The 72,089-nt window shown below is 32.0% G+C and overlaps 3 protein-coding genes across 7 annotated transcripts; all 3 read left to right on the top strand.

Annotated features, from left to right (window-relative positions):
- Positions 1 to 8,344: 8,344 nt before the first annotated feature.
- Positions 8,345 to 9,844, top strand: LOC121127874 (WD repeat-containing protein 89-like). Its single transcript, XM_040723440.2, is given in 4 exon segments — positions 8,345 to 8,647; positions 8,724 to 8,783; positions 8,785 to 9,520; positions 9,523 to 9,844. Coding segments are annotated over 4 exon segments (1,200 nt in total). The 5' UTR covers positions 8,345 to 8,479; the 3' UTR covers positions 9,759 to 9,844.
- An 8,966-nt stretch (positions 9,845 to 18,810) lies between these two features.
- Positions 18,811 to 58,061, top strand: LOC121128417 (anoctamin-5). 4 transcript variants are annotated; one of them, XM_040723995.2, is made up of 15 exons: positions 18,811 to 18,971; positions 42,919 to 43,098; positions 43,160 to 43,258; positions 43,487 to 43,516; positions 43,589 to 43,933; positions 48,507 to 48,712; positions 50,862 to 51,028; positions 51,221 to 51,618; positions 51,678 to 51,724; positions 53,032 to 53,301; positions 54,011 to 54,159; positions 54,702 to 54,907; positions 54,976 to 55,081; positions 56,590 to 56,774; positions 57,557 to 58,061. In XM_040723995.2, the coding sequence occupies exons 1-15, from the start codon at positions 18,921 to 18,923 to the stop codon at positions 57,863 to 57,865; spliced, it is 2,748 nt and encodes a 915-aa protein (XP_040579929.1). In that variant the 5' UTR covers positions 18,811 to 18,920; the 3' UTR covers positions 57,866 to 58,061. The 4 variants fall into 4 exon arrangements, with proteins under 4 accessions (XP_040579929.1, XP_040579928.1, XP_040579930.1 ...); XM_040723994.2 differs by lacking the exon at positions 18,811 to 18,971 and adding an exon at positions 35,929 to 36,151; XM_040723996.2 differs by lacking the exon at positions 18,811 to 18,971 and adding an exon at positions 40,776 to 40,880.
- Positions 58,062 to 64,986: 6,925 nt separating this feature from the next.
- LOC121128001 (uncharacterized) lies at positions 64,987 to 69,712 on the top strand. Of its 2 annotated transcripts, none has more exons than XM_040723579.2 (4): positions 64,987 to 65,809; positions 65,879 to 65,971; positions 66,027 to 66,066; positions 69,437 to 69,712. In XM_040723579.2, exons 1-4 carry the CDS (start codon positions 65,633 to 65,635, stop codon positions 69,505 to 69,507), a joined length of 381 nt encoding a protein of 126 aa, XP_040579513.1. In that variant the 5' UTR covers positions 64,987 to 65,632; the 3' UTR covers positions 69,508 to 69,712. The 2 variants fall into 2 exon arrangements, with proteins under 2 accessions (XP_040579513.1, XP_040579512.1); XM_040723578.2 differs by lacking the exon at positions 69,437 to 69,712 and adding an exon at positions 67,101 to 67,473.
- Positions 69,713 to 72,089: the final 2,377 nt, after the last annotated feature.

The raw sequence follows: 72,089 nt of genomic DNA, 5'->3' as shown, positions 1-72,089 counted from the left end.
TAAAAAAACAGGGACAACTAAAATATTTAATAGATTTACATATCGGCTTACATACGACGACATCCGCTACTCCTTGCAACAGTAACTAATGCCAACTGGCTCAAGAGGGGCCATTGACTTGGTTAAAGCATAATGGGTAAAAAGGCCGTTTTCCTCCCCAGACTATTTCCTCTTCAACTATGCAATTTAGGGTGTAGTAGAAGAGATACCCCTAACGCTCAAGGACTCTGCTAAGCAACAGTGGGCGGTCATATCCCAGGCCTTCATCAAAAAGTGATGTGTTGCCTTTAGACCCCAGTTTGAGGCCATAGTAAACTTGACCAATTGATTCTAGAGTTCTTTCCTTTCTTGGACAAACATTTTAATTAGTCGTTATTCAAGAACCCTTCAATATAGGTATTGCCACAAAACTGAGCCTAAAACAATAAATATGATATAGGTAATATACTATTGCATAATTTACAGATATCCCCTTTATCGATATCTTTTTACGGCTTTATTTTGTTGATATTATTAAAGCCTTGTTCATGGCAAGTTTCGCTAAAAGATGTTGTACATGTGAAGATAAAGATTTATTTGCCGCTACTAAATTGATACAATTAGAGCATGGTACGTATGTTAAAACTTCAATCTCAGGGGCTTCTTGTATAAGAATGCATGATGAGAATGAGTTTTGAGCTTCTTGATGAGAATAATCTTCCTTATTTGATGTCCCATGTGTTTTAGCATAGGATTGTTCTATCATTCGAATTCTTTGCTTCCTTTGGAGTTCTTCTGCGTTTCTGTTTCGGTTAAACGTAAGCTTTCGTCTGTTTTTTATCTTAATGTGTTCAAAAAAAGTAGTAACTGCATTATATTTATATACAAAACACCACTGTCCTTCTGAAGACTTCTAAAGAAACATTGATTCTTCAAAGTGGGCCTAAAGCCAAATAATTTAAGTATGAATATTAATAATATGGGGCCCGGTGATATCATTATAAAACAACCCATCAATTTAATTTTCACAGCCCTTACATAGTAAAAAATGTTGATTATATTACCTGGAAAACTCTTGCGTCTTTTGGTGGGAGTCCAATTCGCACGTTTGATGGCATTGATCCACAACTTCCTACGATTGATGTTTTTTTGGAAAATTAACATTTTCTTGGGCGATAAGCCAGGAAACTTTTTAGCCAAAGTTAATCTATTATTATAATACACTGTACTACACGTTACCAGTATGACCAATATATTGTAATTCATAAGTATTGCCTAATTAAAGCAAAAATAAATAAATTAAGCTAGTACATAAATTGAATTCAAAACCTTTAAAAATGCGCTGATGACAATTTTAAGCCAATCAGCAAAGAGAAGAAACACCATCTTCTTCTACTGATTGCCCACTCTTTCCTTTGAGTCCTCCACTTGTAACATTCCTCTGTTTGGGATGTTGAGTGCTTTTAACCCGTTAGAATGTTCCGCTGAATTAAATTTATTTTTGCATGTATTTATAATTACATATCAAGTAGTTTTTTTCTCGGAAGCATTATATTACTCATTGATTTATGTATAAAGACAATGGTACTCCATTTTCCAATCTGATGAGTTTTATTTCCCTTTAAAAGGCAAGTATTAAGTCAGAATACCTAAATATTTCTACTATATATTCATCTATGAATTCTTTTAAAATATTTTTTAACATTCAAAGTGTAAAACTTTCTTAATATATATTTATTTAGCAAATTTGATTTACATAAATTAATATATATATACTATCAATTTATCAATTATATCATCTCAAAAGCTTGCTCGGAAGTTTAAAATATTGAAGACATCTTTCAATCCATAGCCATCCAAACTATTTTATTTTTAAATCTTTCAAGAAACTGCTTTTTTAATTTGTCTTATTTTTTCATATTTATTGTTATATTTATTACACCACGACAGCTGTAGTACTTGGAGTAATTAAGTATCGGCTAAAAGACCAAATATTTCTTTAATATTATAGTAGGGTACTTCTCGAGAAAATGGAATTGTTTTATTCTCCGTTTTTCATGGCCCCACTGACACGTAACTACTAACACATACCTCAACTTATACTTTAATAAATTGAAAGTGGATTATATCCTATGTTGGGGTGACTGATAAGTATTTTAGTCTTAAGATAAATCACTTATAAAAACAAACAAAATTAATTCACATACGACACGTCGTTAACTTTATTGTATTTCCTCCAACAAAAAAAAAAGATAATAAAGGCCCCAAATGATCTGGTAGTTATTCTAATAAGTCAAACATACCAACTGCGAGTTATATCTTAGGTATTCCATAACTATAATGTTGTATTATTTCTCCTCAATTTTTAAAAGGAATTACATATGTAGACATCATTCATGCTATTAAAATCCTAGATAATATTTAATTCGATCCTGCATTATAATATTTTTAAGTCATATCTCATTAAAATCGTATTTTTATATTATATCCAAAAGTTCTTCATAGTAATAATAAAATGGGCAATCCAGCAAGGGATTAACAAAAAATTTATAACCCTTTCCAATGGAAAACAGAATATAAGTATATAATAGCTAGTGTTGGGTTTCGGTCTGGAAATCCTGGACCTGTCAGAGACCGTTATATTTTTTGTTGGACCGAATTAGTCTCGGTCCAGACGAAAAATTTGGTCTAGTTTGGTCAAAAAAAAAAAATAGGATGATGGAATTGGAATCGTGATGAACCAACCATCACAAATGGCTGATTCTAGGGCTGCTACCATATTTGGGTGTCTTGATAGTTTTGGACCCACCAATAGTAGTAAGGGGGGTGGGGGTTGTACTTAAAGCTGGTAACTTTGACGTTTACTATGCATTTTTTAATTAACAGCACCAAAATTCCTGCGTTTTAATGGCAGTGTGACATGGAGCAACGTCTTGCTGCTGTATATAGTTGCCATTGGGGGTAATTGCCCAAATCTAGGCTAAAAATACAATTTTAGATATTGCCTTATATGATTTGGGGGACATGACTTCTCCATCAGACGCTATTACTCCAAGCACCATTATTTGGCTGGATTTGGTAGTTATGAAAATAAAAATATGAATAACTTTAATTTTAAACTTCAGCAAGATATTAATTAACAATAGAATTTCAAAAAAAATAATACTATACATTGATGTGTGTCTCAGCTATGTAAATCATTAAGGTAGCTGCCCTTAGTGGCAATGATTGCTTCCAGGCGACAGTGGAAGGCCTGGCAACCACTGTGGATGTAGTCCTTTGTCATGGTGTCCCATTGCTGTCTGAGAGTGGTTTTTGGGGCATCAGTGTTTCTATGACAGACACTTCAGACATTCAAGATTGGTTTTTTTAATTTGCTGATGTTAAAAATGACCTCTCCACTCTCAAAAAGCTCTTGCCATCAATTTTTTTTGATAATTTTCTATACCGTATGGTGTGAAACTCCAAGATCTCTTGCATGGACCCTTATGGACTTGAGGGGATTGACCTTGGTTGTTTTATCAAACTCCGTCGGATCCAGTTTTGCCTTTTTGACAGAGCCCTTTTTCCTCTCTAACGTTTTGGAATTGCTGACGGCGTAGACGGTACAACTGCTTTGAGACTTCCATCAGGGGTTTCCAGGATGAAGGAGTGTACGAATGAAAATTCGTCAGCCACGATCAAGTTTCATTTTCTCGGCTTGTACATAAACTAGAAAGCTTTGGTTTATTATGACTAATTATTTATACTTTAAATGTCAGAATATGAATTAACTTCCATCACTCAACCTTGAATAATTATTGAGTTTTCAAATGTTCAGATTTCAATGGAACACCAGGTATCTGGGAGACTTTATGTTAATTTTCAGCTACGTCAGAAATTCACTCTTCTAAAATTGCTGATATTTTCCCCGCTTGAAACTGGAAACCTTTATATAATGGTGTCCGGTCTCATTCCATCCCGAATGGCTTCATCAAGTTGATACGCAGTTTGAATGCATACGCCAACAATAGAAGGATATTGGGCGTGAAGCATATCGATGACCCGTCATCTTTGCTGCTCCTACGAAGACATTCTTTATTTTACTGATATAATTAATCCCTCTTTTAAAAGCATTTATACTTTTGTAAAAGATTCTGTATTTTAATTGGTTCCCGTGCAAATGTTCAATGAATTATTTCAGTCTTAATTATCTAACATTTTTTTCCCGCCCACACTGTATAATAAAAATATATTTGTAATATAGGGATAACAGCTAATTATAATATATAAATTTCCTTCAAATTCTGAGTAAAAACCGTCAAATTATTTGACATGCAACAAAAAACAATTACATAAGGTAGTTGCTATCAATTTGTAATTAATTTATCGCTGGTCTCATTACCATGTTAATTTACTCTTTGTAATTCATTATCAAACTTAATTATTTGTTACATGCAAGGAAAATACTAGTTACATAATTATATACACTGGACACATTAACTCTACTAAATTATTGAAGAGGGAGAATGGAACATATCTTCTTAATTTTTACTTTAAGCATTGCCAGTCTGTAGAAAAAGAAACCAGAAACTTTCTTCGTGTCCGCATAGACCGACACGAAATAAAAGTATGGGAAACCCCCAACTTCGACTTCAAGTCTGAAAGGGAATAAAAAGTACATAGCGCGTGCAAGGGCTCGAACCCTGGATTAGTGCTGCTTGGCAAAGTATGAATGTTTGCCATCTGCAGTGCTCAATGCATGGTTGACATCCCTATGCCGTGTAGGGAATGTAGGTATAAAGAAGAGCACATCAGAAGCTTTCACCCCAGTATAAAATTGCCTCCTAGCATGTGTTTCAATATCTATACTAATTCAATAAATACAGAGACAACTAAACAGCTTTTTTACCTTTCATCGCTACTATGTCAGGTTTGAGACATGATTTTTTGTAAGGAAGCGTTTTGCTAGCATAGGTTTTATACTCTTTTTATATTAATCCTCTCTTTCATTACCTGAATAACATCGTGTCTTTGTATACTTGCACCCTGGACAAATCTGTAGAATGTGGCTCAGGTTTTTCACTTTATCAGCGAAAGATTCGCCCTTATTTCCTTTGGAAAGGATTGTTAAACGTGTTTTCTTTGATTTAGTATCCACAGAACCTAATATTATTTGCACACAAAGGGGAAAGTGAGGATACATGTTAAAACATCATAACATAGGTAGTTACCTTAGACAAATAATTCCAAAGTATTTTTTTTGTAGTGCTAGCCATTTATTGGTGTCTTCGAAAGTAACGAAAAGTAGGATACTTGATTCACCTGGAGGAGACGTGATACAGGGTAGGCGGAAACTACTGTTACTACTGGAAGAAAAATGCGGAAGTTGTCTTTTGTTATATCCAAGCATTTATTTTTATTACAGTTCGTCAGCATAAACTAAATACTTATAATTCCATAATTAAAATAAAAAAATAAAACATTTACATAAATTTTACATAGTTAATAAAAAATTTATGATTTTTTTTTTACTATTTACAGTGTTTGATAATTAAAGTATAACATTAAATTGCACAAAAAATAGAAGATAATTAATTATAATATATTTATTTATATAAATTAGACTGTACCGAAATGACAAAAGGTGGGAATTTGTTATCGCCAGATATTTTTAAGATTGCATTTTATTCCTCTAAACAAGAAAATAAGCATCTAACACTAAAAAAAAATGGTTCATGGACGCGGTTTGATTTGAAAAGCTGTAAAATATCGGAAAAAAGAACATTTTAAAGTTGTTTCTTTCTCATTACCAATTTGAATCGAGTTATAGAATTTTTATTTTATTAAGGATTAGAAAAGCATAACCCTCTACCAACTGAGCTACAGGGGCTTAGATTTTCATATAAAATGCTAAAAATATTTATCCTTTTGCCCTTAAAAATAACTACCCTCAATAATTTTCCCATGAAAATCATAACAATTTAACTCATGTCAATCAAAACAAGAACAACATCAATTATTTTTTTGTAAGCCTATTATACTTAAATATGTCAAATAAAGTTAGAAAAAATCTTTAATATATAAATACCACCAGAAAAGTGACAAAGCTTTTAATTTTCTTATGAAAGTTATCAACATTTTGACAATAAATTAGAATAACAAAATATTTAGAATATATTAAACTCCAAGCTTTTTGATAAGTAATATGTATTTTTAAATTATTCTTAAAATGATGTTTATACGTCCATGTTATTTATGTTTGGTTGATATTGATATTTCATTAAAATTTTTACTCAAAACTGTATGGTGTATTTCTATAAAATCTTTGTTTTCTGTTGAAAAAAATGATGTACATATGTTCTTGCCTCATATAATATTTGTTTGTAAATCCATGAGTATTTTCTTGTATGAACATTCCATCATGTCTAATGATAATCACTAACAGAGAAGTTATTAGCAATTCTTCCCTTTGGATTGTTGCTGTATTTATTCATTATCGTTTTTCTTACTATACTAAGTTATTACCTTCTTTGTCTCTGTTTCGAACTCATTACTAATTGAAATTTTGGGTTATGATTCCATCATTTTTCCAACAGAAAACAACCATGTAATGAGTTTGATAGTAATGCACATATTTTGATTATAAAATTTCAAAGAACCATAAATTTTAACTAACAATGACCTTTAAACTTCATTTATTTATATATTAAGGCAAAATATCCTTGAGGCAAAATGGATTAAGACAAAATACGTAACTATAATACTAATTTACTAACTAGATTACTAATATAACTCCATAAAAAGCTTTAAGAATACATAAAAGCTTAATGCCTTCGTTGAATACTACTTGATGCCAATGATAATCAGTGATATTTATATTAAATCAAAGTAATACCTACTGTAAATCCTTATCAAATATCTAAATTTGTACAATGACTACTTTTTTTTTATCTATTTGTTATTAGAAAAGTCGGATAATTAGAAAAAAAATATATAATTCTTTGTACACAATATGTAAACAAGATTGTACTAACGATGTAATAACATATTTATCAAAGATAAAGTTGTACTTGATATAATATATCTTAGAATAAGAAGGAACGAAGATTATTGACTACAATATGAATGGAAAAAAGGGTATTCATTGCTGTGGGGAAAGAAGACACTTAATTGTTCTTTTATCTCTCCAATTGAACGGAGTAGTTTTCAATTATATATTTATGATTTATTAATTCTTATTATAAAAATAAATCTACAATCAAAGTCTGGAGGCTTGACTTGGACTCCAAAGCTAGTATATTGCGGACTCGGGAAAAGCTTTAACACTATCTCTATGGACTCAATTATATTAAGAGACTTGAGATGAACTTGAATCACTCCTTAGAAGTCCATGAAAATATCCAAGGACTTGGACATTACTTGAGATTCGAGGTGGACTTACCATATAAAGATGTTTTCCCTACTCAGATTAATGCTGTGTCGTAAGCTGCAGGAGTGGAACCGACATTTCTAAATCTTTGGAGGCTATAGATTAAAGATATCTCTAGAAAGGATTAGACACCTACTATAATTCAAGTGGGGCCTCATTGCATTTTTGAATAAGGACTTTGAAGACGACCTATCAGATAATAAATCCTCCGTTCTACATCTCAAGACCTATTAAAAAGAAGCAAACTAAAACAATTATAGTTCCATCAATCTTTGTACCCAAAACACACCCCTTAATCTTACGAAAGGTGAAATACAAATTTGGCATCTTCTGAAGAAGGATGGAGTAAATAATTTGAATTATTAAATGAACAAATGGACGCGTTTCACTCCTCCAATCAACTCAACAGTGTGTCAGACATCAAGTTAAGTTTGTTTTTAGAGCAAGAGCTTACTTTTTTTTCCTTATCAAAATCATAAGAAGCTGGCAGTGTAAAAGTTGGTGTAAAAGAGTGCATAAACTGTCAAATGTATCTTAAATTCATTGTATGGGAATGTATTGTTATTGGTTTTCATGGGTTTATATAATGCTAATCAATTGTTTTCTACATTATAGATGTTGTTTTATTGAAGTTCTATACATGTTCTAAGAACATAATCTCCATGTATATTAAGATACTTTACTTTGTTCCTTTGCTTATATCAAATCCTTCAAAATATCAAAGATTGATTTATTGAAGGTTTCCCCTCAGCAAAAACGAGGTTGTGTGATTTCAATCTCCGTGCTTCGCCCTCTTCATTATATCCCAGTATAATTTTAATTGTGTCTTAAGAATACAATGATGGCATTGCATTTTCTTTACTATAGGTTAAAGGTTTGGAGATTCTAATGATGTATTTTCTTTCTTGTATTTGTGGATTTTTTTGATGACGTCATCATAATACTACGATTGTTGACGTAAACATCACGTTTCCATGTGTTTTTGTATTTTAAATTTTATAATATTTATTTGACTAAATTAAATTATATATGAAGAGCCATTTCATTGCACAAAGGCTGATTAAATCACTCTGATTCAAAATTGACGCCATGGGTATGTCAGACTTAAGCGGACTCAAGTTGGAAACAAACACCGACTCAGATATTTTTCAAAAAGATGTGTCTGAGGTTTTCTCGACAAAATATCTCTTGGACAAACACGTCTCTGTTGGTCTTGATAGCACATATGTCCTTTTATTAGATTATAATGCCTCAAAAGTAAGTAGTGTAATTCATTTTTCAGTTATATTCTACCTCAGATATAAATAATCATTTTTTTATGTTAACTTAACAGGACACAATTGCTGGAGCTCTCAGCAACGGAAATGTGAGTCTCTATACCTCTGATTTGGTCAAAAAAAGAGTCATTTAAAGTCCATGAAGACTCCATCACAGGCCTCCAATTTAGTCCTACAGAGCCCAACTTATTTTACACAAGCTCCATGGACATGGAAGTAAAGCTTTGGGATTTGAGAATCGGAGGATCTCAAGGCCCCGTCAAACGGTTTTACGATTCCTCTGCTAAAAATCCTGGAGGGTGTCATAAGCCACTAACGTCTTTTTCTGTGAATGCCTCTGAAAGATTCTTAACTGCAGGGACTGAGCAAGTGAGAGGAGAGTCTTTTTTACTCTTTTGGGACAGTCGCTCTGAAGAACGTCTCGGTGGCTATTGGAACACTCACATTGATGATATAACAACATTAAAGTATCACACATCCGATCCGAATAAACTTGCATCCGGTTCAGTTGATGGAGTGGTCAACGTCTATGATATAAGTCAACCCACAGAGGATGAGGCACTTATTGAAGCAACCAACACAGAGTCATCCGTTCAAAAAATAAAATGGTTCAATAAAGAATCAGAAGACAGTCTAGCCATTATAACTCATACGGAAGATGTATACCTTTGGCGAGTGTCTGACTCATGCCCAGCACAAATTTTTAAACGTGATCAAATTACTAATTTAGGACTAAGAAGGAGCTCTGTTGAATCGGCTTACGTTGTTGATGTGCATCCTAGCCTTGATAAGCCCTTGTTTTTTCTATGTGGTAGTAGATGTCCAAATAACTCTTGTCTTCGAGTATTTTATCCAAAAAGTCAAAGCTAAAGCCTTATTCAGATCTCAAATCCTCTAAAATTCGAAATGAGTTGGTTAGATGTAGTATAATGAACGAGAGTACGGGAGATATTGTTACTGGGAATGAGAGTGGAATAATAGCTAAGTGGAGTACTGCCGATAAAGGAGAAAATAATTCTTGTGATAATGATGCTGTCTCAGCTAAAAAGTCTGGCTTTTCAAAGTCTTCTCGTAAATTCAAGCCGTACTAATACATTTTATATGTATACATAATATATGCATTCCATTGTGAACTAAATATATTTAATTGAGTAATTAAATTAATTCACATGTATAATAGGCATACCATTTGAGTTACTAGTGTTGTGGTTCTTGAGATTGGGCTTTTGCTCAAATAGCCTCGAAAACATATAATTATGTCTCAAATAATTCCAGGAAGATATGCTCGAATCGTGATTCCAATAAGTGGTATTGAGGCTTAGACATCATTGTCTTGAAGTAGATTAAAATTTTATATTGGTGTAGATTGGGATTGATCACATCACTTTGTATAATAGTGTATATCACTTAATATTGATAAGATAACATTACGTTACGCATAAGGCATCGAATGACATTGGAATTGTTGTGTAACCATATCATAATATCTTGTAGTGTCGATGATTGATGTCGACTTCTGGTAAAAGTAAATATTGTCAAGGTTTTTGTTAAAATTATGGGATTTATTTATAATGAATGACATATGAGATTCATTAATTGAAAGTTTTTTTAGGTTACTGTTCATAATGTCACTGCTGATGGATTACAATTATTAGATTCTATAATTATAAGAACAAAGACTGAGTTGTTCCAAGGATCGAGAAAATTAGAATATACATATCATGTATATGATCGATCGATTTAAGGAAGAAATAATATTGCATGTTAGATAAAAAATAATCCAAATAATATGTACATTGTACAATTATATATATAGCTATGAATCAAAAAATTTGGACCCTAATTCATGGAGAAGCCGAGCATTTCTTCCTCGTTAGGAGTGTTAATAGCTCGGAGCTATTAAAATGTGAATCACTTCTATATATTTTGAGCCAAACAGAACATAAGGATCCCGTGCTAAGGACGGTTAAAAGGGGTAGCAACTGCAACCCCTGAAAAACTCCTTGCCACCCTTAATTTTTCACTTACATAATTTATACACTGGCAGCTCAAATTTAAGTGTACTTGCAATGTCATAAAGGGAATACATATAATATGCATATTTCTTTGGAATATAAAAAGCTTGAACATCAGTAATAAAAAAGGCTCCATAATGGATGAGGGCGTATTTAATTATAATGGAAGTTAAGCTTCTCTCCTCCGAAATAATATTTCAATTATCAAGGTTACAATATCAATTTTCAGGTGTTTATTTTAACCTACTAACACGGCATATTTTTTACAACTTTGAGAATGAATAACAACGTAAATGTTTAATAGGTCACAAAACCCAAATAATATCCGCTCGCCGGGATTCCTGCTATTTTTACATCTACAGGTATACTTTAAGTCTGGACTCGACTCATTTATGTATTACAGCTTTGGATGACAGGAGTTCCCAACCTGTGAATCGTCTAGTAAATATTTGACGAATTTGTCATATGATTCTTCCCCCTCCAGCTCTTTTTCGAATAAAAAAAATGCAGCTGATGATAATGACTAGAGTTGTAGATAATATGACTTTTTGTAGTTGCAACCCGAATATACGTGGTTTTTTTTTTTTGGAAGGATAAAGTAATAAATAGGGCGTGTGCTCATGGCCAATCAAGAGTAATACTGAAGAATGGTCGGGTAAATATAAGTTTAAGTTCTTGTCTGACTCTGAATATGATTGGAATCCTCATCGGAGTAATTCATGTTTATGTTTTTTCTTGATACGGAGTGGGATTTGTGTTTATTTTCTTCATCTAATAGCTGCTCGTCGCTAATTTAATGAAACGTCATGACAGCTTAGCGGCTCGTCTCCCAAAAATTCTTCAAATTGTCAAGATTAACATGTTGATTTTGGTTGTCTTTTTTTAGCATATTGGTATGTTATATTTTATGTCGTGGTAGATAATTTCACTCCCTGTAAAATTCATCACCCCGCCATTCCATTCCCACTTTGAAGATAAATATTTTGTGACGTTATACGGTTATGTTTCTAAGCTAGTGAGTAGGTTTTGTGTAGGACAATAGAGGGTGGGTTGGGGAGTCGGGGCTGGAAATCTTATGAATGATGATGATCCCCGTCTCCATTGTTTTAAGATTCAATCCAGAGATGAACTTAAATCAATAGAGAGTAAGTGATCCTGGAGAAAGGAGTGAGGAGACCGTGCAACTTGTCTCTTGTTTACGTAGATTTGAATTATGAGAAGAGGAAGAGAAGAGAAAAGGGGATGTTGAAATTGATTATTGTGGATTGATGAGAAAGACTAGGAACGATTGAAAAGGAGGAGTATTGACGGGATTTACTTCTATTTCCCAAGGTATGAATAATATACATGGATCACGATTCAATTTCTAATCACTAATAAAGACTCATGATGACGTCATTTCCCATCCATAAGCACAATAAATCATTCATATCCGTCTGCCATCTATCACTAGTCATCGCTCGTCCCCATTGCCGTCTGCCCACTGCCCAGCCCTACATAAAAACTACTAACTAATTTAAAAACATAAACCGTATGACGTCACTAAATATCCCTCTTAAAGTGGAAATGAAATGTCTGGGGATTAATTTTTTAGGAAATTAAACTACTGGTCACGATTTTATATAACTCTGATTTCAACTTTTTTTTAAATCAACACAATATTAGAATGTATATATATAAATAAAGTTCGAAATGCATTTATGACAAATTAAGAATACTATACAGGATTTCATTTCATAAAAACACATTTTTTATTATTATTCCAGTAATAAATAATTTACCTGGAATTTCCTAGACAGAATTATGCAAAGATTATTGAAACTGAAATGATTGAAAGTTAAAACAATCGTAAAACAGATCATTTCCGATACTAAAATGCATGAATATTTATCCCTAAACAGATTTTAACCCGATAATTCTCGCAGGTCATCCTTTTTTTGGACACTTTTTTGATATTAGAGACTATTCTCTGAAGTGTTGCTCCTGGGCAACGTTATGAGAGAATGGGTTGAAAATAATGCAGCGAAAATTTAAATTAGATCAAATACTTGGATTTCATTTTGCAATTGGAGTTTCTATTACCTATTGCTCCATACAGTTAGCCCACTATGTGGTGGGTCTGGTTTAAAAGATTAAGAACCACTTCATCTGGTTTATAAATGTCCTAAATTTATGATTGAGCGGGCACAATAGCTTTGAGACAATATTCGATCTTTTTTCAAGGGCATTCCCTCGCCAGCATCTCCTATTTTTTTTAGTTAATTCTTATATCGGGAGCTGGCTGAACAATAAACTATCCCTAGAACACTTTTAAGAAACACTGCAGTAGGACACCCAGTCCGGCAAATTATTGTGAGGGCACTAGAAGTTTAAGTTATTTCAACATTTTTACAATAAAAGGATTGTTGTAGAAAAAAACAGAGAATATCTATTAACAATGTGAAAAAGAGTTTTTGATACTTCTTTAATAGATCATTGTCAATGGGGTATGTAATATGTCCTGCCGGAATGTAAGAATAAAAGAAAATGAAAGCAGTTTCGGAGGAGAGCAGCTTAGCTGCCATGACGTTTAATTACATCAGCTGCAAGCAGCCGTGAGAGGAAGGAAAAAAACAGCATATCCTAGTCAGTATTTAGTAAATACGTTGCTAGGTCATTTCATTCCCATAAATTCATTCCTGGACATTTCATTCCCACTTTAAAAATGGATATGTAGTGAGGTCATACAGTTTCAATCCAGAGACGAACTTAAAGTAGGTGAGTTTAAGAGATCCTGGAGAAGAGCCTGAGGGCCCGAGGAAACTTCCATATCATTTACGTAGATTTGAAGAGTGAGAAGAGAAGAAAGGATAATGAAATTGATGTGAGGGAGTTGTAGTAATGATAGACGACGGCAGGGAACAGCAATGACGTCATTTAGTTATACTTACCCAGGTCTGAAAAATATCCAGGGATCAGGATTCCATTCCTACTCACTATTAAAGACTTATGATGACGTCATTTCTACTCCAAAAACCCCATAAATCCTTCATATGCATGTCCCATCCATCACAAGTCATCAGTCGTCTCAAGTGCCGACTGCCTAGGTCTTCCTACCTACTTAAGTACTACGTACTGCTTTTGACAGTATGACGTCATTAAATATTAAAGTGGGAATGAAATTACCGGTCAAGAGTAAATACATGGGCAGTAATGACTGATGCCGATCCTGAATGTTCCTCGGAGTCCAACAAGGTGCCTGTCGGTCATGTGCACACGCACATTATTGTTGTTACTTTATACTTACTTGTTCTGTCTTCAAAGATTAAATAATAATGACAGCAACGTTGGAAAATAAAAAATCCTATTCATGTTTTAACTACAAAAAGCCGCTCCCGCTTTCTCAGACATACGTTATACACCTTAAATCCCCCTGGCACTAACATTGCCCTCTAAAAAAGAATTATCGCTTATGTTTGGAGTAAACTGCTTTAAAATTACATAATAAGATAAACATATATTTATTTAAAAATAACTATAATATTTTCATGGTACTAAGGATATTTTAAATGTAGAAGGTTCTCTTATTATAACAGTAATTCATTTTATCGCCTCAAAATCATATAATAGGCAGTTAATGTTAAAAATTGTTTTAATTCAGTAGCGTCATATGTCTCACTCTCGCCTTCAAATTGCGCTCCTCCAAAAATTCCATTCCTTGCTATAGTCAATGAAATAACCCCTGTGAATTTTTTAGCTGGCCCGTGTTTTTGGAATTGGTCATCTAAAGAATGAATTTTCTTTTCCTTCTCTGTTGCCATTATCCTTTAATTCTTGAGTAGTGAATAATCTTTCCTAAATAGATTCAATTATATACAAAATCTGATTAAATATTTGTGTTTGCTCATAAAAGATGGAGCGTAACCCTGAGGATTTTTTATAGAGTAATAATTATAAGTCCTTGTTAGACTCAGTGTAGAATTGAGCATCGACATCGGAGTAATTCTTGCCCATATCCTTGTTTATTTCATTCTCCCACTCCTCCCTTGTTACAGCTGATTGTAGTTAATATCTCTCAAAATATTCTTTAAATTGACAGGGTTACCATGTTGGTTTTTGGGTTTTTACCATGCCCATTATACACAGGATTTTCATCACTGGATATAGCTTAAGAACAAAGAAACACAAAAATAATCCCCCTCAGATATAATACACTTGTGCCAACAATTTATTTAATCCTTCAAGCACTTTTCGGAATAGCCTTGAGCTCTTCCAGCCATGCAGTCTTTATCTCCTTAATTTTTTCATTTCTTCGTCCTTTTATAGGTCTCTTCAGTTTTAAAACAAGAAAAAGTCAAATGGGGGCAAATTCAGTGAATATGGTGGATGAGAAATGATTGTAGTGTTGTCGTTGGCCAAAAAATCTTGACAATTATTTTTCTCAAAATTAAACAGTTTCAGAAACAACTTTGCTAATACACGTCTCATGCCCAAAACGTTCAAAAGCATTTTATGGCACGTCCCAACCTATACCTCAATATCCCCGTAACTTCTTCGATAGTGGTTCGACGGTTTTCACCTGTTGTTGACGTACTTGGGCGTCCAGAGTGAGGCTCGTGATTGGCATCTTCCCTACCCCCTTGGAAGAGTTTGTATCACTTCTAAACATTTTTTTACTGATCACAGTTTCAACGTGTACAACTGTCAACATTTCTAGTGTTTTGGAGCACTTTATTTCATTCTTGACACAAAATTTAATACAAATTCTTTGATCCATGTTTTTCAATAGCAAAAAATCGCCAAAAACATACAATTCTTTTAACTTTTATGCGTTTTACAAACAAACTAAACATATTATATAGCTGAAGCAGTAAATATATGTTCGTGGCGAGTGTACTAAAATAAAAAAAATCGAGCATAACAAATGTCCCTTTCCTGCAAAATTTGAAAAGTCAGCTTACTTTTAGATACACTTAAAAATATAATAAATAAAACTATTCATATATGTAATTATATAAGAGTGTTGATAATTTTTGGGACTAATCTCCTACCCCCTTATCATCACCCCAGGGTGAAAGATCAGATGAAAACCTCTGACTAACTATATGTGGCCCCTCTTACAGATCTGTTAAAGGAACGCTTCGGAGACTTATTGAACAGAACGGACGTTTTTAACCTAGTTTCCAATGACCAAGTATATCATGAGGCAATGATCGTCAAAATTCAATTCTCCATCTGCGCTATGCAGGCATCCAGCTCCAAGGATGACGGGTGCGATATAAATATTTAAAAAAACTATATTGACATTTTAAATACAATTAAGCTTCGGTCTTAAATATTTTATTAGTATTTGGTCGTGTCTATATGTTTTTATTGTCATATTAGAACATACTGCAACATGTTTCCAGTATTTCAAAATATTTGAAATAAATCATGTTTAGGAAAAAAAAATCATTATCAGAATAATAATTAATAAAGACAATTATTTTAATTCAATTATCTTTTTGATTTAATAAATATTCTATGAATAGAAGAAGAAAATACTTTGTATAAAGATTCTTTGTATTAGTCAAGATTTTGTTTTGTTATGTTTCTTGATTCTACTATTAAAATTTTATGATTTGTTAGTAGATAAAATATTAAAAGCTATTACTATTTTAAAGATATTGACATTTAGGTTTGGTATTGTTTTTTTCCCATATATATTTAAAAATACACTCTACGTTGCATTTTTACTAAATTATTTATTTTTATTCATTATAAATTCCGCCTTGACCGATTCTATACATAATTTTTGAATGAAAAAAAATAGTCCAGATGAGAAGTCCATCTTTTATATCTGTCTGAAAATTGCCAAATCGAAAAATACGAAGAAAATGAGAAAAGTTATTCAGAACAAAAAATAGTTTATAGCGGGTTTAATAGAAATACAAACTTATACCATAACGCGTGTACAACTGATGTTTGACTTCCACCGCGCTTTTTATATTGACGTCATAGTGCATGAGTGGTTGGCGGGTTTTCTCAAAATCTGTTTTTCTTGCCCAGCAGACGGTACGATACATTAAATTGAGAATTTTAGTAATAGTGACGTCATAGACTATGAGTGGTTGCATGTTTTGACAAAAACTGTTTTTCTTACCCAGCAGTTGGTACAAAAATCTACCAAGATTTTTTTGTACTTGCAAAAAAATAAATATTGTAATGATACATATATTATAAGAAATTAATAAATATTAAGAAATGCTCATTAATTGATTGAAATGCATTATTATTTTTCTTCGATCGATATTTTTTACTACAGCTATAGTAATTATTTTTATTCGACAAAAAACGAAATAGCTTTTAAAGAAAGGCTCATAGGGTAATAAGGAATAGTTCTACTTTGCCCGTTAAACCCGTTTGCCCGTAAGACGACCTATAAGGTGCTTTTCTTTCTAAGTAAAATAACTCATTACCATATAAAAAATATTTTTTACCAGATTATTTCATAAAGCTTATTAATATTAAATTCATATTTTTAGATTTAAATATAGTTATATTTAGCATTTAAAATGTTAATGATGGATCTGGGAGATTATTCTGAGTATATTACAATTAAATAATCAATAACTATTGATTCTTGTATTGAGAATATATGGTTTGTTGCAGGAGATGCTTAAAAGAGATGCTCATTAATAGATTAAAAGGGCAAATTAACTCTTTTCTTAGATTTTTTTACAACGGCTATACTATTTTTTTAAACTAGGTGGTTGCACTATCGGTGAAAAGCATTCTTGTTGGAATTTGCAAGTCTTTGAAATACTTTTTAGTCTCTATGGCAACCTTTAATACCATCTTTTGAAGGGTAGAGACATGCTGATTGAAAAAATCCAGTACAATCTTTCTATTTCATCAAAACATAATCGATATTAAAGTCAGTACAAAATAAAGCTTTGAAACAATTCTCAAAAAAGAGTATTCTGACTAAAAAAATTACAACGCATTATACCAGAAACTTTTAAGTGAAGGCTCAAGGGCGTGCGCATACTACAAATGGAGTAAAAGCAGTGGTGGGGTTGACAAAATAAAATTCAATTTTAGCCCAACTTTTTGGACGCAAAATGATCTTTTAAGCACTCCGAAAAAGACAAGAATATACAGTTCCCCTACTCCTAAAATTAAGTTTATATTTTTGTGTGTATACTAGAGTATCCAATTTTTAGGTTGACCTGTTCATTCCATCTTTTCTTTTATTTTAATAAAAAAAAATATGTTTGGAAAGTTTTAGTCTTCAAAGGGCCTTTTTTTTTTTATCTCTAGAGCCATTTCAAAATGACATTTTTTAACAGCATTCTCTATTTGTAAAAGGATTCCGAAGTTTTAATTTTAAAGTTATGCTACTGAACTTCGATAGATTTTTCTGTTCCAGAGTGCTTTAAAGATCATATTGCATTCGAAAAGTTGGGATTAAAATGCAATTGTCTCATTTTCATGAACTAAAAGACTACCTTATTACTACCAGGATTTCCCAAAGGACCAAGTGGGGAAGGCCTGTTCACGGCTTTTGGCCTATTATGGATACTTTAATTGTGGGGGTATGTAACTTTATAGAAAAAAATAAGTCAAAATCTATGAAGCTTTAATATCTGGTTTTATTATTTTATGTGAAAACTGGTTAGAGAGAAAATGATGTTTAAGAAAAGGCATTTTGCGCCATAGATAGCTTGTACATCTTGTAGATACAGACAGACTTTGCTTCGTTAATATAGATTTGGATTCTTGTTTTAGAAAAGGTGTTTCGATTAATTAAGACTAACTGTTTTTGGATATGATGACATTTTATATAATGTTCGGGGACATTGGTCCCACTCGAGTAGATATTCGTTAATTCCCCCCAGATAGGAATGTTTTCCCACTAATGCAAATCATATTTTGTACAGATCTCTCTTTCTCAAACGTAATCCAAGAAGATCTTCAAGTGTCACGAATTCTGTTTTTCAGAACAACCGTAATGAATATTTAAAATCCATGATTAATATTTAATCTGAATCATTTTCAGAAAGGGGAAATCACGGCCTGAAGAAAAATGAAAGGTATTACTACATTTTTTATAAGTACTTGTTGTTGTATTGAGTTTCCCGGCTTTCTAGTTTCTTCTCGTAGGAGTAGGTAGGCATAACAGACGGAGAGAAGGGAGAAATAATAACTAAAGTGAGGATAAGTATTCGTAAATATCATTATTATTCCACCTTCATCATCACATGACTATCTTCAAGGATGTATCAACATGAATTTGTTAAAATTAACAGGAGTTTATCTTCTCAACAGGTAGGAGTCACCTTTCAATTCTTCAATTGAATGACATTAATTTAATTATGTTTGTGATAAAATATTCCAGTTGTTTTGAAATATATTCTGTTGTAGGGGTAAGTCCGAGTCGTTGTGATCGGGGAGGGGGGTCAAATACAATTGTATTGTTGACAAATAATCACCAAAGTTTCAGCCATTTTGAACGTGCAGGTGTTATGTATCAGTCGTTTGAGTGAGTTAATCGGTGTGTTTTTGTGAAATAGACAAAATTGAATATCGAGCTGTCATTTAATATTTGTTGTCCAATGACGGGAACTCTTATCAGATGCTAAATAGATGTGACCAGCTGTTTCACGTATTTTGGGGAACAAATATTTAATGACGAATCAATACTCAATTTTGTTTATTTTCACAAAAGTACTCACTTCAGCCCACTAAAACGATAGTTACATAACAGCTACGCGTCCAAAATGGTTGAAACTTTGGTGATCAGCTGTCAACAGATGCTAGATAGATGTGACTAGTTGTTTCAGTCATTTGCACAACAATGAAATAAATAAAAAATAGAAATATTCCTTTCTAAAAAAGTCCTTAAACTAAATATTAACACAAACTAGGAGAGGAACCTGAGATGGTCATAAAAACGACAGCACTACTTTCTAAAAAACAGTCATTGGATTGACAATGAATCAAATTATTTATCAAAGCCTTTTACTATTTTCAGGAAGGGCCCAATTTTATTTTTTTAAACAAGTCACCTCATTTTATGATTAGCAATTACAATCATTTATCATGTATTTCATGCCCTGAGTGTCGCCTTCTTAAACAGAGTGGCCCCATAAAATCAGAACACTTACAAATTCAATAATGAATTAAGTTTGAGTGACTAAATTTAATTCAGATTCAGATATATTAAGGCATATACAATTAGTTACAAAACAAACCAAATCTGAGCTCTTTGGCTTACGGACAAGTAGTAAAAAGGACACTTGAACCTGATTGGCGAATTTCTATTCGCGCACTCCAAGCAGTTGAGCGTCTCCAGTACCACTGTTTATGTCGTCAGTAAGTAACAAACGTTTCAGAGAGGAAAAAGGGATATGCCAAAAGGCCAAACTGGACCTGGAGGAGTTAAAGAAAACAGCCCAGGACAATCCTTCAAGTCCATGAGGGTTTATGCAGTAGATCCCGAGGTTTCACACCAAACTGTCCAGAGAGCTTTCAAAAAAGAGGATGGAAAGAGCCTTGTCAGGGGATCATCAATGCCGCTAAGGACGGTTACATTAATAAGAGAGTACATACTTTAAAGATTTTAATGGACCACTTGGTATATTTTTGTATGTTGGAATAACTAGTGTCCTAAATCTTAAGCACTTTCAAAACCTTGTATAATTTTTTTGAAATGATGGTATCTCAACAATTTCAAGAATGTTTGGAGGAGACATTTCATTAAATTAGCTACAAAAACCTACGAGAGGAAGGAAATAAACACAAATTCCTCTCTGTTTGCTAAATCTAAAGTCTTATTGTCGAATTCACCGAAAAGACAGCGGGTTTTGTCTAAAAAAGAATGTTCATTGCCAAAAAAAAAAAAAAAAAAAAAAATTGTCAAAAAAAAAATTTAACAATATTTATTTTTGCCGATTTTAAAGATTGTTCGAAACATTCTGTCAAAAATTGTCCAAGTGTTATGCTAAACTCCAACAGACTAAGTAACCCCCCCCCCCATTAAGGACATATATAGACATAAATTGTTCCATTAGCGATCCTAAATTATAATCCGAGTCCAACAAGGATGGATATCACTCAACAACACAACCTCAGTGTTACTCTCGGTACCTCTTGAGCCAAACACTTCTAGGGAGAAGGACTGGAGACCAAATTGATACAGCTGCTGACTCCATTCCACCAAACCATTTCATTACCTCCTCAAAGAAGTTGAAAAGAGACTATGTTTTTCTGTCTGTTTCCTTGTTAGTCACCAGAATGACGGCAAAAGTTACAAATCAATTTGACGAATGTACGAAGATTATATACGAGGTTGGTCTGAAAGTTTTCAACCTAACAAACGTACAATACTCTTTTCGATTTTGTCCAAATTACTCCGATTTTGATTGGAGGTGTACAATTTTAACACATCATGCCTTAATTTTTCTGCTATTCTTTGAATCTTGAATACATTTGGAGGTGGTTTTTACAAAAATAAATATTTAACGACAGCTTGAACGTATATTTGGTTTATTTTCAACAAAAAACAAACAATTACTCACTCAAACGTCTATTATATAACAACTGCGCTCCTAAACTAGTGGAAACTTTTGTGAGTAACTGGCCTTAGGTGTAAAGAGTGTTTATTTACGAGTGGTGTCATCTTCACGTTAAGATCTGAAACATTTTAGACCACCCACTTGTGGTCATAGTAAGAGGCCATGAAATTTTGAGAGTTGAAAGTTACACAATCTTTAAAATTGCATAGTCGACAATAAATTTGACAAAAATTGAAATACATAACTCCATTTGAGTTATGGCGAAGGTTTAGTGCTCTACGGAGTGTCCATTCTACTATATTATTTTTCTTTATTGATTTGTTTGTTATTTTTACACTTTTATTACGTCACAACTCGTAATGAGTAAAATAACTAGAGTCGAGACTTGACTTAATTCTGTCTCAAGTCCTTCTCTCTAGTAGTCCTTCCTAAAGCACAGCCACTCTCTACATTTAAATATTCTCTTTTTTAGAATGGAGGAACATGTTCAGCCATAGGAAAATACAAAAAACACTCCTCGATTGCAAACACACGTATTAAAAAAAAATTGCTTATACTTACAACCCACTCCAAGATATTAAATATGCACGAACTTGAATTAATTATGTGATATAAGTGATTGACATATTCTCCATTGTATTTCACCTTTGTGTCTTGAAAAATATAGTTCTTAAATAATATTACCTACATATTAGTGTGGCGCTATTTGTGTACTTAAAAAAAAAAAAAAATTATATTTTCTTAACTCAGCACCTTTTAATCATTTCCAATATTGCAAATATGTTCCTGTGCCAAAAAAAGTAACGTTGACATTTATACTTTGAAACTCGAATGAAACAAAGAATACCTTACAATTTATTCACTTCCGAGGCAATGGTTTGTTTTGTAGTTAAATTATCGTGTATACTATGTAATTGCTGTTCTTGATGAAGTTGATTTCACTCATACAATTAAATATGGTACGATTTTGGTAACAGATAATGACATAAATATATTTTTATGTACATACAACGTTTGTATTCTATACAACTTTATTTTATTAAAAAAATTGGAGCTAAAGGCTTTTCTACGCCTAACTTTCGATATATTCAAATATTGTATTTAGAAGCCCGCGTTTTGACACAGCGAAATTTTATTATCAAGAGATCAAAATGGACGGGCTGTGCCAATTAAAAAGTAGGACATTGCTTTTAAGGGCCACCCTCACCTTTACTCCATTCGCAAGAGCTCACATAATTATCTATGTTTTTTCATACACATATTTACGTTTTATATATGTAATATGCGGGTGGTTATGAGTAAGGTGGAGTTGATTTGGTAACTTTCGAAATGTTTAGATTTTAGATAGACATTATGTTCCTTTTTGTCTAAACATTAGTGTTGGATATCAGTCTGGAAATCCTAGACCATTCTGAGACCCTTATATTTTTTGGTCAAACAAAAAGCTCGGTCTGGATCGGTCTCATATAAAAAATCGGTCTAAATCGGTCCAAAAGAAAAATTAGGTCTAGATGGGTCAAAAGGAAAAATTTGTTTCGACCGATTTTACAGATGAATTGCTTAAACATGTTTATAACATTATAACATGACATCATTTGTTTTTTCAGGTACTATGACGTTTTACAAAGTTTAAACAGAGGTAGCTCTGATTAATTTTAATCCCGGTTGTTGTTATATTGTCATCTATATCAGTGGTTCACAAACCCAAGGCGGCAGTCCGGGACCGGTCCATGTACCAATCAGTAAATGATCGCCCACTAATTAATAAGTTATTTTCATTTTATTTATTATCTATGTCAGGGACGATAATAAAGGGAGACTTATTACTTTTCCTACAGTTCTGGCAAAGGGTTACCCGGCGTTCCTCGGGTCAAGGAGGGAGCGGTAAATAACATTGACAATATTCAATATTATTTCTTCTTAATGTTTTGACCCTTTCGGTGAGGGCGAGCTTTATTATAATATATATATTATAAATTCTATTTTTATTAATCTAAAAATAATGTGTTATAAACTTCAGATAATTATATACCTTATGCATTAATTATGCAAATAGTAGTCAATAGCATTTATTGGGATTGTAAAGAGGAACACAAATTAGCAATGATTTTTATCGTACTTTCAAAACTAAACAAGTTATGGAGAATAATGACGTCGACAAAATAACTTTGATAACTGCTTCATTTTTGCAAAAATTGCAAAAGTTATGTAATAAAATCTTCCGTAAATTGAAGTTACTACTTTTAATCACTTACTTCAATTATTTTATGTCTTATATGGATCATTTTATGGGATTTTTTCTTATAAAATTGAAAATTGTGGTTCAATGAAAAAAAAAAAAAAAAAAAAAAAATGGAAAAATATTTTTATTTTATGTGTCAATTTTATATGTAAACAAATTTTGAGACAAATTTTTACATAGTTTATTTTTTCTACGAATCAAATATTCCATTGGAAACCATTTTTATGCCACAAAAACAAAAAACAGAAAAAACGAAACTTCAATTTTCACCGATTTCTTTTTTTGACCATGCCTTTTTTTGATTTTGAGTAAATTTAGAAAACGTTGTTGTTCATACAGTTGTATTTTGAGACGCCAGGCACTTTTTGGTATAGAATAAGTCCAACAGATATGACCCCCCCCCCCCCAGCTAGCAAAATCATTAAAAACAGGCATCTTTGGAAAGTTTATTTGGGGTTTTCTGCAGTGAAAGTCACCAAAACAAGGCATAAGAGAAGACTGGACATAAGCTACACACTTAGGGTGTCGTTGTCTCTTATTCCCAGCAGAAGGGACCACTTTGTTGCAATCAAACAAGGTTAGTGCTCATATAGATTTATCGTTGTGGACAGTTTTTAATATATTAATAGCAAGGTATTGTCCGGTGCAGGCTCAGCGGCTCTATAGGTCCGGTCTTGGTTTTTTTATAATGACTCAATTTGGTAGCAGGCACTTATAACAAGGAGCGTTGATAAAAAATTCTGACGCAGGAAATGATATTCTATACAAACAGGGCATCACTTATCTTATACACAGACTGAATCTTGTCCCAAGTTCCAACAGGGCCCCCGAAAACTCATATAAAGTAGTTGTCAGCTAAAAATATATTAGTGTAGAGGTGCCCTTGACATAGTAAATTTTTGGAAACCCTGGTTTAAGAAATATTGTAGTTATCATATTAGAGGGACCGACAGGCTTAGTAGGGACCTGGATCCATAATCCACCCAACTCCTTCTCTCTTTTATTTGTAACGTCTGGTGCATAAAACAACTTTTTAAGGTCTATAAGAAGCCCTTATCTTTTTGGAACTCAAATACAACTGTATCACCCTTGGTACGTACAAAATCATTGGAAAACGCTGGAATTGCACAAAAATAACTCGAAAAAGTGACTTAATAACTATAATTAATTTAGTTATTAAAACATATATTTTATTTCTAATATATACTCAATATAGGAACAAAAACACAGCCCATAAGCAATATATTGCAGTCTTGATTCGACTTTGTTGGTTCCGATTCTAGTGGTGCAAGAACCGGAACGCTAAGTACGCAACCTTGATTAATATTGTTATAGGTTAGAGGCAAAGTTGCTTATAATTGTAGTTTTCCTAATGTAATAATAGCATTGTTTTGTTGGATCAATGTTTTAATAAAGTTCCATGCTAATACATACATAGTGGATTCACGTTTATTAATGTTATTATATCAGCACTTCCCCCCCCCTCTCCTCTACAGTTAGGAAACGATTGGGGACCATTGATCTATATAATAATATACATATTACAGCTTTTTGGTTCGAATAACACGTGCAATGACATTCTGCAGAAAAATGGGGGATTCATGCTTCAAAACCATGCAATTATTTTACATTCATGTTTCTTCAATTTTAAAGGATAAAATGTTTAATTTATTATTTGCAGCAAATTGATTAAGTGCTCATTAGTTAACAACTGATTCATTTCCGTATGAAGATGTTTCAACAGTTTGCTCGAATCCCTATTTCAACTATTAGTAACAAAAATGCCGACAAAACCCCGACTAACTCCGACTAAAATTACGGCCTTATTTTGCTAAAAACAAAATATAAAGTGTATTTTGTTGTCAGCTGTCGATACTTGGGTCAATATTTTTTTTAATGTTTTATCTATAAAAAAAGACATTATGAAATATTTTTAAATTCAAATAAATTGTACTGGTGCAAAATTAAAGAATATTATAGTATATGCTTATTTTACTATGGCAAGAAACACTAAACAGTCATTTTTTTAAAGAATTATGTGTTTAATATTAATATTGTTAACTTGTTCTTCCTCAATAATATGTTGTTTTAATTTTAGTTAGTTATAAATAAATGTTTACTAGTCTAGAAATATGGCTTTAATGGCTTAAGAGAGCCAAGTGAAAGAAATTGTATTAAACATCTCTTAAGTCATTAAAGCCATATTAAAAATGGCAAATGATACAATTTAGAAGTTATTCATATTAATTGAAAAAATTGATTCAACAAATTATTAGTGACAACTGAAAATTATACGCTGACAACATTAAATGAGAATTTTTTATAGATAAATAAATATATAAACTAGCAGAATAGAAGAAAAAAATTAACACAAAGACAAAAAAGCACACGCAGCAACCTTTTTTCCTGTTCTAATCTCAAAAAAGTTACTCATCGATACTTATTGCCCAACCCTGGTTATCTCTGCGACATTCATTTGAGCGAGAATTAAATTGGGTAAGCTTATTTTCAGTGGAAATAATTTCTTCGATATTTTCATGTATGAAGATTAAAAGATGAATGACGTCATTGCTCACAAGTGTGGTACATGAAATGTACTGGGATAAGTCTAGCTGGACTAATCGAGGCTCTTATAAGATTTCTATCAACTCCGTAGGCTTCTGTGAAGGGAATGAATTAAAAAACTAATTGAGTGTGATGGTATTCAAACACATCGATCTATGGGTCTCTTTGGAGTAGAGTCTGGAAAAAGATGCACACTCTCTGGATCTAGAGAGGTCTCCAGGATTATATTTTGAGGGGGACCTTAGTTTTTTGAAAAGTACATTTTTGATTTTTTTTCTAAATAATTTAATATTTGAACCTAAATTTTTTTCACAAAAAATATATGTTTTTGTGCAGAATTAACTAAACACAATTAATTAGCTACCATTTATTCAAGGTTAATAAATATATTAAGCCTTTGAAGCTGTAAACTTGCAAACATGAGATTAGCCAACACTTATAAATAAATTAGTGGATCCTTCTTTCCCAATGTAGTATGTTTTATCAACACTGTTGTCATAACAAAAATCCCATGAATAGATAAAAAGCATGAAACTTTTATGTAATCGACATTACAAATGTAAAGTTATGTTGTTATAACTGCTAAATAGTAAGTATGATTTGCCGGCATATAAAAATAAAATAAAAGTGAAAATGAACAAATTAATCATGAGATTTGGAAGAATGGCTAAGAAGGGAGCAGCGAATGGGTCATTATGTTTTATTATTTTAAGTGCAAGCACCCATGAGAGGGAGACAATCGAAACAAATTTCACTTCATCTATACCTAGAACGTATATTATTGTAGATCCTCAAATGTGCAGTGTCTGATTCTAAAAGTCGCACAATTTTGTACTTGGTGCCATTCGAAAGGAATGACAAAAAAAAAAAAACTACAATTTGATGTTTGTTTTGTCTTTATGCGATCAAAAATATCTGAACAACAAGCAAAATGGCAAAGTGCATGCGATCTCCTCCACTCACAATATTTACACTGACAACAAGATCTTCACAGTAGATGCTATTCTGAACAAGATAAATGATGGCTTCTCTGCTGAATCAAGAGCTCAAGTCGAGAGAATCTGCAGGACCAAACATCCAGCTCAGCTCATGGTCCTCGGCGTTCATGGCGTCCGACGGCTGCAAGATGCTCCCTACTTCTTCGAGGCCAAAGAGAATGCCAAAACGGATGTCTACTACCAGGTTCTCAGGTACCATGTCTTGCCATGGTTGAAGAGCACGTTCCCTATGGGCAACTATGTGTTTACCCAAGACGGCGCCCCGGCACACACGTCCACGAAGGTGCAGGAGTTCTGCAGGGAGATTATTACTGCCTTCTGACCAGCAAACTTCTGGCCTTCATCCACAACCAACGTGAACCTCCTAGACTTTGATGTGTGTAGTGTCTTAGAGGGCTAGGCAATCAAGGGTTCTCATGCGAATGACGATGCCCTGAAGGCCGTGATCACGGAGGAGTGGAAAAATTTGTCCTCGGACTTCATCAAGGCCAGCTGTGCTTCTGTTTGTCCTCGTATTGAGGCCATTATTCAGAATTGAGGTGGACATATCGAATAACAATTGTTGAATTATCAAATTTTGATTCAAAAGCCTACCATAAAAATGGCACAGAATACAAATATTGAAAAGTGAAACGGCTTTTAAAATTTTCTAATTTTTGAATCCTCCCCTCAATTCCTCACGTGTGAGTACCCACAAGGATTCACCCGTGAGGACTCCCAAAACTAATTCTCAGTCTTCCTCTCCATTGTCCATGAATAGTCGAACTAATGGTTACTTTATACTTAGCTGTTCACTCTTTAAGAATTAAATAATTATGATAACAGTTTTGGAAAAAAAAAAAAAAAAAAAACACCTTTTCAGGTTCCAACTACAAAAAGACCATTATCCTACATAGTATTAAAATTAATTATGTGTGTCCTGCTTGGAAAAATAATGATACAAATTTCAAAAAGGGAAAAAGATACATACTTGAGTAATAAAATGAAAGTTGTTTAGAATTCTGAGTTATGCACAAGGTTCTATATTTCATTCTGATCAAACCCGATTGCTGGATTCGGGAGGGAAAATTTGATTTTTTGCTAAGAATTTAATGTTGTTTTTTTCATAAAACAAGATCGATTCCCTGTGTTCCAAAGTTTTTTTTTAAGGTATAGGTTATCCATTCAAAAATGCATGAAAAAAAAAATTAAATTAAAAAAAACCAAAAAAAAACCGAATTATTGTACAGCGAAAAACGGAGAAGATATATTAAATACGAATGAAAAAAAGAAATTTGGAAGGAGATGAGCAAGTTAATCTTAGTGTGAATCTTCAATCGTCATTTTGGTTGAATAAGGAACATAGCAAGTTAGGAATGTCAATGACATTACATAAATCACAAGGTCAATCAATTGAACAAATTGCTTGATATTTACCAAAATCAGCATTTTTCAATTAGATGTTGTATTTTCAAGAGTTTCAAAAGGGGGTGTAGGTTTGATTATATTTACGTCAAATGGACAAAATCAAGGAAAAATGTTGTGTACAAGGAGGTTATAGTATAGAAATTTACCTATTATATATTCAAAGTTTATAGTAGATCGTTTTGGCTTAAAATTTTAAAATTTAGACAGACAAAATATAGACAAAATCTATTTAACTTTTCATTGGTTATCTTTAAGTGTGTTTGCATTTGTAAAAATTATAATTTTTTGCGTCTCAAGGAGACTAAATAGGGTGTGGAGTTATAAATCAAAAAGTGACTGACGTTTCAAAAACAAGTACACGAAAAAGGCCGTTTTTTTAAATTTATTTAAAATCATAAAAGTTATTGTTAATAAAATAAATCTGTAAAAATTGCAATTGTCAGCTTCATGATTCATTTGTACATTTTTTAAATATTAACAATGGAGAAAGTCAAAAGAACAACTAATGGTTTCACGCGGGCCTGACTGCCAAGGACATCACTGGCTATACCAAGACCACTGTCATTGCTGTTATAAATATAGACGATCTCATGACCTGCAAGCTGACAAATAGCCAACTCCAATATTCTTGGCTTGTCTCAAAAAGTGCATGGCTTTAAATCCATCCATATGGAGGAGAAAGCCTGCAGTGTCCGTCATCCAAACACAGAGGCCTCAAATCCACTGTCAACCAGCACTGGCACACTACAATAGAGAAACACATCTGCAACGGGTACCAGGTCTTCCGTCGCCTACAGGAACTGCTACATTTATGATTAAGAGAGCTCAGACACACATCTATTTATAGTATTAATTTTATTGAAATTCTATTGTTAATTAATAACTTATAACTTGTTTAAGTTTAAAATGGAAAATGTTCAGATTTAAAAGGACCATTCTGTACAACTGTCTGGTTGTATTTAATCGACTCTGTAGACATTTGACAAATTACCATTAATTTAGGGAAACAATTAAGAGTCATTATTATATATTTATAGATGTAAATACTTTTTTTATCAATGCTGAAAGCTACTTTTCCCCTCATTTTTTCTATTTAAATGGTATTTATTACATGACGTCAATCAATTCTATGACGTAAAGTCTTCTTATTTTATAATATTGATTTATTTATCGTAGATTTTATCGATTGTTGAGAGGGTATTATTATACTTTGGTCCAATCTTAGAATGAGTCTATTCAATATCCAATAACCGCTAGGTTGCAAGAGATTAAGGATAGGTTTCGGCTTTTTTTTTTTTTTTTGGAACCGGGTAGGCACGGGAAGAACCGGGTGTTTTAATATCAGCTATTAGTTTTTAGCCTTACGTACAAAGAACCTTCAGAAATATAGATTAATACGCTAATACAATTAATTAATAATGAGTATGGGTGGGATTTTTGTAGAGAAAAAACACGGCTTAGCGATGAAAAAAAGGGAAAAAAACGTTTGTTGCATGTATTTTATTTTTTTCGATATTTTTTGTGTATCTTTTAATAGATCATTACTTTGATCATCCCGACCTGAAAGAAAAATGTCCTCTTTCTTTGGTGTAAGTTATTATATATATATATTAGTCTTGGGGTTCGGTCTGGAAATCCTAGACCGGTCTGAGACCGTTATAATTTTTGTGGGACCGAATTAGTTCGGTCCCACAAAAATCTCGGTCTGAACTGGTCTCATAGAAAAGTTCGGTATAGATAGGTCCAAAGGAAAAATTCGGTCAAGTTCGGTGCCAAAAAAATCGGTCTAGACTGGCTTTACAGATCAATTATTTATAAGATGACATCATATGTATTTTCAATTACAATGACGTCATACGAAGTTTAAACAGAAATAGCTAGCATGAATAAATTTTTATGTTATATGTATACAGTATTTGTTCTAGAACATATCATATACTTTTGAGATATTCAAGGTTATCAAGATATTTATTTTTGTTAAATATAATGAATATATCAATGACAGTCAATCTAGATAAAAATAAATTTGGTCTCTCATAATAAATATATGAGACCGAAAAAAATCGGTCCAAAGGGTAGGACCGAAAAAAATCGATTCATAAATTGAAATCGAAAAATAATCAGTCCACAAATTGAAAAATGTTTACAAATACAGAATCAGTTCAACTCCATCTCACCAATTTCAGGAACATTAAAAAAGAATTTTGCTTTGAAATTTCCATCCATGTTGTTAGAGATGGGATTATTGTAGATAAAAATCACAGTTTTATTCTGCTAGATTTCCACAAATTTGTCCTATCCCTAGTCATTCTGTGATCAAGGGTGTGTGGATGAGTGAAAGTGTTTCAGGTAAATGTCTTCATCATTCATTAATATGTTGACCGGCGTGTTGTCGCTTTCCTTTGAGGATCTTTATCACCAACGATTATCCAACTGCGGTATACATGTTCTTGAGTGTAATAGGCGACTATTTTTATACATTGATTTTAGGGTAGGAGTCCATGGAGATATCCTGGACTTATCCCTGCTGGGGATATAATTGTTTATTAATTAATGTAGTATGTGTATATTTAGGATATTTATTAAGATCTTCTATATATGTTCTATATATCAACACAAAACCAAGTTTAAATGATTTTTCTAAAAATTGAGTGTGGATTACAATTGTATTTTGAATCGAATTATCACCCATTTCTATCAACAAGGACTATTCTAATTAACCCTTTGAGTGTGCTCCAAATTGCACTTAAAGTAGCTATAATGGATCGTCACAATATATGTAATAATGAGAAATTGAAAAAATTTATTTGGAAGGGGCTATATCGGGGCCAATATAAGTTTGTTAAATCAAATAAAGGTTCTAAACTATAGTTAATATTCTTGGGTATCTTAACTCATCCCACAAATTTGAAAAAGAAACATTTAACTGACTCAAATATGTTTAATACATATTGGGCTGTGTGGTACATATATGTGAAATAAATAAAAAATATTCGGATTTTTTCCTTTGTCTGATTTTTGTTCAAGATTATTGTTATGTTGACATGTCACATACGAGTATGTATTGTACAATCTACGCCATAGTCCATTGTCACACTACTCGTTTTTACATAATTAATGAGATTGACTTTAAAAAAAACCCAACATGTATGTTGGTGTCAAAGTTTAATGACATGAATAAAGCCTTTTCATAGTCTGTATACTCACTTGTAAAACAAAATAAAAATGACGTAAATTATAAATAGTACGTTACTTCAATTATGTTTCCTTCCATATTTGCATTTAATGTTTGTGTTTAGAGTTATATAAAATACAAAAATTCACGTTATAACGTTAGACGTTTTATTAAATTAGATGCAACAATTATGTAAAATAGGCAGAAATTATTCCGTTGTCGATCCTTAATTCGAGTCCAATAAATATTTAAACTTAAAACTATCAAAATACTTCTATGTATTACTCTGCGTCCTTAATGCTCACTTGTAGCATAGGGAAAGATATAGAAGGTTGTGCGAGCTATATATGTCGCCACTTTGGTCAGCTTTCTTGTGCAAACACGGGCACTTTGGTAGCTGATTTTTTAAAGATAGCTTGGTCAAAATTACACCCGTTGGAATCAAAATGGAATCAATTGACGAAGTCGTTGTCTCAAATATTTGGAAAAAGCACTGAGACCTCCTTGGAGTCCACACGGTTAGCCAGAATCCAGCAAATCGTCAAAGAGGACCCAGGGAAGTCCATCAGGATAATTGTTGGATAAGTGGGGTGGTCAGAGTCACAGGAAGACTTTTGTTAAAGATAAGGAAGGGCCAAATATTGACCAAAAACAACACGTTATGGTGTTTGGGTGATTAGCTCTGAATGTCACGTCATATATTTTCATGTGTTCCCCTAGCCCTTCAGGGTCAACACTGAAAATATAGAATCTATAGCCTACTAGCTATTAAAATTTTCTCCATCTATAGCCAAGTTTTATTGTATATCTGACACTGCTATCCATTAATAATATGTTATTACACTGTTATTCAATCTTATTTCTATGTTGTTGATAGCATATGGGCTGAACAGGTTGGGTATTACACATAAATCTTTTAAAATTTACCTCACTTCCATTTTGTGCCAATCTTCAATAGACAGCTGTCAAAATATCAAGACAGTCTGTTTATTATTTTGTGAGTTAAGTGTCACGCTTCTAGATGTGTAAATAAACCGTTCAAAATAACCAATAGATTTTAAATTTTTATGGGGACTCCGCTCCATCGGAAACAACAGTTAATCGTTGGCTTGCTGTCTTCAAACGTGGGCGTAGAGGCACCAGTGATGCAGAGCGCAGTGGACACCCAAATGAAGCGGTAACAACATTAAGAATCAAAAATGTTATACAAAATCGTTTTGAATGATCGGAAAGTGAAGTTGCGTGAGTTGGTTGACATCGTAAATATATCAAAAGAACATGTTGGTTTTATATTTGTATTAACATTTGTCCATGAGTCAGCTCTGTTTAAAGTGAGTGTCGTATTCACTCAATGTTTACCAAAAACAAAAACGTGATGATGATTCTGGGCAGTGTTTGGCCATGATTAAACATAACAAATCAGAATCATTCTCTCGGTATGAGACAATGATGAAACATGGATCCATCAGTTCACTCTGGAATAAAACAATCATCTTCGGAGTGGGCAGCAATTGGTGAACCTCCTTCCAAAGCGTGCGAAAGCACAACAATCAACTTGAAAGGTTATTGCTTTGGTATTTGGGGATGCACATGGTATATATTAAAACTACTTTGATTAGGGAAATACCATCAACAGTGAATATTATATAGCGTTATTACAACGTTTAAAAGGACAAAATCAGGAAGAAAAGAGTTTATGTTTAATCAGGATAACGAATTGTCAATCAAAACATTGGCAAAACTACATGAATTGAATTTCAAATTGCTTCTGTATTAATAATGGTTTTTTTAAACAGGATTTTGAGCCATAAACGAGGTTAAATCACCATTTTATACAGGTGTGTACCACTAAAACTGAACACTCCTTTATATTTTACGCTATGCACATATTCGTGATTTCATTGAGTTGAAACCGGTTTATACTTCGAGGCAAGGGTCTTGACTAGTTATAAACAAAACTCCAGCCAAATCTAAATAGCAACAGTGAAATAACCGATAATATGGAGAGACGTCGAGTCGCAATTTTGGAACTTTCCGGGCGGAGAAAAACTCGCACTAAAATTGTCAAGGTTCTGAACTGCAGCCGCACCACCGTTTACAGTACAGTAGCCAAAGGGACTCCTGAGACGACCACAAGATAAAAGTCAATGCTTCAAAGGTGGGACGAAATGGTGCTGCCGTGAAAAAGTCTGCCGAGGACAAGAGAGGCAAGGTCACCGTCAGCGGCCTCTCCAGGGAGTTCAACGTCAGCAGAAGGACCACAGACCGTCTAGTTAAGAAAGATCTTGGCCTTAAGGTCTACAAGAGAACCCCTCGTCCAGCCCTCAAGCCGTAAAATTTAAAGGAGTGTTTAGTTTTCGACGCGCACACCTGTATCTCATATAACAAAATGCATGAAATTTTAAGACATTTTTTGATGTATACATACTCTCAAGATTTAGCTCATTGTGACTAATGGCTGTTCTCAGACCTAAAAAAATGCTTGCCGGTAAGAAATTTCACTCTAATTAAGATGTTGCATTAATGAGTATATATTGGACTATCTGTATTGTAAAGATTCTCATATTTTGGCCAAAAAACCCCGAGGGTGTCCCGAAACGCGGCAACTCGTAGCCGACTTAGTCCGATATTTTCTATCCTGATCAACCTGAATCCTTCAGGATTTGTTGCAGAGTTAAAATTCAGGGGCGTACGTAGGTGGCGGGCTTAAGGGGCTGTAGCCCCTTCCCCATATGGTGTACTTTTTTTTTTTGCTTGATAATTTAATTTTTGAATTCTTTCTTAAAATATTGAATATTTGAAATGAAATTTAATTTTCAATTTTTTTAAAAATTTTCTATGAATAGATTTTTGAAATCTTTCTCTTAAAAATATAATATTTAAAATTTATTTTTGAACAGATGTGGATTTTTGATATTTTTCTCCGAAAAATGTAATATTAGAAATTTCTTTACAATCAGTTTTATATGTCAATTTTTTTTCACAAAATCTTTTATTCCTAATTTAATTTGAAATTTTTTTTTTCGAACAGCTGTGAATTTTTGAAATTTTTTCCCAAAAAGTTTAATTTTTGAAATGTAATAATTTAAATTTATTTGTAATAATTAATATTTTTTGAACAGCCATGAATTTTTGAACTTTTTTTTTTGCAAAGAAGTATTTTTTTTTGAATAGCTGTGGATTCTTGAAAAAAACTTTCTAAAAAATATGAATGATTCTGAGCATTGTTTGGCCGTGATTAAACATAACAAACCAGAATCATTCTCTTCGTATGAGACATTGGATGAAACATTCAGGGGCGTGAACAGTTGATGGGCTTTAGGGGCTGTAGCCCGTCTCCCATTTTTTGGTTTTTGATTTACTATATAATTTAATTCTTGAACTTTTTCTCAAAAAATTTAATATTTGATTTAAAATTTAATTTTTGAATTTTTAATAATAAAATTTTCCAATAAATTTAATTTTCTGTGAATTGCTATGGATTTTTGAAGTTTTTCCCTGAATGTGCAATATTTGAAATTTATTTTGGAACAGCTTTGGATTTTTCATATTTTTCTCCAAAAAATTTATTATTAGAAACTTCTTTTTAAATGGTTTATATTTCAAATTTAACTTTTTAATGAGAAGCTGTACATTTTTAATTTTTTATTTCAAATAATGTAATTTTTTGTGAACAAATATGGATTAGTGATTTTTTTGTTGCAAAGAATTACATTTTTGAATGGAATCGCCATAGCTCATGAACAACGTGCTCGGGAGAAATTATTCTCGTGAACTCAATGTGCGTAAGTTCTTACCCAGGAGATTACTAGAGAAAGAAATATACTATTTGTATATGGATTTCACCAAAAAGATTCCTAGATTGGATGGAGTAATTGTAATTCTATAATGTTTGTCAGTACAACTCCATCTAACAAATTAAAGGAACATTAAAAGAAAAAACATTCTAAATAATATTACTTTTCAAATTTTTTTTCCAAAAAAATTTAATTGTTTGATTTTGTGTTTATTTATTTCATATCACAGGTACTTCCATGTAACTTAATGCAACATCATTACTGCAAAGCTTTAAAACATTCTTCAAAGGATCTGTGTTAGCAGATTCATTTTCGGTTTCTTCCTCTTTTTACATTATATCTTCAATTAATGACTAAAAAATTCTATAGATTAATATCATTTAATCAATAACAACGTCAATTAAGACACTTATCTTCCAAGATAAATCCTCTTTCTCTCATGTACGAATGTACATACCTATTGAAGGATAATAAATCCTACGGATTTCAAACCTTGTCATGCATGTAATATGAGTTACTATATTAGAGATGAAGAAGAAAAGCTCACGACGCTTCAACATAAGAGAAAAGTCCTGTTAAAAGTATAGATAATATTTCATATTCACTCTTCTCAACTTTCGATGTCAGTCTAAATCCATTCTCTTATAAATCTATATGCTAAGACATCATCAGTTATTACTTAATCCCTGAATGGTTCAATCTACAAATCGGTGCACCAACACGAACATGGTGAATTGTATGAGTTTCGTAAGCTTCATTATTTTATTATTCAGTGTTTGAAAAAAATATGTTAGTTAGATTTAAAAGTGCGCAAGTTATCTGTTTTGTAAAAATGATTTTTTTTTTTCAAATGCAATTTTTTCTCAAATCAGTTATCAGAATAAAAAAATTAAATAAAATTCTGAAAGCTTGGAAAAAGTTTAAAGTGAAAAATTCATATTAACTAGAGTAACTGTGTGCGTCTATTAAAATAATAACTTCATTTCAAAAGTATTTTTGTAGATTTATCATATTTTAAGTATAGAAGTGTATTTTCGATTAAAATTTATTTATTTTGCTATAAATTAAGTTATTTTTTTTGTAAATCAGATAATATCTTTACAATGTTGTATTGTACTTACCTATTAATCCTTTGTTGTACGATATATCACTAATAAAACATTCATCAAATAGCTAATTTCTTCATCTTTAAGACATTAAAACTAAAACTTACAAATTTATCAGATACACCACAAGGTATGAAAAATAAATCCAGACAAAGTTTAACTTCAACAAGATGAATAACGAGGCAATGCATTGGAGTCAAGGGCCAAGTATGAGATGTTGAGAGTCTCAGAAAACAGTTAGGCTCGATTCTGCCACTAAACTATAAATAAAAACCATAAAAGTGTAGTCTAATCAATGTTTTGAATAACACTAGTTCAATTTTTCTTTTTCAGTCTATATAAATCATAAAATAAGTTTAAGATATAAAAACATAAGGCAAATTGATCAAATTTCCGGAATAAAGTAACCTAACTTGGAGATCCCACCCTGGGAGCTATGATAAAAAAACCACCACGATTTTTGGCACAGTGATACCTCTATTTATGTAAAACATGTTGCCAAAGTTTCATATTCATAAGAGTTGGGTATTTTTTATTTATTGTTGATCAAGTACTTACTAGTGTATTTCAGATTCATTTTAAAAAAATCAAATTTGAGGTCATAAGAAATTTGTATATTCCAATTTTGACTTCATTTTTGGATTCCTCACACTTCAAGATAGTTAAGTACCTAATTTCAAGAGATTAGGCCCTTTGGATAAAAAAACATTCAAGAAAATGCAGCGTCTGGTAAAAAGACATTTAAGCGACGTTGATGATTTTGGTCTGAGACGAGTATCAATATCTCATAAACGACTCAGAATTATGTGCTGTAATTTGGCACACTTTATCTACTCATAAAGGGGTCGGGTGAACCTTTTTATTTATTTTCGTTGATTCGACATGGAATGCCCCTCTGTGTAGTGGTAGGTCGTCCAGGACTTGTGTGAAATTTCAGAGTCTTTACAACGTTTATTAGGGGTATTTATCCAAAGATGGCGACTGAATCCCTGTCACTTCTACTAAACACGCCACAGGGGGGCATGTGAAGGGCTTGAAAGGAAGTAACAGAGGATTAACAGATTACGTGACTTCCCTTGATATTTATAGAAGGAGGGCTGTACAATACAATATAATTAATAGGCAAATTAAATCATAATTATAATACGTAAAAGTTACTTCATAGTATTTCTTTATTTCTCATTAATTATAAATGATCTATAAATCGATGTCTCTTGACCTTCATTTCATTGCTAGTGTATGAGTGGAGTTTATTTTTATACAAAACGATTGATAGTGGCGCCGTCTTGCTGCAAAAAAATACAACTCCATGTATGTTAATATTATTATATGGTTACTGGTAGAAGTACCAGTCATTGCCGGAGTAATTAGGAACGGTCTAAAGCACCAATTTTTCTCTAATGATATAGAAGATAACTACCGATGAAGACATCAGTGTTACTCTTTACGTTTTGGCCCGGTGAATTGGCCACCAAGGTCGTGTAATATCACACCTTTTGACTTTTTTCTTTGGGGCTACGTAAAGGCAAAAGCCTATGTTGGTAAACCAGCAAGGATTGAAGCATTGGAACCAAATATTGAGCGAGTTATTCGTGAGATTCCAGTCACAATGCTCGAACGCGTCATCGAAAATTGTCACAAAAGAATAGACCATTTAAAGAGCAATTGCGGCCAACATATGAAGGGAATTATTTTCTAGAAATAATTGTACAGGATTGTTTTTTCGGTTCATAATAAAGTTTTGACCATCATATATTATTTTATGTGTTTTATTTCTACAATCCAAAAACTGCTCGTTTTGAATCACTCTTTACTATGTTTTTCATAAGCTGCAGGTCATGGATAGGTGCACCAGATGTAGTGCTCACCAAGTGGCCGGTGTAGAATAAGACCAGGAACTTGTTCATCCTCTCCATCTTGAAGATAGTGCCCTTGCTCTACAGTTGTTCCTTTGAAAACATGAGTAATTTAATCCAGTAAATGTTCCTAGCAGTCCAACGGTCGTCTTGAATAGTCCCTAGCTTGTCCCAATGAATAGTTTGCGAATTTTTCTCACAAAGAAGAATCATACACAATTCTACCACCTCTGTTTAATATGAACATGGACTTGTTTTCTATAGGAACGTTGCAATTGTGATTGTCATCTTCTATTCCAAGTCTTTTTCAACTTGTTCGATAACTACTGTGAAGTCTGTATCCGATTTTTTCACATTTTAATCAAATTATGGACCCCTTTCTCTCTAGTTTTTCTTTAATTAGCTTCGCTGTACCAATATTGATGACTCTATTACTCACTGTGGTATCAAATAATATGACTGCAATGTTGTCCATGAGAGCCCATATTTGTATCAGTTTAATGTAGCATTGCACTTTTGGATTCTAGTGGGACTTTCTATGAAGAGTACTCCACCAGAGACAAGTAACCCAAGACTTTCTACTTGGTTTGATTCAGTAAGAACATCCCTGATAAGTTTTTCATCCCATAGTAGTGTGAAATAATCTGTTGTGAAGCCATTCATGTCACTTTGGCGCAAGTTATGGAGAGTATTTACCCTATTTTGTCTCGTAGAGGAGGCTGGTATTACAAAAGTCATCAAGATCTGTACCTCCAGTCTTCAATACAGCAGACATCATGGCTCTAGTCTGGTTGCGCTACTAAAAAATTATTCACTAGTAAAAACAGAACGTGGAAATTTTAACTTGATTTTGATATACATCTTGGTGTTAACTCTGTTCCATGGGAGTGGTTATCAATTTTAGTAGGAAGTGTGCATTGCCATTTTAATATTTATTGATGTCATCCTTTCAAAATATAAAAACATATGTATGTTTACTAGTACGAACCTGCCCGTTCCACGGACGTATGGGGGTTGATAATGAATGTATGTTGTGATGTCAATACACTAGCCTGCTCCTAACTTGCCTAAAGTGAAGATCGCTTAATATATGCACCAACTATATAACAACTTTATCTCCAAATAAACTTGTATCCTGCGTAATATCCAATGTTTCAATAGAATGCTCATGGGTCATAAATACTTCAAAATATTACCAAACTAATATGTCAAATTAATTCTACAACTTCACTAAGTATTTGGCTTTATTGACCTTTATTTGAATTTTGGCAATCCAAGAAGAATAAAATGGTAAATGTAATCTTCCCTTCTACTTTTTAATAATAGAGTGAACATAAGTTGTACAGTAACCTCTGGGTAGCTACAATAAAAATAAAGGCATAATATATCGAATTTTGCAAATTTTTGAAAAACGTACATAATAAAGTTATTATGCAGCAGGTAAATCCAATTTACAAAATGAAAGTTGTATGTATGATTAGTTAGTTCACACCAAGGATGCCCAACCTATGTGAAATAACTATCATTGCCACTTGAAATATTTCAATGGCCACAGAACTTATTCATTTAAATTTTATAAGAAATGTCTTCATAAAACAAAATGATAAAATACCTACATATTTCAAATTAGGGCCAAATATTAAAAAAAACTATATCGAAAGCAGTTCATGGTCAAACTGCTTCAAAACTGGCAATCTAGCAACCCTGTAAAAAGAGTGAGTAACTCTGGAATGTTTTGCAGAGTTATTATTAAAGCAAGGCTTGTATTTTTGTTGACGCCTAATAACTCTGGGCAATGCGAGCTAATATTGCAAATATATAATAAAACTAGGCATAAGAGGGATAGATTTTTAATTGAAAGCAAGTTTTAAAGCCTTTTATTTGTTGATTCCATTTTTACATGATCCAATCGCTCACTATTTTCTTTACTAATAACAAAGTTAAAGTGTTTACAGTAAATCTAAAACTTTTTTCATAAGGCTACACAAAATGGCCGACATCAAGTAATGACACTTTATTACGTCATCGTAGTACATTGCGCCATCTTATATATATAGTGATAAAGTTTACAAATAAAAAATATTTTCCCGGGAAATCAAAAACTCTAATGAGTCCATTCATATTTTGCTTAATTACAATGCTTGTATTCTTCGAGAGGTAGAAAAACAAAACAATTCAGGTGATTCCATGCAGAGGATAACTATTATCATAATTAGGCAGTATTATGTCAAAATAGACAGGATTACTCATTTACAAATATTTAAGGTCCAAATGTTCATGAAAGACACTCTTTCATTACAAGAGGCTTAGCTCATTACGGGAGTAGGACATTCAAGAGAGAAATGGACGCTCAAAGTTATTAATTATACATGACGAAAGCAATTTTTTATTATTATTATCTTTGCTCTCATTATAAAAAGGCCGTTGGTACTCTCAGTATTCAATAAGTTCTCGTCTCTAGTTGTTTAATATTAATGAATCAAAGGAGAATGGTGTAAAATGTTTATGTCAAGGGTAAATACGTGTACATTAAGCAGCACCTTTGAAAATCCTCACAAATTGGTAGAGTTGTATAAAAAATAACCTAGCTATTTTCGTTCAAGAGTGTTTTTTATTTTCCAAAGCCTTGTTATTAATTCTTGTAGATATAACATAAAAGTATAAAGTATTCACTGGTACGTTTGCTCATGAATGACGGAAAGTTGTGAGTAAATTATAAGCATTGATGCTTATCGGAAGTATTTTGGGCATTTTAAAAAGGCGGAACAGAAAATCAACATGGTAATCCTGACAATTTGAAGAATATTTTGAATGAGAGCGGCTTAGCTGTCATGAGTTTAGCTACGAGCAGCTATGACGAAGGGGACAAGTAAATAAACAGGGACATATGCAAAAATTACTCCGATGTCGATCATCCTCAATTCCACTCTACGTCCCATAATTATTTACAATTATAACTCCCTACTAATCCTCAGGGCTACTCTCCGTCTTTTATGTGAGCATACAAATAATAGATTGTATGTAGTAGTATGTAGTTCACTACTCAGGAATTAAATAATAATGACAACTGCATAAGAAAAATTAATTCACTCCAAAGTTTGCCAACACCAAAAAAAAAGGGAGAGCTTTAATATACAGCCAGTTTTCATTATGATGACGTTACATTAAATTAGTTGCAAGAAGCTATGATATGAAAGAAATGATTACCAACAGCACTCAATATCCCGTAATGATCAGTGTTGGGCAAGTTACTTCCAAAATGTAATATATTTCATATTACTAGTTACTTGCATTTGAAAGTAATACGTTTCTTTACAATATTACCTTCTGTGGAGAGTAATAAGTTACTGATTACCAGGCTTCCCACCAGCTCATAAAGTGACCCTTACTGTGAAGCTCCTGTCTACTTCTCTGATAAATTGAAAATAGTGTGACAATAACAACTTTAAAAATGTTAAATTATCAGTCGTTTTTGCCATCTTGAAATCTCCAAACCAAATTGTCTTCTTCTTGTGATGATTTAAAGCCGTCTTCTTCTCCTCTCTATTTACAGCTGTTGTACCTGTGGTTTTTTTTTCGAAAACACCTCGCCTGTGAGACAGCTCGGATTGTAATGCACGTTACCGGACTCAGTAATTGTAATAATACTACCGTAATATATTTAGTAGCGTGTTATATTACTCCGTTACTGCCTAATGTAATGCATTACAGCAACGCGTTGCTTTTGTAACGCGTTACGCCTAACACTGGTACTGATATAGGCAGGAATTATTCTGTTGTCGATCATTAAGTCTACTACAATTCCAATAAGATTCCATATCATTCTTAGTGTCACTATATGTCTTTCACGTACTAGTGATGCCTTTATACTAAAAAATTACTTGTTCTCTCTACAAAAATATAGGAGCAATGACAACAGTTTTGAAAAAAACAAAATTATATTGAGGTAGAAACTACAAAACTATGTTGTAAATAAATATTATTTTTATCTATATGATGTAACTCGGTTTAACTTGGTTTTTGGTTTTTTTTTTATAAAAATCCAAAGGTTCAAAACAAATAAATGCAAAAATCTAAAGATTTTCATAAAAAAATTAAATTTTTGCTAAAAATTTTAGTAAAAAAACTTCAAATATGACATTCTTTGGACAAAAATCTAAAAATTAAATTTTTTGCTAAAAAAAAAAAAAAATTAAATTTCAAATATGAAATTTTTGGAAAAAAATTGAAAAATTAAATTTTAAATATGAAATTTTTGGGAAAAAAGTTCAAAAACCTGAATTGGGGCTGGAGGGGTACCGCCCAAAACTCCTGTTCGGACGCCCCTGACTTTTTGCCCTTGTTCTTCCTAGATACACGTGTGTTTTTATTTTATTTCTTTGAAGCAGCTAATCAAATATAAAGTTATTGCAGCTAAGCTGCTCTTCTTCAAAACATCTTTAAATTGCCAGTGTTACCATATCATTTATCGTTTTGTTGCATTTTTACATACCGGGAGGGCATATTTCATTCAATTCTACTAGTTTAATTATATAACATTTATTTTTTTCAGCTTCACAAGAGGTCTGACACTTTGTACTTTTGGGATGGAGTTCGAAAGATTGACATTGTTTTGGCCTATCTGGAAGAGGATGAAAATGATGAAATAGGATTTCAGCACTCTGAAATTCGAAAAACGTTCGAAAGAAATCTTCGAAATGAGGGATTGGAGTTAGAACTCGAACCATTTCAAGTACCTATGTTAATTGAATGTAAATTGAAAAAAAAAACAAAAAAACATTTATTTATTGCAGAGATCTGCGGATGGAAAGACGAATTTCCTGAAAATATACGCTACAGAAGAGGCTCTTCAAAAATACGCTGATATTATGAATATTCAAACCCCTATCAAGGTATAAATAAACTATTCTATTTAACTTTTTTTCTGCGATCAAACAATTAAATTATTCAGTTTTGATATTTAGCCAAATTTGATTCGAAATCGATATGAATAAAATATTATATAAACTAAATGTTTTCATTCTTAAAAATATGGATTCATGTTAAAGATAGTTAATTAATTCATTATTCTTTTCAAAAACATGGAATGAATCTAAACTAATTTTTTTTTTTATTTCCAGAAATTTACGAGCATTTTCTACAGCACGGATGTAAGTTTTTTCCTCTAAAATTTAGATCCTTAATAGTTGAACCCTAGTGTAGAATTATAACATTTCTTAAAGAGCAATTTGGATTCAGATGATGAGTCCTCAAGTATTTGGTCATTTTGGTCTCCTTTTGATAATGATCCCATGATCATCCCACCAGAGCCTAACTTCTTCAATGCAGGTGTTTATTTCAGCTCAGAGGATCGTTTCATTCTCAAGGATAGAGAATCCGAGTTTAATTCCGCTCAAAGAAGCATGATTGTTTGGCAAATCCTTAATAGAACTAGGTATTCACTTGAAGATGAATATAAAAAGGGGATCTATAAACTCCTCTCTAAGAAAGTATATGAAGCAGCTTATCCTCTCCATGATGGACACTACGATCGCCCAAGGAAAGATGGACATATTTCAAATCGAAGAGTGAGTCTTTTATTTTCTAAGTCTGGTTAGAATTTGTTCCTTGTACATTAGACAGGTTTTATTTTCAATTAAAAAGTTGCCGTGATATAGGAAAATTACCTATGCCAAATTGTATTGTCCTACAAGGTCATCTTTAGGTCGCACATCTCGATTTAATTATAAAAAAGGGAAAAACTCTTTAGGGTCATTCCAAGTGAAATCAATAATAGAAAAAAGATATTTTTCACAGATTCATCTTCGATTTAAAATTTAAGATGAACATGTGAGCAAACTTCTGAATATATATACTAAATATTGTTTACAATATTTATGCTTGTTTTGGGTAGATAGTAGTTAAGTGGAATCGAAAGTATCTCTAACAACTTGTTAGATATGTTTAGGATATATTAGAAATGAAAATATTAAAATTTGTCTGAAGAAAATGTACATGTTTGATTTTTTTATGTCAAAATATTTACCTCATTACCTAATCGGTAAAATCTCATTTTGTTGTCTAATAAAATGAAATACAGGAAAAGGATAAAACAATTATCTATTAAATGCTTTTTTAAATGTAGATCGATATCTACAAAAAACTTTTAAAATACATAGATTTAAAAATAGGATAGGTGGCTTTGAGGCCAAAAATTAGCAGCCTCTAATTCCTGATCCAGAAGACAAAATAGGCTAAAATTTTGGATTTTGGAGTTTTGAACTAATATGTGTTAAATTTGAAAAGAAAATTAAAGATAGTGCTGTAACTGAGTGATAGATTTGGCATGGAATGTCCCTTTACTTTGTGTATATAAATACTAAATGTAAATTTTGCAAAAAATAATTTTGATAGACAATTTTTAAGCTTTAAAAAGTGTTTAAAAAAGTTTTTTTTCCTTCTAAAATTGTCCTATGGAACAAACATAAGAGAATAGAGTTAGGAAAACTTGATGACCCGCAATCAGTAACCATTTTTTTATTTACATTTTTGGAAAGGAAAGATCAAAATTTTCTTATATTATTCTCTCTTTTTACTCCACAGGGTAGTTTTAGAAAAAATTTACAAAAATATGTTTTATAGTATACGGTAACTTCGTATAAAAGATATTCGTATATGGACTTTTCGTACAAAACATTTTTTTCTCCGAACCACTAATACTTAAGTAACTATTTAAATGTTCGGAATGTTTTAGGAGTTTAGTAGTTCTCAATTTTTATTGGCTAAAAACAATCCCAACATTCGGTATAAAATTGGGAGGTTGCATCCTGTTTTGGGATCTGGCGGTACCCGAAAACACCCCCAACATTCAGGGTACATTTGGGTTGCTGTGAGGGGCTTTTATTTGTTTCTTAAGTACGGGCTGTGGGGTTCATCCTGTTTTGGGACCTGGAAGTATGCGAAAACACTCCCAACATTGGGATTATTATTGGGGGGGGGGGATTGGGGGAGGCTTAGTTGTTTGTCAAGTATCGGTAGTGGGAAGCATTTCATTTTGGAAGCCGGTGGTACCCGAAAAAATCCCCAACATTCGGGCTACAAAATGATAATTCATAAAGTGTATGCCCCGTTTCCTTATAAATTTATGCGAAAGGGTTTTATACGAAAAAGTTTTTCACAAATATGTTTTAGACAAAGTTACCTTTTACCGATTTTTAGAGGATATAATAATGTATATCATAATTAAATAATGCCAAATAATTATTAATGCTGTATTTTAATCCTAATTGGCGAAATAAAGAACTTTTGTCTCCATTCAAACTTTGAAAAATGGACTTACTACCTAAAGATGACATCGAAGGAAAAAAAAATTGCATAGCTATTTTTATAGTCCACCCCAACTTTTCCACACTTACCGTAATCGAAGTTTGAAAAAAGTAGAAAATGAAACCGGTCTATTTTTACCATTATATTTTTTTGGTGTAACAAACTCATTTGGTCCTTTAACTATCCGTTGTTGAATATCTTGTTTACTTAGTTAATGAAACGGAGTTAAACGTTACCACTAAATATTAAGCCATTTTATAGGTTGATACACAGGCAACAACGAATCATGACTAAGTAATTTCAATTTGTAATATTTTCATAAGTATTTCATTAATTTATTCATTCAAAAATATTAGATAAAATAACAAAAGTATTTGCTTGAATTAATGACAAACAGTAAACATACATTAATTTATACAATTAACAATGTCACAATATCCCCTTTGGTTAGTATCCCTCCATTAGTGAACATCATTTTTACGTAGTTACTGAACTGGTGTAAACCGTTAACCCAAATATTAAACGAATCTTATTATTTGATACAAAGTCGACATTACTATATTTCAATATGTAATATTTGGCGAAACATTTCACCTATATTGCACTTGTAAATATCAATTAAAATGTTCATTAATTAAAAAATTACTTTTTTAATTAATATTAATAACAAGATTATATTTGTGATTATTATAATTAAAAAATCGTATGAATTATTAATTATATTTAACAAATTTTAGGCGCAAAAAATGTACTTGTTAATTTTTGTATGAGGTAGGTCGCAATATATCTAGGGCGTCCGCAGGGGTTGGGCTGTGAAGGCTATAGACCTCCCCAAATTAAGGATTTTTTTCGTTTTACTAAACAATTTAATATTATAAACTTCTTTCTAAACAAATAAATTTTTTGTAAATAGATGTGTATTTTTGAAAAAAAAATTTCAACAAATTAGATATTTAAAATTTAATTTTTCATTTTTTTTTTCAAAAAATGGAAAGTTTTTGTGACTAGCTGAGGATTTTTGAATTTTCTAAGAAAATATTTAATAATTGAAATTTTTTTCGAAAAAATTAGATTTTGTTTTGAAAATTTTTGAAGTTGTATCAGGAGGAGGCTAAAGTGTTCCGGCAAAAAATCTATACTAAATATATTTCAAGCAATTGCATAAAAAATGCGGTACAAAAAATCCCAGTTCGCTAACGAAGGATTACTAAAATTCATTAATTTGTGATTAGTATAGTTAAACCATTATAATATCATTTATTAATTACTTTTAAAGAATTTTTCCTTCCATAAATGTACTTATTCATTTTGATAAGGTTGGGGGTGATATAAAAATAACAACTCATATTACAATAGTAGCAACACCTTACATTAAGACGAAAGAAATAGGGAAATAACGACGACTTAAAAGAGAACAAATAAATCAAATTCCCCAAACCTGTCCACAAAATGGCGAAAAATTTCCAAAAATACTTTGATAATTTTTTTAACGCAATAAAAAGGTTAATTTATTCTCAGAAGTTTATTTTAGGAGCATACTAAAATTTCCAGTAATTAAATATATTTTAAACAGATTTGAAGAAATTTGGCCTACAGAAAATCACAAATGACTAAAGAAAGGCTTAATTAACTTTGATATTGACCGGTCTCAAAGAAAAATTTGATCTTAATCGGTCCAAACAAAAATTTTTAACTGGAATGTCTTACAAAAAAGTTGTTATTAATCGATTTCATTTAAAATTCAGTCTGTAGATTGTGAACAAAAAAAATCGGTCCATATATTTCGAACTGAGAAATTGGTCCAGGATTTAAAAGTTTCAACAGAAATAGGAAAGGGATAAAATTGTTACATAAATTGAAACCAAAAATAATTGGTCTATAAATTGCGACCGGAAAAATCGGATGATAATTGAATTTCGGTTTATGGTCTAAGAATGTAGTTTGGACAAAAATATCCGTCCAAATCAATCTAAAAAATAATTTATTTTTTGACCAGTCTCAACACAAATAAGAGAAAAAATTGGTCAATGGATTGAGAACAAAAAAAAACAAAAAAACGATCTATATATTGAGACCAGAAAATTTAGTCTACGATATAAAAATGGTCCGTAGTCTGGACATAAATACCGGTCATAATAAAAATTCGGTCTTGGACTGATTCTCAACACTAAATGGGTCAATAGATTGAGAGAGTGAAAAAAAATTGATCCATATATTGACACCGGAAGTGCCAGTCTCAACAACGTTTCGGACTTGTTGACGTCTTAGACAGTTGTCTCGGAGACGCCCAACTGCTTGGAGTGGGCGAATGGAAATTTGTCGATCAACGTTCAAGTTGCGTTTTCTCGATTTGTACGTGAGCTAGTGAGCTCAGGTTTATTTTCTTTTGTTACTATTATTTTATCCTTTAATATATTCAATTATGAACTAATTTCCCTCACTCAACCTTCATTAACTTTTGAATTAGTGAGTGTTTAATTTCATTGTACCATTGCTCATTTCACCCGGTAACCATTAAGACCAGAAAAGTCAGTACACGATTTATTAACGGTTTAAGAAATATATTTGGACATAAATAACGTTCTTAATAAAAATTCGTTTTTTTGACTGGGTCTCAACACTAAATGTCTCAATAGATTGAGGGAGTAAAAACTAAGAATAATATGAAAATAAGATTCATATATATTGACACCAGAAAAGTCAGGCTACGAGATAAAAATGATTAAATTTTTGTCAAAGATTGCCGTTTTGAGAGAAATATTCGTCTCAATCTTTATTGATAAATATATGTTCAAGGCCCGAGACTCCACACTAATGATCATGTTATTACTTTAGATACTCTATACGGAATGGGCATCTTGGCGTAAATGGTACAAAAAACAGCCTCTTTGGATGATTAAAAACTACTTTGGAGAGAAAGTTGGCTTATATTTTGCATGGTTAGGGTTCTACACAACAATGCTTATACCTCCATCCATCGTCGGAGTTTTTGTTTTAATTTTTGGAATATTTACGATTGATGCAGAGTGGAACTACCCAAGGTACACACACCAGGGGTGTTGCTAGCTCCTGCTCAAGCTTCCCCCTAAGTTTATAAAGCCATATATATATATATAGGTACTACTAGACTGTAGCTTAATGACAAAAAGTTGGGGATTTAGTATCCAGGGATCTTATTTTTCATAAATGAATAACGAAAGTATATTAATAAATATTATATATTTACACTTGCTATCAAAAAAAGTAGTAACAATGAAGAGAAACATAAAAAAAAAAAAACAACAACAACACCACCGTTATACGCGGTACATAAGGATAATGTTATATTTTTGTACTGCGTATTACACGCATTTTTAACTAAATACATTTATTTATTTGCAGTATGTTTGGAACCAAAATACTCATACCATAAGACAAGTTAGAGAAAGGTTGTTCAAATATTGTGAATAATATATATTGTATTCACAATACTTACGAGTACTAAAATAAAAATCCATTTTAAGATTAATCCATGATTTTAAAGAAAAATATCAAAATTTATTTTTTTTCGACATTTTACAGATTTTCAAATCAAAACACGTCCACGAAAGCATGTTTTTTTTTGGAAGCTTCATGCTTATTTTCTTGTTTAGTGTAATAAAACACAAAATAAAAAATATTGATACACATTTCCCAAATTTTGTTATTTCGGTACACACTAATATATACAATGGAGAAAATAAGTATTTGATTCCGTCCCAATTTTTTTTTAAAGATATGCTCTTTTTTTATTTGTTAGTTCACAACATTAGAAATAATAGTTTATCAATTCATAATCAAATAAATAATTGAAATAATTATAACAATATACATACATAGACTAGTTCAAAATTAGACCTCCACAGATAAATCAATATTCCGTTCTGTGTCCGTATTTGAAAAGTTACATAAGAAGTATGCACTTATCAGTATTGAAAAAAGAAAAAAAAAACGAATCTATAACATTTATGAAAAAAATTAACAGATATGTTTTAAAAAAGGGGTTGTTAGAAGAAAGCTGCTGAGGATAGCCCCAACAAACACCTCCCCCACCATCAAGGATAGGAGGTGGAAACATTATGTTTTGGGGTTGGTGTTACCCTTGGTGACAGCCTCTTTCCCTAAGGACAGGGGACTGAAAATGGATCGGATAGGATAATGTGTCTGTCAGCAAAATAATTGCTCAAAATATACGCCCTAAGCAACAAAGGAACTTCTCAAGAAGAAGAACATTAATGTCACGGAGTAGCCCCGCCATTCTCTAGACTTCAACCCGATATCGGCCAACCGTTATTATTTACCCCTTTTACAAAGTATTCAGGTCCATATCAGGATTCTGGGTGAATTTGACAACAAGTTTATTAACTACTAATTATTAATTGAAACCCAAAGAACATGTTTTAATCAATGTATCCACCCTCAGAATTGATGGTGAGCTCCAGGCGATCGGGGAAGCTGCTGCAGATCCTCTGGATGTACTCTATATTCATTGAGGCTCAGGCCTTGTTTCCAGAGGTCTTCAGGGGTTGGTTCTATTGTGGCATCCCCTGCAGTCCTGAGACTACACTTGTATCTATATAAAATAGTCTTGGGACATCTTTCTGGTCATGTCTGCAATTAAGGAATTCGGCTATTTATTGAAGGCCTTCTTCATATGGCTGACAGACACGGAGGCTTTCCTGCCTTCTCCTGGAGAGTGTTTGAGGTTCTCCCGGGCCTTAAACCACATGGATACATTGTAAATCGTCTTCCTTGAGGCCCCACTCTGCTCCTAGTGAGCCTTTTGGAACAATCCCTGCAGGAAAGCGCTGCGATCTCAATCCTCTCCTCGTACTGTGTGCTAATGGTGGCAACTAGACCTTAAGAATCGACAGCTAACTATATGCTCCACAACATTGTAAAAAAACTGACTCTTAACCTCCCTAAATTTGCATAATGGAGATGAATAAATAATAAATGTTGAGCCAGTATGTCTTTTTTATCAGAGGCAATTTAACAAATTTGCCAAGGGATCTAATATACTATTTATATTTAAAAAAATGAACGTATTTATATAAGTAATTATTTTATGGGTTGATAATTTCTGTGGCTAATTTCCCTAAATAAAGAAAGCTAGCAACACCCATGTCCACCATATTTTTTTATTTCAATATATGTATATTATTTTTTTAGTAAAGATATATGCTATGAAGAAGGTATCAAGAACTTAACAATGTGCCCACAGTGTCCCTATCATTGTCCTTTTTGGGAACTCTCAGAGTCTTGTAGTATATCAAAGCTCACTCATGCCTTTGACAACTCCTCAACAGTTTTTTTTTCTATTTTCATGTCTCTTTGGGGTAAGTTAGTTAGTTAAGGGGTTTTACCAAATATATCAAAATGAAGAGGTTTTGTGATTGAAAACGTGCTTCTAAATAAATTCCATGTAGCAGCATGATAGATTTGGTAAATAGCCTTTATATTTTTTTAGACAATCAAAAAGAGCGGGGAATTCAAAAATTGAACTAATCATCTTTTCTTTCTCTCTGTAGCCACCATTTTTCTAGAACTTTGGAAAAGACGACAATCCATTATCGTATGGGAATGGGATTTATCAAACTATGAGGACATTGAAACGATTAGACCCGAATTTGAAGCCTCAATCAAAACCACACGCATCAATCCCGTCTCAAAAAAGCACGAGCCCTACTTACCCCCACACTCCAAGGCCATACGAGTGGCTTTCACTACATCATTCATTATTTTTATGCTTCTCCTAGTTCTCACGACTGTTTTTTCCATCATGATCTATCGAGTCACTGTTACCGTACTTCTAAATGAATCCATTTCCGAACAACAAAATGCTGCCGTCACACATTCTCAAGTTAAACTATTTGTAGCCCTTACTGCTGGCTGTCTTAATTTGTTATCCATCGTTTTTTTAAATTATGTAAGGTACTTTTAATTCATCCTACCGACTTAACATTATTAATTATTATTCTTACGTAGATTTATGAATTTGTGGCATTGTGGCTCACCAACGTGGAACAACCAAGGTAATAAGGCTATTTAAATATTTAGGTACTCGTGTTGCGTCAACATAAAAACAATGCTCAAAACAAAACAAAAAATGAAAAAATCCTAATTTATCTAATAACTTTATGTATACTCGTAGATAAAGCCCAATAGTTTGCAAAGACGTTCATATCCTAAGGATAATATATTTGGAGAAAAACTGAAATATTTATTAGTAGTGTTTCAGTGAGAAGTCTGTTATTAGGCTTAGGAATCTGACTGTTCAATTTGAACATGTTGTTTGTTCGTCTTGTGTTAGTTCTTAATGGGTTACTTGATATAAAAGGCTTACTCGTGAGAGACAAATTTATTTGAATAAATCATATTTAAAGTTATTAAGTACAGATTAATCAATTTCATTCTGATTTCGTAATGTTAGACAAATAACCGAATAAATAAAAAAATATGAATACACATTTGACAGGCCATGGTAATGAATACTATTTAATCTTATATTTTGTACCTAATGTAACGATCGGGGAGGCAAAATTTATGGATACACTCTTTTTAAGAAGTACATAGGTTATAACTAGTGATGGGACGATTAATCGGAATCGAAAATCGGAAAATTGGTTTTTTTTTTATTTGGGATTCTGACTCGTATTTATTAGGGGTATTTAACTATTTATTCCTTTTTTAAGTAAGGAAAAAATAAATAACCTCCCCCCTCCCTAAAAAAATTGAAAAAATGTTTACTTTTTATTTTAATATTTGAAATTTAATTTAATTTTTGATTTGTGTTCCAAAAAATGTAACTTTCTGTGAATAACTATGTATTTATTTTCAGCATTTTTTTTCTAAAAAAATTTAATATTTGAATTTTTTTTTATTGTCAATTTAATTTTAGAACTTTTTTTCCAAAAAATTAATTTGTTTGAAAAACAGCTGGAGAATGTGGAAACTTTTTCCAAAAAAAATTATATTTTGTGAACAGCTGTGGATTTTAGAACTTTATTTTCAAAATTTTTGGATTTTTTTCCAAAAAAATCCAAAAACCGAGCCGTATAATATAATCCATTAAATTCTTATTTTTTAACTATTATTTAAAATATTAAAAAATCGGCATTGGGATTTTTTTTGGGAATCGTGACATCACTAGGTTATAACAGATGCATTCATTCAACCAACTCTGGTTATGAAGCATTTTCAGCCCACTCCTACGGGCGCCCTTATCCACACTTCTGTTTGAGAAAATTTATTATTGCATTGTTTTGTGTGGACGGGCCTCATTTTTAATCATTCTTTATTAAATAACAATTAATTGGAATACTTTGCTTGACTATCATAGAACATACACGGATTTTGAGCACAGCTACACCTTCAAACTCTTCATGTTTCAATGTATCAACTTTTATTCCTCGTTGGTGTATATTGCCTTCTTTAAAGGAAAGTTCTTTTCACACCCAGGAGATTTTTCAAAGGAGGAAAAGTCTACTATGACACAGTTCGCATTTGATTTATGTGATCCTGCTGGCTGTTTCTATGAACTATTTATTCAATTAGCTATCATTATGGTGGGAAAGCAGGCCATGAACAACATTATTGAGTTCATATTACCGTGAGTTTCAATTTGTTGTAGAGAGTCTGTGTGTAAGTCCTTATTTATTCGGTCCAATCCGGTCTCAGTACGGGTCCTTTGGAATGTCAGTACCAGAATTGATTAAAAAAAACAAGAAGCATAGTAAAGTTACCTCATCAAGGACAGAACTTTATCAGTTTTAGGACTAAACTTAGCCGGACCAAGACTGCAGTCCTCAAACCTTAATAGGGATTGACCCAACACTATTGAGTCCACAATTAGTAAACGATTTGGACAATGGTCTGAGATTACTGTCCGGACCAAAATAGAGATCCCAATCATTCTAGAAAAAATAATTTATGACTAGTGTAGGATCAGTCTCCCCCCCCCTTTTCAGTCTTTTTGTTGTATCGATTTTTGTTGGGAAAAAAATAGAGCGAATTTTTCTTTTTGACTGATCTAGACCGAACTTTTCCTTTGGACTGATTTAGACCGAATTTTTATATGAGACCGGTCCAGACCGAGCTTTAGTACGGTCCAAAAAAATATAACAGTCTCATTCTGCCCTAGGACCGAAACCCAACCCTAGTAACTATGTCGTTTGAGCTGTTGCTATTAAGATCGATAAGAACCGGCCTAGGACTAACAAATTTGAGACCGAACCGAATAAATAAACCGATCATGGAGTCTCAATTATAATGGGTACCCATAATAGATACAACTAAAACCTGTTTTGTGTGCCATTTAGGAAGGTGATCATAATGTGGAAAAGATATGTGTACCGCACAAACATCGTTGACAATGAAAGTTCAAATAACGAAATCACAAGATGGGAGATGGACTATAGTTTAAAGTCCGTGGATCGAATCACACTCTTGGACGAGTATCTAGAAATGGGTATGTTTTCAGAAGTGTCTGCAGAATTATATTGGGAAGGAGGGATTTTGGATTTTTGTTGAAAAAAAAAAAAAATTCAAATATAAAAATTTCCAAAATTTATAGCTATTCTCCAAAAATTATTTTTCTTGGAAAAAATTTCACAAATCCACTGCTGTTTAAAAAAAATAATTTTTTTGGAAAAAACTCCAAAAAATTCCCAGTTGTTCTCAAAAAATTTAATTTCTTTTTCAAAAAATTTTCTGAAAAGCAATTAAAATATTAAAATTTTTGGAGAAAATTGATAGTAATTTAGAGAAAATCAATTTTTGTGGAATAAAATTTGAAAAATGTAATTTTTTGAAAAAAAAATTGAATAATTCAATAAGTTTCGAATATTAATTTTTTTAGTAAAAAACAAAAAACCCTTAATTTTGGGTTGGAGCTACAGCACCTCACACTCATACCTCTGCGGACACCCCTGCTTTTATGTCTCGACCAATCATTTTGTAACCTATTATATAATGTTTATTATTATAATGTTTTTCACGTTCCTCTTATAGTGATTCAGTATGGCTTTGTCACACTTTTTGTGGCTGCCTTTCCCTTGGCTCCTCTATTTGCACTCATCAATAACGTTGTTGAAATCCGCCTTGACGCTAATAAATACGTTACAAGTATGAGGAGGCCTTTGTCCCAAAGGACTGAAAGCATTGGGGCATGGCAAGAAATACTTCAGGCCATCACTTATATATCTGTCATTTTCAACGTAAGTATATTTAGAAAAAAGTAAAAAAGAAACACCTCAACCTTTTTTTTTATAAACGTGACACTTAGGGAATCACGATAGCGTTGGCGAGTGATTTTATACCACGAATGGTCTATAGTTATGTTCACTCAGAGGATTCGACATTGAGGGGCTATGTAAAATATACTCTTACTGGTGAGTAGATGGATAGAGTTGTAGAAAGCATGACCACCAACGTCTGCTAGACACTTTTTAGTTGACAATCTGAGTAATGTTTTTTAATGTTCCAAAGCTGTTGTCATTTCTCTTGACGAGATAACATACAAATATAAAGTAACCACGAGTAAAAGGGGCAAGTGAAGCCACAGTTTTTCAATAATTATTGTATAATAATTTCATAGTTGTGATCAGTTGGCTAACTACCAACTGATTTAGGGCCCATTTTCTGTTTCTTTTTAGAGAAAAAGTTGCGTGGCACAAAAAAATAACAACGTGAGAAAGATAAGACAGTCACAGTATTAACAAGTTAATATTGGGAGTAAATATATATATCCTGTGTACAAGTTGAGATGTCTGTACAAGTTGCAAATTGTATTAGCAAATTGTACAAGTTTCAATTTATTCGTCTTAAAAATGCCTAAATCATAATTACAAAAAAACGCCATTGCTTGATTTGGATCTATGAAAAATTACTTATTCATTAGTCAATGAAATATAATATAAGTGTGGACATTTGAACTTTATATTGTGCCATAGAAAACTTATATTTGAGAAATTTGTATTAAAATAGTTAAAAATGACACCATTAACATATGGATCATCCATTAATTAATGATTCAATTATAATAGTATCCTCATCATAAGTACCGTTTATGTATTGTGAAATAGGGAGTTAGGTTTTTTTCTCCCTTTAGGGATATTGATTTAGTCAACCATTTAATAAATTTAATCAGCTCAGCTGATGTATGCAAAACCAATAAGTAGTGTTAAATTTAAATAGTCAAAAAACATATTCTCCAAACACAAGGACATCTGAATCTTTTTGTATAGTAGCTGAATTATTTTACCAGAGCTTTATATTCAAAAATACGTTTGCCTCACAATGCCGAACTGTCGTCTCTTTATATTTCTTTATCTATCATACGAGTGCGTGCTCATAAATAGTGAAGAAAATCATGTATATTTTGGGCATGCTTAAAGAAAAGAAACGGGAAAAATAACGCGCCAACTCTGACAATTTGAATAATTTTTTTTTGGAGAAGAACAACTAAGCTGTCATGACGTTTCATGAGATCAGCTACACGCAGCTGTGATAAGGATAAAGTGATGAGGCTTACTTCAATGTCGATCATCAATTTTACTCTGAATCCACCAATCCTCAAGGTTACTTTCCGTCTTGTATGAGCCTGCAGGAATGTTCAATCAGGGTTTGAATATAATTGAATGTAGTAGGAGAGGATGCCCTTTAATCAGGAATTAATAGTAATTAATTACAAAAAAAAAAAAACAGGGCCCAGCTGAAAAATACATACAATTTGCATCACTAGTTAGAATTGAGGATTCCCATCCGTGTAACTTGAAACTCCATGACATCTAAGCAAAAATATTCCTCAGAGTTAAAGAGTTGACCGGTTGGCCATATTTTCTACAACTTTAAAGTTAATACATTAAATGTACATTCTATATTCATGCTTTTTATGTAGAGTTTAACACGTCCGTATGGGGGAATCAAACCTTCACGGATTGGCCAGGTCCAAAAAGTCTCAAAGAAAAGGATTTACCGGCTACTTGCTACTTTAAAGCATTGCGAGAACCTCCAGACTATCGTTTATCACGGATTTTCTTTCATGTTTTTTCTGCACGACTTGCTTTTGTTTTGGTTTTTGAGGTAAATATGGACAAAATATTAAATTTTAATAGTGAACACCGACCTTTTGGACAGTCTACACACTAGGACCTTCACTTCCCCTCTTATGCGGACGTTAGGGCATTTTTTTCCTATTTTTTTCTTCACATAATGAAACTTACCAGTGCAAAATTTTAATATTTTGCAATATATTGAAAATTTAACTGTACAAAAGTCAACTTCCTAATTTTTCTAACAGCATAAATAGTTGTATTATAAAGTATTTTGTATCAAATCATTATAGGAACCTTTATAACCGTTATTTTCTGATCAAACGAAACACCAACTATGACGTATTCATATGTGATGCGTCAACATAAAAAAACCCTGAAACCCAAACACAAGTAATAACACCTAAGATTTTAAATATAAATCCTTTTCTGAATTAATAATTAAATAGCTTTTTAAATTTAACAATAAAAAGAAATTGAAAGGATGAGCTTCTAACATCGAGGGTTAATGCCAAATTGTATCTACTCAAAAATAAAAAATATTCGTCTTATTGCCTAGTTTATGTTATTCTTAAAGTCTCATATTTTATATTAATATTTGAAAATAGAAAAATTCAGCCGGTTGATTTGAACTTCTTGGATACATTTGATTATAAAAATTGTATAATGGCTTTTTTCATTATAAAAAAATAGAGTGGCCAAGGTTAATTATGTATTTGAGGTACAACAATTTGGCTCGTACCCCCCACAAGATGTCCTAGAACCAAGTATTTCTGTGTCTTGAAAAAAGTATTTAAAAGAATTTTTTTTTAGCATTTTGTTTTTGGAATAATTGGTTTGATGAGAGTCATGATACCGGATGTGCCACAGGATATTAAAGTTCAAACTCAGCGAGAGGAAATACTCAATAGTGAACTTCTTTTAGAATCTCCAAATAAGACAAATCCTCATAAACATTACAGGGACAATGGCAACGAAGAAGAAGACTTGAAGTATGTTATTCATCAAACACGAAAGGATTCGGTTGTGGGGAAAACTTTATCTCCACGTGAAATGTTAAGGAAGAATCGAGACTCTCATGTAGAGCCTGGTGGAACTCTAGATATTTTTCAACTTTTGTGAGAATATTGAAAAGGATTTTTGTAGGATATGTTGTAAATGCATGTTCCTTTGCAAACACACTGGATTGACGTAATTTTTTTAATTTGTGATATGAATTAAAGGTTTTGTGATTCAGATAGGAACTATTCAATATTATGTACAATGAATTTATGCTTATATTTAATTTATTTTCTTAAATATACCACTTTTCAAATTAGAGATATCGTGAAAAAGTTAATATTTAAAAGCTTAGAAAAGGGTTTAAACCGTAGCGGCGGAACGATTAAAAAAAAAAAAAAAAAAAACCGAATTCCGAGTCTCATGCGATTCTTGTAAAAAATCCTGATGCCGATTCAGATTCTTTAATATTTTAAATAATAGTTAAAAAAACATTTTCCTATCTAAAACGTCCACAGAATTATATATATATACATAATTTTTTTAGGGGAGTTAAATTTTCTATAAAAAAATGATTTTTTTTGAAATTTAATTTTAATTATAAAATTTGATATTTAATATTTTTTCTATTTTAAATATAAAATTTGATATTTAATGGTTTTTTTTTTTAAATCAACAACAATTCACAAAAAAATTAATTTTTTTGAAAAAAATTTCCAAAATCCATAGCAATTCTCAAAAAATTAAATTTTTGGCATAAAATTTTTTAAACATCACAGCTGTTAATATAAAAAAAAATTTTTTGAATTTTTTTTTTCTAAACTTTTGCTGTTTTTTTTTTTGTAAAAAATTTGTAAAAATATTTCTAATATAAATTTCTTTTACCAAAAAAATTCAAATATTGAATTAAAAAAAAATCAAAAATAATTCATAGAAAATTAAATTTTTTGGAAAAGAATTTGAAAATTTTTTTTTTGTGGAAAAAAAATTCTAAAAAATGTAATTAAATTTTCTAGTAAAAACAAAAATTCCTTATTTTGAGAGGGGGCTGTGTTTTTTCCTAATTTGGAAGAGTATTATTTAGTTAAATACCAGTAATAAGTTAAAGTAAATAAGAATTGGAATTTTCTAAATTGAACACTATTTTCCCAATTCTAGAAAAAACACCCACTTCTCCAATTCCGATTAATCGTCCCATGACTACTAAAGAGTTATGCTAATTGGAAGCCTTTTGTCCAAGCTAAAAAAAATCCCAAAAATCAACATTGTTTCCAATAAAATAGGAATAATTTTTTGGAGAGAGCGGCTTAGTTGTCATGACGTTTCATAGATATGATAAAAACAGATGTTCAAAAGTTGATTGTAGTTTAAAAAAAAACAAAACATGAAATAACGTAAACAAATGATTTTTTTTTTGGCAATAAACTTTATTTACTTCCCAATATGACGACCTGTAAACTTAATACATTTTTAATGCATTTTGACATCCCTTCATAAAGATTATTCAAAGGATCTAAAGAAATTTTCACCAAGCTTTTGTCTGTTATTTTTTTCATTCATCCTTTGAAGTTGCTGGCGCCTTTTTATTGAGTTCCTCCTGGACCAAGGCTCACAAATTTTCAATGGGAGACAAATTAGGACTGTTGGCAGGAATCAAAGTTGTCTGCAATCCACTTTTGTGCCTTTTTGAAGTGGTGAGTAGGGGCGCCATCCTGCTGGAAAATAGCTCTTGTTGTGTCCGACAACATTTTCCTCTTCAAAAGAGGTCCAGTTTCTTTAGTACGAGACAAAGTTGGCATCTGAGACTTGCTGAGGATCTACGTTAATAGTAGTACTCGGCCGACACAGTTTGGTTTCGTGGAATCAGGTGAAGATTTGACACTGCTTTGTGGCTGATAACGCCCCAAACCTTAATTTTAGAAGGAAATTTCACAGTTGGAGTGGGTTCCACATCTCCCTTATCTCTTGCTTCTATCATTTGGGACATGAAATAGCTCAAATGGACTTTCATCACTGAAGAGGATACATTTACAGTCATCTGCAGTCCAGTGTTTCCGCTTACGACAGAATTGAAGCCCGGCCTTCCTTTGTTTTTCTGAAAGTTTGGCGTGCAGACGAGGTTTGTATGGGGAAGCATTCAATGAATGCCTCAGGTAGGTGTGAACAGATGACTTGGATATTGGATAGCCCTTTAAAGTCAGTCATGCTGCAAATTTCCTTGTGGATTGCCTCTTTTTGGTCAAAGATTTTGAAGTCAGCAGTTTGGGAACTTTGCTAATTTTTTTCTTCCTTCCTCGACCTTTCTGATTTGGAAGGGTTTGTCCATCCTTCCTTTTCTTACACCAATTCTCAATGGTCCTGAGAGGAATTTGTAACCTTTGAGCCACGGCTCTCTGGCTTGATCCACCCTCTATCATGCCAAAAGCCTAGGCCCTGGTCTCCGAAGAGTGCTCTCTCACCATTTCGGATATTGAATTTCAACTAACATCCTGTCGTGTTTTCTGAGACCTTTTATACTGATGTATGATGCAAAATTATTGCCTCAGAAAAATTAAATATTGCCTAATGATTGAATCAGCCAAATTTCATTTTATTCCGACCAAAAATAATTTGTTTTTTTCAATAAAATGGATATTTTGAAAAGTTTGTCTAGATGATAATCCTTTCTTTGTGGTAAAAAATTGACAAATCCAAATTCGCAAAGGAAATTGGAACAACTTGTCTGGATTAAATTTGAAAAAAAAGTAGTAAATATCTTTTTTTGGCCTTGTACAGAGAAACACAAATTTAGTAAGTTTTTTTTCTTACTTGGAAAAAAAAAGTTATGACAAATAATGTCATCAAAAAAAAACAACCCTCAATAACTGTTTCAGTTTTCAAATATTGCAAAACCGACTTGAACATTTACGTTTGCATATAAAAGACAGAGAAGATTGAAAATCCTTTGTATAATAAACATGTTGGGGATAAAAGAAACACAAAATCAGCATGGTAACCCTGCCAAATTTTGGAAAGAGATCAGCTACATTCAGCTGTGACATAGGAGGAATTTGAAATTTAATTTAATATGGAATTTTTTTACACAAAATTTAATATTTGGAATTTAAATATTAAATTTTTAAAATTTTTCTTCGAAAAATTTTATATTTAAAGAAACTTTTTCGAAATTTAATTGTCAAATTTTTTCGAAAAAATTCCATTTTTTGAAGTTTTTTGAAATTTCACTTTAATTTTTTTCCCTAACAAATTCATCTTTTATGAATAACTCTAAATTTTGAAATGGTTATCCAAAAAATTTAATTTTTTTTTGAATAACTATGGATTTTTTAATTTTTTTCCAAAAAAAATTATTATTTTGTGAATAGCAATGGATTTTTGATTTTTTTGTTAAATAGTTTAATTATTTTTGATACTTTTTTTCAAAAAATGTAATACTTAAAAATTTCATATTAGAAGTTTAATTTTTGAAATTTCCTTCCAAAAAAATTTATTAAATAACTCTAGATTCTTAAATTTGGGTCTAAAAAATATATTTTTTATAAATGACTCTAGTTTTTTAAATTTTTGTCAAAAAAATAAATATTTTTTGTGTGTAGCCGTGGGTTTTTGAAATTATTTTCTAAAAAAAAATTTTTTCAAATTTTTCCTAATAATTGTAATTTTCGGATTCCTTTTCCAAGAACCAAAACCAAACCAATTTATATATGTATATTTAATCTTGCAGATGCCCTTGGATGTAGAGTGGGTTTGTGCATAATTTTTTCATCTCATAGCTACTGGCAGCTAATTAAAAGAAATACCAAAACAGCGAAGCTGTTTTTCCCCAAAAACATTCTCCTCCAAATCGTCAATTTCAATTTTTTTTATCAATTCATAGGTCATATTTTTGACAACCAACCTAGTCACCCGCTATAATATTCTCACGAGCAGACAATGAAAAAACAATTCATTCCTTAATTAATGATTAATTTTATTAATAGCCCCATAATAGAGCTAGCATTAAATGAAAGCAACGATTACCTAAATGCCCTCAATGATTAATTATTCATATTTAATTAGCTGAGTATGTTTTACTACGTACTTTGAGCTCTTTTCTGCTAGAAGGAGATTAACTTCATATTATTCCGTTAGGTAAAAATATAATCTGTTTCTATGTGGTACATGGGGAAGATTAAAAATACTTTGATACATGATCCTGGATTTTAGAATACGTACATCTGTATTCAAGCGTTCTATTTTGAATAGTTCAAACGTTTCATTTGCAAATATGAAGTGGTGGTATTCGTTGCTTATAATCTTCTTTCTATTAGATTCAATTCATTCTTTGAAAAGAGGTAATTACGTAAAAATTTGGGCATGGAAAATGGCCGTCATTTACTAAAAGTATCAGGTTGTATAATATTTCAATATACATTGGACGAAATAGTCCCGGTAATTTTGCCTTAAACTATTTTCCCTCAGGACATTTTTCATTAAAGCCATTTTTCACAAGGAGATTTCCTCTTAATATTTAAATAAATGAGGTTTATAATTTGTTATTGTGAAAAAATTTTGGCTAAAATTGAGGAGCCTCTTTAATTTTCTAAATCAAAACATGTAATATTTATTAGAATGCATTTAATGTTTTCTTTTCTTTTGGAACAAGGAAAGAATTATGCTTTAGCCTCACTTGGTTTTCAATCCATGAGTCTTTTTTAATATTGATTAATTGATAACGGAGAAGTGATTAACAATTACGTTACTCGAATCGTTGTCGTGTTTATTTATATTTGTTTTTCTTATTAAACTAATTTTATTAAATATTTTGTCTCTGTTTAGAATTAGTTACAGAGTGAGATTTTGTTTGTGTATGATTTGGTATTTTAGGACATGTATTCATCATTTTTCCTACAGAAAACAACTATTTAATGCGTTTTATAGTGCTATACATTACATATTTTTATTAAAAAAATACCAAACGAACATCAATTTAGACGAAAATAGCAAAAATGACCTAAAAATCTCATTTATTTATATTTTAGGCCGAAATATCTTTGTGGCAAAATGGTTTAAGGGAAAATGTTGTGAGCAAGGTAATTTAAGGCAAAATTATCTATCGCAGGAGAACATTAGCATTTTATCCCTTGCCGGTTTTGTTAGTTTGTCCACGGTCTATAAAATTTACTGGTAGAATTATTTGAAAAGTGAGATACATTATTTGAGCAAACAAAAATGTGTTTAGAGAAATAAAAATTATGAGTATAGCCCTAAAAACACTATCGTCAAGCATGGGGGTGGAAAAACAATTTCACGACTTCGAAGGGAAGAAGGACGGGCCCATGCATCTTGGAAATCTTGTGCAATAACCTCTATCCTAGGGCTCATATCTCAACTTTTTCAAAATATAAGATAACACAAGTTAGCTGTAAACAAGCAATACAGTGAAGAAAATTAGTATTTGATCCTTTACCGATTTTGTAAGTTTGTCCAATGATAAATATTTTCTATGGGATGGACGTCCAGAGACTGTTTAGCCCACTCCATGACCTTAATTAGTATTGTTTCGGTCCTTATCTAGTACCAAGGACCGTAGTTTAGTCCATTCTGGTCCCATCCAGTCCAATCCCAATTGTCGGTCCTTCAAGAAGGCAGAATCGGTCCCTCGTGACGTAAATGAGGGTGTTTTTCCTTTGTTAATTATTCCATTATATAATCGACTAAATTATATAACTTAGTAAAAATATAATACGTTCGTATTATATTCCATTGAAATGAAAAAAAAATAGTATTTCTTGCAAGATATGTGTAATAATCTTAAAATATATTTCATATATCTTATTTGGCCTAATAAACCATTTTAGGAAAAATTCCAAGGACTAACGGTCTTGCGATCCAGTCTCAATGATTACCAGCCAAAAGGAACGGTCCTAAAACCGGACTGGACCGAATAAATAAGGACTGACACAACACTAATCTTAATATGATTCTTCTTGAGCCACTACTTTGTTGCCTTGTCCTATACTTTGGATCATTCTCGAGCTGGAATATTACCTATTGCACGATCCATTTTCAATGCCCTGTCCTAAGATAAAAAGGTTGTTACACAAGATCTTACCGGAGGAATTTTCCATTCCATGTGGTCAAGTCGTCCTTTCCCTTGGGATTAAGATTATCATTTTAGAGTTTTAGAATAAAACTACTTTAAAATTATTATATTTGTCAGTGGGATAAATTACAAAATTGGGAAGTGATCAAACACTTATTTTCTTTTTGGTATCCTTAGTTTAAAGCCAAATTGTGCAAAATGGCATTTTGAAAAAGTTGATATATGAACAGTTTTTATTCTTATCTCTTAATTAACTTTTGATCATACCTCATATGGGATTATGAGTTTTAGTATAGCTTTAAGTATATCCATCGATAAACTACAATATATCAAAGCTGTAATATTTGTATCTACAAATTCAACTCAGAAGTACTACTCTGGATAATATTTCAAATTCACCATAAAAAATAACATAATTGTTAGGTCCTTTTGAATCTAATGAATTGATTTTTATAAATCGAAGTAAAATATAAGTGTAATTTTTTTTAGTAAATGACGTACAATTTTTCAAATCGATATGCTCCTAAAACCCTAAAATATATTTATGGGAGTCCATCCACGAGTAATTTTCACGATACAACGGACTACACGCAAATTTCGTATGTTGCATCATTCATAGTCTTGTGTCAGTCATGTCATGTCCAGTTTTATGAATGGTCCTTACGACCATTGGTCCTTTGTATTGTCAGTACTAGAACTGTTTATTAATAATCAATAATAAATTTCAGTGACATCATCAAGGACCAAGCTTTATAAGTTTTAGGATTAAACTGGACCAGACCGAGACTGTACTCTACGGGATTCCAGTCTTCAATCCCGTGTAAGGACTGACACAACACTAATTATTGGTAGTATTCCTACTCAGAAATGAAACACTGGATCCGTAAGTCAATTCAAATCTGATTTTTAGGTCTTAAAGATGAAGAACTGAGCATTTTGATGATTTTTTGATTAGTGATATATCGTAAACCAAAGCAATTATGCCCAAGTATAGTACACAATTGAAAAGCTAATAGTTAGCTAAGCCCAAAATTAAGTTCAGCATTACTTTAATCTTTGACCTTTTAAATTTTTCAAGATTGGTTCCTCTTGATTTTTTTAAGGCTTTAGCCATCTAAAGATAAGACAATTATATATATTTTTAAACTGGAGAGCTTCCAATCATGACCTTACAACATTTTTAACAAGGTCCAAATACACTGAAGAGGTCATCTTGAGAATGTTGTAAAAATATAACTCAGCATGACATTCCTGTCACTGTTGATCAGACCAAACAACCTTATTTTAGACCGGAACTTGGTCTTCATCACAGGAGGAACATTGCCTCTGTCCAGCATTCATTCTTTGGGTTGTAGGCTGTGCCCAAGGTGGAATATGACTCATCACTGAATAGTGCTATGATACTTGGATTTGATTTACAAATTTGGCTTGGTTTCTTTCCCCTTTGCAACCCAATGACTATCATCTACGTGATAAGAAGGTGAAGATTTATTTATAAATCAGACCATTACTCCTAAGTCCATGATTGAAACACTACACTTATTATAAATTTACGGTCAAAAAGAAAGGTCATGTTATTTTTTTTCGTTACTCATTACTTTGGTTCAGGATACATTACAAATCAAAAACTCCTCAGAATACGAATTTCTTCATCTTAAAAAAACATCCAAACACAGCTTTACATTTAGTTACGTATCAAATACTCCATTTCTGAGTAGAATTAATACCAATGATCCCATATGCGATATTGGTAGTTAAATCCTTTCGATCGTCAACATTTTTTGTGGAATGACCGCCATATTCAAATGTTCATAAGTATAATGATAAGTTATGCGGAATCCATAGATGCAAAGGATATATCTGTCGTTGTAAGTACGCTCCAAGATCCACGTCCGCCAACATGGAGTAAGGCCATATCCCCCTCCTTCAAAAAGTTCAACAGAAAATTAGGCAAATTTCAAGCAGTTAGAGATTTAAACGAGGTAAGAGAAATTGATTCACCGTGCGTCGGTCAAAATAACCGTATAAATATCTACATTATTGTATTGAAGTTAAATGGGGATGTATATGGCTTACAATCGAATTTCAAGGCCGCATTACTTCGAGCAATAATACTGGAACAATCGAATACAGTTGATTTGGAAGTAATTTAAAGTTAAATATATATTTAGAATATTTATGTCTGATTATTATTTATAGTTAACTACATCCCCCTCTGGAAGTGGAATAATTAAATTCGGTAAGTATTTATTTACGAGGGGGGTCCTTTCCATTATTCTTAACGTACATATAAACTTTCTCCCGGTGCTTGTAAAATAATAATACAATTTTTATTTGGCAATCTGCATTGCTCCCTCACTCAAGAGTTTTAAACCACCATTAGCGTTGAGGGTATAGTGATACTCATCCGGAGTATCAAAGATTACTTCGATGTATATCTTCAATTATACTCCAAGTCCTATAAGGACCTACACCCAATACTTCTGAGAGCAAAACCTCACTGTTACTCTTCTTCTTCCATAAGTACATGGACTAGTTATTGCTTTATATCTAGAATTAATTAATAATGATAATTAGTTTACAAAATAAAAAAGCCTATTCAGATTGCTAATCAGCTAAAGCCGCTCCCACTTTCTGAGACATATTTTATACACCTCTGATTATGCATAGTATAAAAGTACTGCCTCACCACATGCTTTCGTCATTGTGGGAGCTTTTGTTAGCCATACATATAGAGTAGAAAATCATGTCCATTGAACTCAATCTTGTTTGTACTTGCCTGCACAACTTGTATGGTAATACTGAGTGATCCGAATCGTGTGTTTTTTGGGCATATTAAAAAGAAAGAAATCGAAAGTCAATATGAAGACCTTCACAATTTCGATAGTATTTGAAAGAAAGCAGCTTAGCTGTCATGCCGTTTCATTAGATCAGTTACAAACAGCTGTGACAACAGATGAGGGCAATGAATATAAGCCAGGACATAGTCAGTTCTACTCCGAGTCCAACACCATTGTCCAAGTGATTAATCTTAAATATCATAGAAACTCTTCTTAATAGAATAATTAAAAAAAAGTGATTTGGGTAATATGGCTTTCATCAAATGTATTTTGAGTTTGGATAATAGAGGTGAAAACGTTAAGAACAACTGATTTAGAGACTTAAAACCAAGTTGTAGATACAGGAAAGGGCATACATTTTGTTGTGGAATGCACATGATTTATTTGTTACAATCAAAATTACTTTCTCAAAATAATGATCTCCGTATTTCAGATGGACTCCAAAATCGAGAAGGATGGACTCTTTTAGAAATAAAAGCAACTGTGATAAAACCATTGGATTGATCTTGTTTTGAGTAGTTTTTCTTATCTTTTTTCTGAAGTAAAATTGTTTTTATATGAGATACAGATGTAAAATGTATTTATCCAAGTTTAGATAATAAGTATTGAAATACATCACTAAAGTACAATATTGATCAATTTACCTAATAAGTTTAGTGACCATTAATATAGATGTTTCGTGTATAGGTATGTATAAAAAATATATTAATCTGAGAGTCATCCTGGATTCTCCTCGTTTAAAATAAAGTGTATATATCAAGTCCATACCCTCATATATTATATGGCACAGCCGGGAGGCTAACTTCTTCCCCATGTCAAATGTTGATATCTCTACTCTAGTTTCTTATTTCTTGTCAAAATTTTAACATGCAACGAAAAAATCCAGATAATCACAATGGAAGAAAAAATAAAGTTCAGTTAGTGAGCCCAAAACTTGCTATATCATAATTAAATTAATAAAAGCGTGATTTTTTTCTTCTTCTTAAATTGTGAGTTTTATGGAAACAAGAAAATCCAAATCAAAACCAATTTGTGATATATTTAAATATTATATTTTGTGCAAAATACGCTTTCAATGTTTAAAATTGTTATTGTTGAACGTGATACTTTTTTTAACCAAAGTCCTAACTTTGCTAAAAAATCTCGTAATGAATGGGGAAAAAATTATTTATGTTCCTCAATAAAATGCCCAGGTTAATATAAATACAAGGTTGCACCATTATGTAGTCAGGCTTGCTAGAACTTTCAATTTGATGTATCTTACCGTCTGATGGGAATGAAAAACAGATTTTGAGAAAATACTCTTGATATTTATATCTGCAAAGCATAATTTATTTAGATATTACATAGATATATATAGTTATTTGGAACTGTTAAGTGATTATGTGTTTTTCAAAAAAAAATATAAGAAAACTCTTACCTTCTGTATACTTCCATTGAAATATCTCAATATCATCGTAATTCCAAAACGTATTAAGTAGGGAGTCCTCTTCTAAGAAACTAAACTATGTTATTGGAATATTCGTCTAGCCAAGAACTACGATCTCCACACAAATAAATTAATTAGAAATGATAGAGTTATTTGTAACTTTGAAGTGATTATGTTTTTTTACAAATAATATAACAGACTTCTTAACTTCTGTAGACTTCTATTGGAATATCTGAATGCCATTGAAATCCCCAAACTAAATGAATTGGGAATCCTCTTCTAAACAACCAAATTGCATGTCACTATATTGGAATATCACTCTTGCAAGGATCTAGGATCTCACAGAAATAAATAAATAATTAAATATTTATGATATTTTTCAAAATTTGAATTCCCTATTTATGAGTTCTCTGTTATTTTATTTTTTATCTAATTGATTCATTCAATTTTATTTTGGACATGCACATGCTGTTCCGTAATTAAGATTCTTGTCAGGCAAGTAGAAATGTCAAAATTCTTCCTATTAATCATTAGTTGTAAAACTGTTATTGGTATGTTTTATAAACTATTTCAAGCAATATGAAATGGGGGTTGCTTTAGAAAATTTGATTTCCCGAGTATTATTTAAATATTTAATAAAATATATATCTCTCTTTGGAGAGAATAGTAAAAATCATAAGACAACAGATGCTTATTTAATTCATCATCTTCGGTTCCATTAGTACATTGAACTCTATATTCAACATAAAATACTTATTCCTAATATATCATTGATTTCTTCAATATACTAATGGTTTTTTTTTTAAATTATAAAAGTAATCTAACATTAAGATAATGGTGTACGGTATATCCAATATCTAAAAGAAAATTGAAAAATACTCATAGATGATCTAAAAGCAGTTCTTGAAAGTTACAAGGCAACTAATAGTTGCCTACCGTATTATATTAATACACATAGATGGATGTAGTCCTTTCTTTACTTTTTCATACCTACATGCAAGGGTATAATATGAAAATAAGGTGTGAGTCCTTTTTATATAGTTCTGGATTAGATCCTAGTATAGTCCCAGTTTCTAATAGAATTTTTGTTATTATTCGGAGAATCAATCTTATAAGATATTCACGCAACCTACTCCCATTGTACATCGCTCCTTCCTTGTTTCGATTTCCTAGTATTTACAAACGTGGAAAGAAGTGCGACAAACTTTGTTTGTTTGTTTAATTTGTTTTCATTCATTCACATGTACGTACCTCTGTGTCCCACGAGGATTAATTTTAAATTAATAAATAAATACTAATAACTTATACTTTATAAATAATGAACTATTTCATCTTTACAGGGTCGTCCCAAGTGTGGCACGAGAGAAACTCTACAATATTTCCAATACTGGATCAAGATGAAACAAATTGATTTATTCTTCAAGTTGTAGATAATATGATCTAGAAAGCTGTGGGATTACTATACATAGTTGTAACCTGGGGACTGTATTTTTATTTTCCTAGGTTTTTTGATTATTAAATTTTTCTTATTCCCATATTCAAAGTTCATACACTTAATGATAAATTATACGAAATAGTAATATATATGCAAAGGACATATTCGTGGTTGGTTGTAAAGAACACTCCAGGATCCATCTCCTCCTGCATGTAGTAAGGTTATGTCCTTTTCCTTTATCTTGATCAAGTTCTTTCAATTCGTTTATGTATTTTTGATCCTACAAACACGGATGTCTTTTCAATTTCTAATATTGGAGATTAGATATTTTATCTATTTAATTTATGTCGGTACAAAATCAATCATACAAATATGATCCAGAGGAGATTTTCCACTTTGAAGGGAGACACGGTGCTTGTATTGACAAATATTTCCTAGTTGCTTTTTAAATTTTTCTTTCTCTTCTGGATGTTAATTTCTCTGTCAAAGTAACTCCACAAAGTCGAAAATTCATATGAAGTATTTGAAGCGGGGATTTTATCTGTAATTTGAAATCTTGTATCTTCGTTTTGATACAATTTTGATGAATTCTGAACTTAATTTTTGGACAGCTCTTCACTTCCTTCCATGATAATGATCTATAAATGATGCAACACTTACAAATAATCAATAATGTCAACTTCTGCCTATTTTTCATACAGTATGAAATCGAAAATGACGTTATCCATTAGCTGTAAAGGAATTATTTTACATTAGTATTAAATTTTGGGCTAGAAGGGTGGGCCCAATGACTTTTAGGCCTTAGCAAAAAGAGATTCGGGCGGTTGGCTTTCAGACACGAGCCTAGGCCGAATCCACCTCGAAGGAGTACGTTATTTCTATGGGTACATAGCAATGATGTAACGCGAACGCAAATATTTACACAATAATTTGTTGTCAGCTGTCGATGTTTCTGCTTTTTTTCTTCCAATCAGTGTTCTGAACGTTGATTTGGTGAATTAGAATAAGTTCCTTATAAGCTGCAAACAATCCACAATTATTGGTTTATTTCGGGGAAAAGGTTGCGTGATAGAAAAAGGTAACCACGTGATAGGTGTAGAAAATGAGGGTTGAGCCTATGTAATACCTAGGGCTGGGTATCGAGCGAGTGTATGTAAAAGCGGCAGCGAGACATATGGTACTATTGATTAAAAGTTACGGTTTTGGAGGTTAGAATATCCCGTGATGCTGGTACAAAAAGGAATTCGGGAGGGGGGGAGTGTCGTCCAATAATTAGCTCCAAATTTCATGGTCTCCATTAATTTCAATACAGGTGTAGGGATAATTTTTTTTCGGCATTTCACTAATTTTATCGTACAAACTCAAAGGTACTCGGTGAACAGTAGATTTTTTGAGTAGATGTTAGCACAACAATAACTCCAGAAAGAATGAATAAATAAAGAAAGAGGGCAATTCTACCAACTGTTTTCCTTTTTTAATCTCCAAACAGTAGTTTATTTGACCTAACAGCCCGGCTTTAGTAATAATATGCCCTGCTGGTATGTAAAAATAAAAGAGAACGAAACGAACGTGTTAATTATTGCAATTTGAAGAATGTTTTGGAGCAGAGCAGATTAGCTATCGTGATAATTCATTAATTCTACTTCAAGTAGCTGTGAGAGAAAATAAATAAACACAAATCCCATTCCGAAGATAGCAAGACCATATTGGTTTGAATTACTCCAATGTGGATCCTCAATTCTACTCCGTGTCTGACATAAGTAACTCCCTACTAACCCCCATTACTTCTCTCCGTTTTCAAGGGTACTCAGATGTTCTGTCTTCCAAAAAAGGCCAATTTAGGAAACTACTTTGTTGTACTTCGGCAAAAAAATAATGTATATGAAAAAGGCTAAAAATGGAAATGTCATCTATAGAAAATTGTAAAAAAAAAAAATGTCCATCAAATTCCTTGTCTCAAATATTTATTGAAGTATACCCATGTAGTCATTAATATTCGGGACAAATTGAGTGAATTACATCAATTTTTAAATATATAGGGGGTCCCTGCGTAGCACGATTTTTGAAAATATGCACTGTAAAAATGTTGTAAATTACATTAAGTATAAATGCAATAAAAACAATTGACAAATGACTGCCTATTTGAACTCAAACTAGATAAATATCCAAGACATTATAGTATAAATTCATATTCAAAAGAGATTTTATATGTTTATATGCTTGATTCAAATTAATAACACTATCGAATTTTGATGAAAAAACCCCTCGGTTTTAATGAAAATGCTGCTCCTATTCAAATTTAATCCAGGTTATAACGAAATTCTACGGATATTTAGCATATAAAATAAGTCATTTTTCTTAGCTTTTACTAACAAAGCTTAATTCATCCATAAAAAATATCATTATAAACTAATTTTTTTTAGCATTTTAGTTATTGTTCGGAGAATAAATTTTATAAGAGATTCACGTAACCTACTCAAAGTGTAGTTCACTCCTGTCTTGTTTCGATTTCCTAGTACTTACTAACTTGGAAAGAAGTGCGAAATTACAATTCGTTT

Source organism: Lepeophtheirus salmonis, chromosome 13 (genome assembly GCF_016086655.4).
Source record: "Lepeophtheirus salmonis chromosome 13, UVic_Lsal_1.4, whole genome shotgun sequence".
Taxonomy (NCBI): domain Eukaryota; kingdom Metazoa; phylum Arthropoda; class Copepoda; order Siphonostomatoida; family Caligidae; genus Lepeophtheirus; species Lepeophtheirus salmonis.
This window is presented reverse-complemented; position numbering and strand designations above follow the sequence as displayed.

Coding starts and splice junctions, on each gene's coding strand:
- LOC121128417 (XM_071892899.1), top strand. CDS start 40,866: ATGTTTATGTCAAGGGTAAATACGTGTACATTAAGCAGCACCTTTGAA. Junction 51,029..51,220: donor TATTTTCATGTCTCTTTGGG/GTAAGTTAGTTA, acceptor TTCTCTCTGTAG/CCACCATTTTTCTAGAACTT. Junction 54,160..54,701: donor GGACGAGTATCTAGAAATGG/GTATGTTTTCAG, acceptor TTCCTCTTATAG/TGATTCAGTATGGCTTTGTC.
- LOC121128001 (XM_040723579.2), top strand. CDS start 65,633: ATGTTCATAAGTATAATGATAAGTTATGCGGAATCCATAGATGCAAAG. Junction 65,810..65,878: donor CAGTTAGAGATTTAAACGAG/GTAAGAGAAATT, acceptor ATTGTATTGAAG/TTAAATGGGGATGTATATGG. Junction 66,067..69,436: donor AAGTGGAATAATTAAATTCG/GTAAGTATTTAT, acceptor TCATCTTTACAG/GGTCGTCCCAAGTGTGGCAC.